We start from the raw sequence: 72,089 nt of genomic DNA, 5'->3' as shown, positions 1-72,089 counted from the left end.
AAGCACAGACCACATCTCACCCTTACAGCAGGACTCCCCCCTTCCCTCTGGTAAGGACTCTCAAGGAAGCCAGGCATTCGGATATTTACAGTTTTCTTTTGCGCTCCCACTTAAGAGACAGAGTTTGTTTCCTCTCTAAACTCATTTCCATTCAGAGACCAAAACTACATTTCCTCTGGCTTGCCCTGACAAGGAACACACGCTTGCCTGAAGCCATTTGAAGACATAAAATGAACATAAAGGCTTATTTATTTATTAGCTTTCTTTGAGCTCTATTTAAAAAGAAAAACATATATATATATATATATTTCTTTTTTTACACCAATGTTTTTTTTCTTATGGCATTGTTCATCCTTCCCAAGTTACTATTCCACAACTAACGCCACGGGCTGTAGAGCTGAGCAGTTGTTGCTGAATATAAGTCCTCTCAGAAAGGGAACTCTCCAGCACAAAGCTAGCCACTGCCCTAGGCAGTGCCACTGACTTGTGCCACTCCATCACAGTGAACAGAATTAGGAATCAATACACTGCTTCTTGTGCTATTTCATTCCTGAAACGATGGCCTGAGAAGGAATGCACCGTTTCTACATGTTTTTGCCATAATGAATGGTAGTTCTGTGCTCAGATGAACCGTTTAGCTTCAATTGTTTTTCCATCATCCCAGAATGAACTGTTAAATGGGTTGAAAATCTGTCTGAACTAAAGATGTCTTCTCTGTAGTAGTAATTGCTAACAAAGTGAAATGGAATATCAGGACAAAGGAGGACAGAAGGTCACTTGCATGAAATTTACGTTCGAAAAATTGATCTGGGAAAATGTTAGCTGTAGGTTAGAAACCTTAAAATGAAAGCACTTAACTCTTGTGATTTTGGAAACATTGCCATTTATCACGGATTAATTCTGCTTCAGTAAATAACTTCCAAAGATGACTGAGTAACTTCATACCCCATAGTTACCTAAGCAGCATGCTCATCACAGCTTTTAGCTTTAGGTGGCAATTTCAACGTGTCTCTAGCTTAGTCGTTACCATTTCTGCAATAGCTGTTAGCTTATCTTGTCAATCTGGAGTGCCCGTGATACAAATCTGTAATTGTACAGGGTGAATTAGCCTTCATTTCCTAGGTGAGCAAGGTAGTTGACTGTATAATGAAGGAGCACTAAAAGAAAGCATCAATCCAACTAGAAAAGTCACAACAGGAGAGCAAGAGAAAGTGAGGACATTACCATGCCAAGTTGCTCATAAGAGTGCTTTATAAAGGGCCTCTGTGAGCTATACACAGGAACTCCAAGAATAGCTCTTGTGTTAAGGGGAATGTTACTACGTTACAGTTTGTTTTATACTCTTTTTTTCTTAATTCCTCCCAAGAACAGTGGTCTTGTGAGCACCACAAAATAACGCTTTTGGCACTTGTTTGCTCACAAACCAGCACAGCTGTTTGCTGCAGGGCTGCCCCTGGCTGGATGCTCATAGCACAGCCTGCGTACCTCAGCTGCTCTCACATGCAGCACAGCAGCCCACAGAAAACTGATGACTGAATTAGCTTCAGAGCCACCATCTATGCATGAACATTCCATGAGGAGAGGAGATCTCCCTCTTGCTCAGCAAGCAAGGGACTTTTGCAAGAGCACTCCTCCTGTGTGAGGGGAGAACATGTGTAGCCATTTCTTCTCTGCATCTACACAGGGGCAGCACTCGCAGGCTAACTGTGAAGAAGCAAGATGACCCCTTCTTGCTTAGCAGGCTGGAACAGGGGATGAATTTCTATGGCATCCAGGGGACCTGCTAGTCAGCACGCTATTAAATAAAATGGTGTAATTGCCACAAACAGCACAGAGTATTTCTGTAAAGCCTGCTGTTTTCCATAAGCATATACAGATCACAGCATACAGGGAGAGCACATGAATAAATTGAGGATTTGCTGTGTTCCCAGATCACCAATGGTGAAGCCAAAGGGAGAAGGCACCTTCAGCTTCCTACTACAGCAACAGCAAGAGGTGCCAAGCAGCTGCAATAAGGCTAAGAAGGGGTAAGGAATACTTATGCAGGGGGAAATGGTGGTGGAATGGAAGAGGTACTAAGCAGCTTAGAGGTGCCAGAGCATAAGAAAGTTCTTGGTGGCTCTATATGCTGCAGCATGTTTAGCATACTGAGGTTATTACATTATTTTTAGGCCCAGTTTTCACACGTGAGGTGTGAACATAGGCCTCTGTTTTGTTTTCAAAGGCGTGACTCTTCCTTCACAAGCTGTTCTAAATACATGCCTTAGTGTTCAATGTGCCAAAACAAATGTTCTGCTACGTTCTGATTCTGTTTAGGATTTTCCTTCTGAGTTTTAAGCCAGTAACATGCACAATAGCAAACTTATCAGTGTTCAACAGCATCAGATACATGCTATTTCATGGCTATACCGTTTCGGTCATCTTCTTCCCCTTTGTTACTTATTGGCTCACTCAACGCCAAGAAAAAGGTGGAAAAAGGGAAATCTTAGGAAGGAAAAGGACCCGAGTCCCTGCTATGAACTCAGAATTGTGGCCAAAATCTTTAAGAAAAAGATTTTCTTTCAGTTAGGTTTCAGGAGAAGTCTGATTTTTTTAAAATAAGACTAATGAACATGTTGGTAAAGGTTTGGCAAGCATTACTGACATTCATTTTGTAAAGCCTCACGGCTCAGGTAGCCACCAAAATAGCTGAGCTCTTATCAGAACAGCTTGCAGGATTCTAGCATTGTTTAGGTTGAATACAAACACTTATCTGAAGTTTCATATGGTAATGAGACTTAATGCAAGTGAGATCTGATCTGGAGCCAAGCTCCACACCTGACCCAGCTCCAAATATGTTCAAATCCCCAAATATATTTTAAGTATATCACGACAGACTCCCAGAACATCATGACAAGTTATATGACAAATATATCCAAATGAGAATGCTTTGATAAATAAAAGTTCTTGTGCCATTGGGTCTTTCTGTGACAGCACTAAAGATTGAGCCGCATACTTGCCTATACACTCAGAACACCATGGCTCCTGTGCTCCAAAGTGCTCCAAAGCCAGGAGCAGAGAACTGGCTGATAATTGCATAGATCAGAAAAAGAGCCGGGCTTCTCACTCGCTGTGACCAGGTGCAAGAGGGCTCCTCACTGAGCACTGCTGATCCCCAGGCCAGCTGCATGGCACCCGCTTGTCGGAGGGCTGCAACACCTCAGGCTCTGGGCACCACACATATCACTTTTGCACTCTCTGGCAGGTGGTTACCAAGCAACAATGCAGTTTCAGACTGAAATTGTCCTCTCTGCTACTGGATGAATGCATCAGCCGCAGCTGCTGCTATCAGGAGGAGTGAATGCGATTTTGGGGGAGGGTGACTGTAAAGCAAGGAGTTCTGTATAAATGCTCTCCCCCCACCAGATTTCTTCTGGCTGGTGCTTAGAGATACACTTTGAGGGAAATTCAGGATCTGAACTCATTCATGTCACTGCAAATGAGATTACCATGAAAGAGGAAAGATCCCAGATGCTTGCTCTCACTGCAAAAGAGCAAACGCTCGAGTGATTTTTTTAGACTAGGTAATCATAGCACCTGCCTTTGCTGAGTTGTGTAATGATGCAGCTCACCCTCATAGTGACCTTCAAAGAAGAGGAAATAGCTTGTATGCAGAAATACCTATAACATCTTGCAAGAAAAGGCTCTGAAGAGAGATTGCCTGCTGGCTATACCACATATGAGGGAAGAGGGGGGGATGGGACTTCATTCTGGATTCTCACACCATTCCTCTTTTATAACCAAAGAAGGTGGCTGGTTTCTGCTTTTTCCTGGCTGTTTTTCCTATAGCTGGATTTGTAGTCTGAGCAGGACTTCATCCCACTCACTGCTATAGGAGCATCACTTACATGCACAAGAGAAGAGAGACTGCCCAGGTGGAGACCCACTGGAAATGCAGCGAAAATAGCCCTCGCCACGCCTGCTCTGTAGGCACAGCCAGTCCCTCTCCCAGCATGCTGCTTCCTACTTCATGCTTCTACAAAAATGCCTATTTTTGACTAGCAGTACCAATTCCCCCTTTAGCTCTGAAGAAACATTTCTGCAAACTATAAGGGATGCAGCACAAGGGGAAAGGGTAGGAATGGGCACATCCTCTCCTCCCTATGGCATCCACACAATTCAGCCCTTTACTACATATCTAGTTTCCCTTTGCTGTAGTCCAGCCAGAAGTGTAGACATTACCTGTTTTTTGGATTTCCCCATTAAATTGCATAAATATTCCTCAAAAGAGCTTCCTAAAAAACACACAATAAGGGTGTCTGTATCTAGGAGCTTTCACTTAACGGAATTAACTTGCTTGCAGGCTCAAGGAGCTTCGGGAGGACCCTTTTAAAACTATTCGTAAAAAAAGACAATTTATTTCTGTTAGAAGTTGCATTTTCACAAGCATGGGAGCATGACAGGCTCTTCCTATATTCCTACAGAGGCAGAGGGCTGGGGACTGCCAGCTGCTCTGCCCTTTGCTGCTGGAAGAATGCAGCTGAATCTGAAAACTTGTCACCATGCTGAATCCACGATACACCTGTCTCTCCTCTCAGTCTCCTGTGGCAGACTCTTACGGGGACTTAAAAAATTCAGGCCATAAAAATGGGATTTAACTAGACTTATCTTAGAATGCAATATGTAACATACATGCTCCATATGTCCCATGATGGGAATGTCCCTCTAGATGGTGATATGTAAACAAGACAACAGCTGTGGAATGGCATGAGCTGTCACATTAATTCAGAGAAGAGTTAAACAAAACTTCAGAGAAATAATCCTTTTTATTAAATACCTACAGCCAGGAAAATAAGAATATATGATGGGGATCAATATATATATATATATTTTTAAGTGGCAGACTGATAAGCAGCTCATCAGATGAACAAAAACGGCTTCTCCAGCAATGAGAATAGGAGAAAATACTTCCTTTTTTCATGTTGTTAAGTCCTACATCTAGCTCAGTAAGACAGCGACTTAGTAATCTCTTAGAGCTCACCTTTTATAGGTCAGCAGTGTGGGAGCCCTGAAGGAATGTACTCTGGTATATGTATGAAAACAGCTGGCTGCAGCTGAATTAGTTGTTACTCCCTGGAGATAAACATTTGTCTATCTCTTTTTGCTTCTCTCTTAAAATAAAAATTGGACATTGCTATCATGCAGAGAAATTTCCTGATATTTTTTGCAAAAGCTTGTATAACAAACGTAATAGCAAGCACTACTCAAAGAATCTCTTTCACTATCAGTTAACTGAACAGGGAGAAAAAGGATTGTGATTTTACGTTTGTTCCTTTGGTGAGATTTCCCCCCCCCCCCATGAGAAAAATATATTAATCTCTGGCTAAAGAAAATGCTTTATTTTACTACAAATCAGTCACTCTGGCTATTTTCTCCCCCTCTTTCCTATCTTAAACTTGGGCAAATTGAAGTTAAACATATCCAAACTGCAGGTCAAGGTGCTTGACCATTCTTTAAAAAAGCATCCCAACAGTTTGATTAATTTGAGTTTAACCTGAAAATAATTAGTTCTACCAAGCTTTCATTACAGGTTAATATAACTCCTAACATTACAATTTTCTCCTCTTCTAAGTACAATATCCGCACTGACTTTTGTGACACACACTAAGACTTAATATCCCCACAGGCAAATATCAACCAGGACAAGAGGTCAGAATTAGCCTGTTAACTCAATAAATCCAGAACATTTACATCCACAGTAGTTAATTTGTTTATACTCGAAAACAAAACAAACGTCAAAGATTATCAAAGAAGGTAAAACTGCTGAAGCTCAGCATTATGTCTTTTTAACACTTCTTTTACAAAGCTAGTAGCAAGTGTTCACAAGCAACATGAAAATTACAAGTTGAGAATGTCATAAATCTTCGACCAGACAGAAACTAGGCATCATCACCACACAATTTTCAACTGGATATTTAAAAAGCAGAATCTGACTATTCCTGTAATTGTAGTACCTGATTGGAGGCCTACAGGGTCATGAGTGAGCATGAGGTCCTCTCTTTAAAAATATGCTATCTCTGCTAAACACAGAACGTAAACCCACTTGCATTGACATGCTGGTTACTCCCGGGGAAGAAAAAGAATGATCTTGGGGAGGAGAAGAGAGATTTTATTAGAGGGATTTCTTCAAAGCTCTGGCTAGGAAGCTAAGATCTGCATTTGTGAAGACTTTCAGCAAGGAAATAAGTACAGGGTGTGCATCCTAAAAAGCTTTCCATATGTGGTGATGGTGTAAGACTTTCTAGCAGTGATCCAACTTACACTAAAATCTGTTATTTATGATGGCCTCATGATAAAAAGTCAGTATTCTATCTGAGTTACACTGAAGAGTGCATACACCTAATCAAGATTTCAGAGAGGATTTTGAAAACGATTTTGCACTTACTGTATTAATAACCCCATGTTTGAAAAGAAGTATAACGCAGAAGCTAAGAGCAGAGATAGAATGTTCTTTCTCCTCTGCAAAATGCATCACTAAGCAAAATATTTAAGGTTTCTGGTCTGTTTCTTTTAATTCCTAGAACTCAAGCAATCATCTTGCTGTAGACTGTGATCTGGAAGCTCAAGTTGCCATGCAAATGAGAATTCTTATTAACAGCTAACAAGGACTTTTCAAGAAAAGAGAAGGGTAGCAGACAAGGAGAAAAGGTTCCCTTGCGTCAGCTATGGGATTAGCAGGGGGAATTCAAGGCTTGGAGCTAAACTATCAGCACTGCCTTTCCATTCTGACAATGGAACATTGTTCAAGCATCTCTGCAATGTCCTCTAAGATAATAATACTGTATTCTCTTTGAGTAGTCTGCCCCAGAAGCTGTATAGATTATGCATTAAGTCCCACATACTTTAACAAGGGAAAAGAAAGTGCAGAAAAGCTGGACTTTTGTGTTCCTTCAGTGCTGAGGGAAAAGAATAATAAAAAGCATGCAAGAAAATATTCTCAATGAGGTGTCTAGTCTGGTCCCGAGAAGAAGAATAAAATACAGCGTAGCACCAGTTTGATCCTCACTTTCAAGGTTGGGATCATGGCGATATCCTCTTTTTTGATATTAATGCAGACAAAGTGGGGAAGATTCAAAAAGTACCATTTATTTCAGTTGTCAGCTGTAATTATGATCACCATCACTTGTACTGTAGTGATGCCCCCATTCAGCTAGAACCTCGGGAAGTGTAAAAGGCATCAATCCCCTCCCAAAGAGCGTAGCATCCAATCAACAGGCAGCAAGCCCAAGCCACATGAAAGGAATCAGGAATGAGGAAGAGGTACTAAAAGGAAGATTATAGCACTGCTGGGATACAGTGGAGAGCTTTGTCCACAGTCAAAGTTGTCTGAACAATTCTGAAGTGTCGAGCTTATTGTAAAACAAGTAATATAACAATAACAGCTCTGCTCAGCCATGGTTCTACGTCATCTCCTATGCATGCTGATCTATGAAAGTGTGGTAAATCCGTGAGTTCAAGCTCAGGTTGCATCAAGGCTCTGCTTTTCTCACACAACTCTTATCTAAGCAGCTATAAGGAGCTGTAAAGGAAGCAGGAGAAGATACAGTCAGTTGTAGAAGACAAAGGAGGACGGCCACAGGGGAGAACACCAGCTCCAACTGGAAATATAGCAGTGGATGAAGGTGAGGTTCCAGCTTATGGCATCCATGTATTCCTTTGGGGAAGGACACAAGAGCAGGTGCAGCAATGTGAATCCTGGAGACTTGTCTGCAAAGTGTTACAGGGGACTATTGGTGAGAAAAATGAAGATGTGTCTGCGAGCATATTCAGATAATTGACACTTGTGAAAAGCCACATTATGAGAGATGCGAGCTAAGTGGGTGGATAGGCTGCGGTCCTGTCTACAGGGGAAATTTACTACTGACTAAGCTAAGGTGTGAATTCACGCAGCTCCATACCACTCTGCAAAAGCTTCCTGTGTGGATAGCCTTAATCTGCACTAAGAACGCTTTTGTGAGCACAATGACACATTTACTGCCGGTGCTAATGGTGAGCAGCTAATGCGCTGCAAATTCACACCCTGGCCAGATCCATCATGCCTGTCCCTGCTGATTGCACAGAAGCCTTTTCAGCAAGGGGCACTTCGTGCAACAAGCAGCCTGCAAAGGTATTTCCAAATGCTGATGCTGTAACAAAACAATGCTGCCTGCACTATACTTTGGGTATAGGAAACCAGATTTTAGAAACTGTTAACTAAGGTTGAGCACTGATAGCCAGCTGAGAAGTTTACTGTGGAAAGCTTGACATATTCTAGCAATGACAACTGACAATGGACATGTCAAAATCCCTTGGTTACATGCTCTTGTGAAAGAAACACATCTGGACTTCTTGACAAGTCTGGGGGAGCATCCACAGGGAAAAGCATCTTTCCTGATGTGGATGAAAACTATTTAATATCATTAAATATCTCTTCAAAGGCTAATACGCTTCACGTGTCTAGACTCCTCTGTTTAGAAAACATGAAACTCAATTACAGCTGAAACGACTTACCCCTAGAAAAGGACACTTGATCTTCTGATATCTAGTCCTGTTCTTAGGGAGTCTGACTGTGATAAGCCAAAACCTTTTGTCTTTGTGAAAGTAAGAGCTGAGACTGTGGTTCAGCTACTGGTTTAAATTTTGCAGCTGAGGCACAGTAGCATATGATGAACTGAGTGAAAAATAGCTGTTGCTGGAGTGCATAAAAACACTACAAAGAAAGACTCTTAAATCCCAATCACTTCCGAAAACTGTCCTCTTTAATCCTACTGACATTGCTGAAACCCTTAATCCTGGAATTGTCTCGCTTACTTGAGTACATGAGGGTGGAGAACAGTCTGGTTCTGTAGAAACAAACATACTCTTTTTATAAGTGATAGGTTAAATGTGCAAAGTCTGTCATTACCATAACGACACAAGTGATGCTGTATGAAGAATACTAATGCATCTGCACTCATTCCATCTCAGAGGGCACACCACTGTTATGGTTGAAAGCTTCTGATGCAAATAACAGGTTTCTCAATGTTTCCTGTTTTGCTGAAGAGTATGACACATTGTCACATCACAATGTTATATGATCTGGTAATGAAATACCATAGTACACTTATACATGAAAATAGGCTCTAGGATACAGAGAGTGCATCAGCCCTGAATTGTACAGCCTTGGACATGCAGTTTTGATATGCTTTATGGTCTAGTGCATAAACGCAAAAAGTAGCATTCCAAACCAGCAACTAGCCTCATCAACAAAATGTCATCACCTGTGAAGGTGGACAGCAAAGTGCCATTGGACACAAATAACGGGTACTTCTCAGAGACGCTCCACCCGCATTCACTCTGATTTCACCCTTGTAACTATGTTTTACAAATAAACATACTTCCACAAACATTCTGCCACAAGCAGCATTTGGCTGCTGTTATATAAAAAAAGCTTCAGTGTACTGGTTTGCAGGGATGAAGCTGGATGTTCCAATAAGAAACATCTGTCCCTTATTTACAGGAATGGTTTAAGTCTTAGAGCACTGATTCTTTAGTCATTCCTCTCCCCTCTCTCACAGTGGCTTATTCTACAGTTTGCCAACAATTTACAGCCTTTCCTAGACATCCTTCTCTGGTTTCCAGACCTGATAAGCCATGATATTACTCATTAAGCCATCAACTCCAATATTTTGCATTTAAGGAGATGTCTGCTGATTTTTTTTTCAGCTCAGACAAGATTAGTGCAAAGCAAGTGAATTCCTCCCAACTCCAAGGTAGCCAGTTCACTCAGGCAGAGAATGGCTTGGTATTACCATATCCCATTTGCAATGCTATCATTACATGGTTGACTTGCAGTTCCCATTATGAGCCTCATTTTCTACGGTTTGTACTTCATCCGTAACTGGCCATTAAGGTTGTCAGCCCAGCAATGATATTACTTCAAGACTTTGTTAGAAAACTGGCTTAGCTTGCCTTTTCTCTCTTTTTATTTAAAAGCTGAAGTGTAAAAATAGATTTTAGGTGTGGGTTGTGAAAATCTCTACCTACCTCTGTGCCCTCACCAAAACGTCATGGGTACTTTGACACACTCTCAACAAGCAGAGCAGCACAGACCGAAACACAGTACTTGAATTAAAGGTTAACTGAATGTTTTACTGCATCTTGGGTGCCACACTACTCCATCCCCAGCCTTCGAACCCTTATTAGAGACACACTATATTTAACTTTCCCACACTAACCCCATTTGGTCTGCATCTCAATACCACGGATTCTTCATTTCATTTAGTTTTATTCATTTTCAAGGACAGAAAATAGCAGGTTTAAAAGCTACGTATATCTCCAAGGAATGCAAAACAAATTCCACACTTAGATGTTAGTTCAGAGCATCACAATTGTTTACAGTTGTGAGTTTCATCTTCCCTCTGCTACCTAAATCCATTCGCTTGGCTGCTCAGTGGAGGCACAGACAGAAGTCATAGGACAGATTATGAAGGAAGTAATTTTTGCTCAATTTACTAAGTCTGAAGGAAGAACAGTACTCGCACTCTTCTGAAAGAGAGTTTCCAACTTCTAGGATTCCTAAAACTTCGTGAAACCTGGATACAAGAAATGTGAACTACGTTTTTGGGTGCCTGACATCTTAAGGGCCCTCTGTTCTTTTCATAGCTCTGAAACAACATCTTCCATTTCTTTAAAAAAAGTTTAATCAATTCATGAACTTCTCTAGTGTGAAAGGATTATCTCTTTCCTTCCTGAGCTTGTCAGAGCTCCTCTGCAGTCACAAAATTTCTCTTTCAGGTAATGTGAATATGGCAAATGTTCTACCACAGTGTTAAAAAAGACTTGCACCCATTTCTTAATTCTGTAGAATCATAGAATCACCAAGGCTGAAAGAGAGCTCCACCTACCACCAACGTTTTCCACTAAACCATGCCTCTCAGCACAGCATCTAAACATTTCTTGAACACTTGTGGGAACTGTGACTCCACCACCTCCCTGAGTAGCCTGTTCCAGCACTTGATCACTCTTTCAGAGAATAAATTTTTAGTAATGTTCAATCTGTATCTCCCCACCATGGTTTGACTGTTAGATTATGAATAATTCAGAGCTAGAAGCTGCTTTTGATTTCTTTGAAAATAAACACTTGTGATAAAATCAGGGAAATGGCCATGATATATTGATTAATATATCAATATATGATATATTATATAATAAAAATAATAATAAAAAATAAAATAAAAATAAATAAAATAATAATAATATATCAATATATCATGGCCAAAAGACCATGATATATTGATAGCCTTCACAATTGCCTGTGAAAACCAAAATTCAAAGGAATTCCACTAACAGAATCCTCACCTGCTACACTATACTTCGAAGCTGAAGACAACAGCAGGAAGCCCTGTGAAAATGTAAGACTGCTACAATATTCTAGTAAAACAGAAATAAAGAGTTTGTACAGCTCTCCTTCCTGGCCTCTGTATTTGTCCAGATTAGTAATGCCATACACAGCCCCCATTACTCAGCAACGTTATCCATCCAGTCTGCTGCCTCTCAAATCTCCTCTGTCTCTTTATCACAAACTGCTGCATAGACAGCAAAGATAGCACAGCAGGCAACACATCAGCTGCACTGATGCCACAGAACACAAGCCAATATACCAACTGACTTTCATCTTACATTAAAATGCTGAGCACTGCACTGTTGCTGAAGAGTGCATCTCCTGTTCTGTCCCCTCCCTTCTTCAACACGAGCAGTAACACTTTAAAAAGGGCAGGACAACTAGCGGGAACAGCTAGGATTTTAGTTGTCACTGCTAAATCTGACAGGGATCACAGAGCAGAGCCCTCAATTTCATCTACATTATTCACTTACGCTGTATTAATTCATTCCTACCATCTTTTACTGCTTTGGCTAACATATGTGAGTATCATATTGCACATTGCAAAGCCAAGTTTGCTTCAGACTGCAACTGCATGGAATTCAGAGAAAAGCAAGAAAAAGAGTTGGCCACTTATTCTTCTGCTAATGGCATGTCCAGGAATTGGGCATAATTAGTTCAGGGTGCCATACAGCAAAGTATTGCTGTCTCCCTGCACCACACGCATAAGTAAACCACATTTGCTTAAGTAAACTCAAACGCACAGTAGATAACTGAAGCTTTTCCCCAACCTCCCTCTTGCTTGTTCAATTTCTGAACTCTTAAGTTTCATTTCTTTTCGGAATGCCACTGCTAATGTAAAGGAAATTAAATATCAACATTTCTTTCAGCACTTTTTAATCATACACTTTGTGGCTAGAACTTACACCATTAGTGAATGCACATTAAACTTTGAGGAGAGTACAGCACAGCCCTGGGAGTTCAAGAAACCAAAAGAAAATAACCAGTCATTGTCCCACTATTATTTTATGGCTACCTAGAGTGTTAGGAAACAGAAAATTAATACTGATTAATGTGTTCCTCTGATTTATTTTCAACGCAAGAATGAGCTAACAAATTGAAAACTAAATTAATTTTGATAGGAATTAAAGCTATTCCATCCAATTTAAACCTAAAGACAGCCAAAGTCATGTGTTAGAAAGAGATAAAGAAAAACACAGCATCTCTAAACCCACCACTTCCTCAGTTTCACGAGAGGAATGTAGATCTGCCTTGAGTCCAGCTTCCTTCAGACAGAAAAGTAGATGACTCCTAGCAAGTCCTCAGCATTTTTCTGCTTGAGTTTAAAACCATGTAGACAGTAATCCTGCTTTAAAGTGAAACTGTGGTCCTAGAGGAAATATGAGTACAGATAGGAAATATTAGGAAGATTTATTAGGAAAAAATATTACTAAAGATTCCTTCTCAGGAAGAGTGGTTAGGTCTTGGCACAGGCTGCACAGGGTGGCTATAAGGTCTGTCCCTGTAGGTGTTCAAGGAAAGGGAAGATGTGATACTAAGGGACATGGGTTGGTTGGCACTGTTGAGGTAGGTTGATAATTAGACTAGATATTTTAGTGGTCTTTTTCCAACCTTAATGATTCTAGACGCCTCAGAAAGAGCAACAGCACATTCCAGAAAATAAAAAAATAACCAGTGCTGATCAGAATTCTGGGTACTTCTCAGGTTGCATTGGTATTTGGTGGGCTTTCAGAGCAAGGCTCTCCAAACTCTCACCAGCTGCATGTTTACTTCCTCAGTCCAACATAACTGTTGTATTGACGTAAGATTCTGCCTTTACAGTTCACCCTACTGCTTGAACTGGTTAACATTATAAGCCAAAACAGTTTCTTCTCTTTCTCATAGGAATCAAGTAATGCAGTTTTGCTCAAACACCAGTTAACAATTTAGAAGAGGGACACCATCATAGGCCTACCAGCTCAAAAAAAAAAAAAAACTTATGCTGCTGTCTTATGGAAATACACACTTAAGATGTGTTGGAAGAAGTGTTTCACAATGGGATGAACAGTCCTACAACATCATTGTATTTGCTGTACACAAAGCAGCAAGAGTTGTGGGAACCTGCAATATGAAGTAAGCTATGCATCAAAAGAGTGCCAAAAAGTTTTTTGCTACTTCAAGGTGTAAATCAGTAAAAAACAAAGATGCAGATGGTAAAGTAAGCTCAGATTTGATATTCTGTGGGTGTGAAAGATACCAGCATGGATTCTTATTGAGAAACTAGAAGTTAAAAAGCAACTAAGAGGAGGAATTGTTCAGGGTCTGATTCTATTTGAAGGTATTCCCTTACATAATTTTCTTGCTAAACTCACCCATCCTTACAGCACAAACTTTTTTTATCACATGTATTACCACAAAAATATTTAGCACAACTCTGCTTTCCCCACATACTCTTATTAAGTAATTTGCATCTGAGTCACAATTTCTATCAGTTCTGAAACAAATTCCTCACATCTTACTGGCTTATTTTTTAAACTGTGAGGGGTTATAATAACGCTAGAGTACGATGAACGAACATACACCACACCAGAGCTAAACTCCATTATCATGGGGTTTCTTTTACAGGTTTCTTTCCATACCTCCTTCTCCTTTATTATGATTTCAGTGTCAGCACCAAGTTGTCTGACCCTCAACTTACCCATCGCATGATCCCTCTAATACTGACTTCCTATTCAGTTTACAAGGAAAGGATGTAGCATCATCCCTGCACTTTATATTAATACCTCTGCATGGTACTCAAATGACAAACAGTCCATCTCTTATCTGAACCTGGTGGAAGGCTGAGTTTACTTTTTTAATTCAGGATGTTATCTACTAAACCTAGCATCACTGAACGCAACAGCACAACTCTTCAAGGTCCCTGGGAAATGGGTATTAGTGCATTCCAAATACTGACCCACAGGAAGAGTGACAAACAGAGGAGCCTAAGGCCAGCTGGTTAATTTTACTGGGGTTTGATTCCTAGAAAAGTAGTGCATGTCACCCCCACAGCTGGGAACTGAGGCAGTGATCCACAGCTTCCCCCTGCAAGCCCTGGAGGCTGTAGTGATAAATGCCTAGTTCCATTTGTCAGTCCAAGATCTCAGTGAGGCCTGGGCAAACTTTTCTTAAAACCCTCAGTCATACCCAAGTACCCCCATCTAAAGCTGCAGGAACACCTGCACTTAAAGTCATCCTGGTTTTTTTGCTAGGTGAATTCAGTGCTCCTCTTTTTTCCATCAAAGAAGGTTTCAAATGTAACACAGAAGCCTAGACAACCTCTAAAAGCCTATTTTTCTTTCCACTGTAACTGAGATATACCACCTTCTCAGCTCTCTCTGCAGGGCCAAAATGTATGTTACTGATTCATTACGGGACCAAAACGAAATAGCTTTGCTTAGCAGAGCTTTGTATTCTGCAGGATAAAGCAGAGAACAGGTAGGACTCAAAGGTCACAGAAGACATTTATTTCTAAGAAAGGAAGGTTATAAACAAGGTGTATGCTATCTATAACACCTTATTTCCTCATTCACAGCTGAATCCTTCCTCATGAGAAAATTTAGCAGGGGCATTACTGTTGCGACTATGGTGAAAGCACAATAAATCCAATTGGATATTCCACTCAAGGGAAAGATCCAGGGGGGGAATGGTAGAAATTGCCAGCAGAAACAGAACTAGTTTTAAGTAGACCACCCTGAAATAACTTCCCCACTTGCTGATTATGTTGTTGAGAATTGGCCAAGAATTTTGTAAGAAGTACCTAAAGTTAGCTCAAAAGATCATACTCCGGAACACAAATGGCCCAAATTACAAACATTGTGCTTCAGCAGCTCAGCAACTGTTTAATTATGAAGGAAGCATGCTACTTATTCATCTTCATTAAGATTTTGAAAGTCTTGACCTTTCATTTTCTACTCATGACAATGCAGCCTCAGTGTAATCAACAGTTCTTAATTGATTCCATCAAGAAAAAGTAAGACTCCTCACATAAGAGATTTTGAAAGGTACAAAAATCATGTAACCATAGAATCATTGACAGGGGCCCTGAAGGGCCATCTAGTCCAACTCCTCTACAATGAATGGGGAAACCCACAGCTCCAGAGGCTCCACCAGAGCCCCCCCAGCCTGAGTTTGAGTGACTTTAGGGATGGAGGATCTACCAACTCTCTGGTCCATCTGTGCCAGTGCCTATGAAGAGACTAACAGAACAGTCATTCTTGTTTCCCAAGAATAGCCAGCCCAAGAGCAAGTTGGCAAACTCCAACTCTTTAGATGCCTCCCTGCCAAGTCAAGAGAGCCTGTTTCAGCCCTTCATGGAAAAGCTAAGCATGGAAGATGTTAGCAGTACCATGTTGTTGATGGACTCTGCTATGAAGCAATCGCACAGAATTAGCAAAGAAGAGATTGGAGATATGAAATGTAACTGGTGGGATCACAGTAGGGTAGCACTGAAGAAGCTGACACTGAACCAGAAAGCTATTTGTGGTAACAGAAGAAAAAAATTAATGCAAACCTTCATTGACATTTCATGAGAGCAATTGGTAGCCATCAACCACATACAGACTATAAATGGAGAATGGGGAACTGACCACCTTCAGCCAAAAGAAAGAATACAATGCATTAGGTCTCCTGCACATTAAGAATTAGAAACCTATACAAATAAACCATTTCTTCAACAGGCAGTGTCAGCAGCAACACTCTGAACTGCTAGTCTGCTCTGACAGCAATGAGAAATGGCAGCTACTCAAAAGACATAACCTTGACAGAACTGCAAAAAAAGGCCCAAATCTGCATGCAGAGCTCACCATCTGGCTGTGTGTGAGGTACACGTGGGAAACCAAAAGGTAGAGTTCTGAGGCTCTTCTGTTTGTGTAAGCCTGCAGGAACTCAATTGGAGTGGTCAGTAGAAAACCCATGAAAGATAACTGACCTTATCTTAATCTAGAGAATCTCAAAGTTATTAAGAGACAAACAGGATTAGTATTAATTTTAACAGCATTTATTAGTCTAGATTCTTCCCTTTTCCTGTGAAAATATGTTCAGATACATCTGTGTTAAAATACAGAAGAGACTCCCCATAAATCCACATACACTGTGTTGAACTTTGTGATGAGCAGTTGAAATAAACAGTGGAGAACGGCAGAAAACAGAAGAACAGATTTGACTGGAGCCTCTAATTAACTGCTGATTCCTTCCTTCTTCCTACGCTTTAATTTCATTCCTTCAATCAGTCTAATTTTTTCCAAATTATTCACTAGGTAAAGAAATACTTCATTCAGAAGTTAAAGTAGTGCTGATATTCTACAACAAGACAAAAGTGTTGAAACTTGCTCCAGTAAGTTCTTGATTGCTCTGATGTACGCTGCAAATACTAGAATCTCACATTAATGTGGTTTCCATTTGCAGAGTTTGCTTGAATCTAATTTAACACAAACACTTCATATAATAGTGGATCTGCTTGCTAAGAAGATCATATCTGTCTTCAGTATCTTTCCAACTCCCAGTGCCTGTCAATTTGTTAATCTAGATTCTTGTTCAACTCAGTATGTTACCCATTTTGATTCTCCTAGGAGCACTGTTAATCCTCCTTCCAAAGGAGGGCATACATTTCAGATCAACTTTTGTAGGAATTCACTGTGAAATGCTCACGAGCAGCCAAGGGACTTCCCAGGCTTGACACTCACAGATCAAATATCCTATGATTTGTTTGGTGAGACTGTTCTGAATGTTGTCCTGTCATTTACGGATCAAATCAAACATTTAATCACAACCTCTCACATGCAAAGCTGCCACCACTTCCTCCTTCAAATCCCTCCCTAAATGCATTTCCTTTGAAAGGCTTCCAGTACTCCTCTGCTCACCAACAACATCTGCACCCACTTTATGGTAAAGCAGTATCAGTGACTTGTGCTTAAAGTAGACTTTATGCTAACTGTAGCAGGGCCCAGTCTTCCATCTGTTTGGAGAGCATGCACTTGTCTTGAGATCATCCCCTTCCTTCCTAACAAAACAACCAGAAACTGACACAATCCAGAATCAAATTTCGATGGCAGAACCTGTGGCCAGGTCCTGCCAGTTGGACTGCTGAAGAAAACAGCCCCCACATTTCCCTAAGAGTTTCTTAAACAAAGGGAAGAAAGTAATCTCTATTGCAATAAGAGTATCTGAAAGCCTCACACAAGGAGTATTTGCAGATCTTGTGAAACAGAACAAAAATAATTAACTTCATTATGCTTCCTATTCTCCAAGAAATATTTCTTCCAACTGCTTAGAACCCATCAACATCGACTGTTGTATGAAGACCAGGCTCTTGAACTCGTTTAATTACAGGAACTTTATCCTTTCAGAGCACATTTCTCTCTGTCCCCCCTCTGCTAAGCACCATGGAATTACAGTTGCTTGCTGTGGCTGGCCTGCCATTGCACTCTAACACCTGATTACCATTGACGTACACAAAAATATCAACTACTACAGAGCACGTTTCTTCCTTTCACTACATGGACTTTCGCTTCCTCAGACCCTCGGCCTCATTCCCTACATACTCACCTACCTCTCACACAGCTGGTTTTGAAACAGGCTTATGCTTTGCTTCCTATTGCTGCTGTCACTGGACAGTAGCAGCTATGCCTGCAAGTGGGATTTGCTTGCAAGAGTAGGCAGCAACAGCACTACAGACAGTGACAAAGCAATACATCTTTCCTAAAATGATACCCTAAAATTATGCTTTTGATTTAGGTGCACAATATAGTACATCTGTGATGTAGGAGTCCATAAATGCACAGCAAGTTTGGTCCGACCAGAAATTCAGCTACTTACGCAGCACTGAAATTCCAGAGTAGTGTATATGCAGATGCTCAAATAAATGGCCTCTTTCTCTAAGGCTGAAAACTGCATTTACTAAATATGGAAATAGGGTATCTAAAAATAGCCACACAAGCATGAACATATTAGCCTTATTCTATAAAATGGGGGCAAGAAAATGGCAGCAACACACATCTTGCAAATAATTCTATAAAGTATCCCTTCTCTTGCCCAACCCTCAAAGAATCCTTGAGCAAAACAAAACCAGAAAGTGCTCATGAAAATTCCCTTAGTTGAACATGATGAGAAAGGCACAGAAAAGATTGCTAGTGATAAGCAAGCAGCCTGTGGATGAATAGCCACTCACATTGCCAAAGGACAATAAAAATCCTGCATTGTTTTGCTAATTTTCACACTCTTCTTTTTATGGCAGAAATCATCATAGGACAGCAGAAGACAATACTACCTAATGGCAAGCACTCATGGAATCCCAAGCAGCAGCAGAGTGTGATAAAGCTACACAGCATCTGGAGTCTGCTACAGCAACAAGCAAATATAAAAACAAATGGAGTTTACATTTGATCTTCATTTTTGGAAGCTCTTCAACACTGCTCCAGCAAAAGCTTTTTCAACACCTTAGTTTCAAACTGGAATCACCATTAAGCCTATCAGGTTTCTGCCCAGGCACAAAAAAAAAAAATAAAAAGACAAATTCCCAGGAGCATTTCTAATTTCTCTGCTTAATTACATCCTTCAATTTTAATTTCGTTTTACCCTGCAAGTTTTCTTCAATCTGTTTAAGGCATATTACTGAGCAGGCTAAAACCTTTCACATTCAGAAATACAGATGATTTTGTTATCCAAATCCCAGCAGTCTATATTCTAGATCAGAGAAGAAAAATCCTGGTTCAGTAATTTGTACAAGACTGAAAGGCAATGCGTGTTTGTTTTGTTTTTTTTTTTTTTTTTTTTTTTTTTTTTTAAAGAGCTCAAGTCAGTCTCCCAAATTACTGTAAACTGTGAGTTACTGTTTCACTCAACAAAACAGTCTTGAACATATTTTTTTCCCTCAAATTTCCCCTCTAAATGCCTACAAAAAATGTGCTACGGCTCAGTTTAAAGTATTCCTTTCTTTCTTTCCTTAGGTTTACTTATTCGGTGTGCAGCAGCATCCCCCAGTGGCCATTCTGCTTCTGCAACGAAGACGGGAATCCGGGGTTTCCAGCTTCTCCAAAACCACCGGTTTTTGCAGCAAAGAATCATAGAATTGTAGAACCATTTGAGTTGGAATGGACCCTTAAAAGCCATCTGGTCCAACTCCCCTGCAATGAACAGGGACCACCCACAGCTCCATCAGATTCTCAGAGCCCCTTCAGCTTGATCCAGGGTGTCTCCAGGGATAGAGCCTCCATCATCTCTCTGGGCAACCTGTGCCAGTACTTCACCATACTTAGAAAAAACATCCTTACATCCAACCTAAATATCTCCTCTTTTAGTAAGGAGGACTCTGGCTCAGATATAGTTACAATAATACACAGCAGCACTTCCCTCTGAACAGAGGCTGCCACTTGAAGTCCAAAAGGCAACATGAACATCATTCTTTCTGGCAGCTGCTGAGGAAGGCAGGGTAAACTTTGCCAAATGGCCCTTCCCAAAAATCCTTGGTGGGAAAATATTCTCCAAACCTCAAATCATGTATCAGGTCTAATTCTGCACTAACTTATAGTAGAGTAATGCTATAGAATTTCTGACTTCAGCAGGAATGGAAAAGCTTTATAAGCTTTTAATAAATAAGTAATAACAAATAATAAATAAATAAAATAAATAACTCTATAAGCAATTTATAACAAAGAACCTATTCGCTCTATCAAAATAAAAGGTTTGGATGAAATTATGGAGGTACTACAGATAATTTCTAGACAGCCAACAACTTATAAGGATCTAGGGACATACTTCAGTACTTCCAGTAGATAGATTAGAGAGAATTTCATACAAAAATTATACACACTGTCAACACTTGGGCTCTAACCATCAGTTATCAGGCCAGAGCTTGGGCTCAATGGTGTGAGCAGAACCACACACCACCTTTTCAACACTCACAGAAAGGACACAGTCCCAAGTTGCTCAGCACCCACCAAATTATCTTTGGCCACATCCAGAACCAGGCACAGCAAAAAAGTCACGACAATTGCTACTCAGGGCAGCCTAAGCACCCACTTAGCTCCTCTCGAAGAGAAGATGAAATGTCAAGGCATGTGTTTCAACACTTTCTGACTCTAAACAAGTTTGTTATTTCAAAACCAATTTGCCCACCTAATTCATTCTAAATTTTGATCACTGTATCTGTGCTTCCATTACTACTGAGCTTTGTTCTTCACCAAGTGTTCAGCTGCAGCAGTAAGAAAAGCAGCAAAGTAACATCCAATTTAAGCAGGAATCTTCTGCAATAGATACACCTGAGTTTTTCATTTTTTGTTTCATACCTGTTTTGATCTCTGCTTCAGTATAATTTCTACAGCAAGCAGTAACAAAGCTGGTATTTATTTATTGAGTACTCCCTGTGTGATTGACATTTCCAACGCCCTCAAGGAGACACAGGCCCTGCCTCAAGGGCCTTGCAGCCTGGAAAAACAACACAGTTTGGATTCACTGACCACACAAGAGCCCAGCACGTCAACCTTAAACAGTTCACCATCTACAACTAAATGTTGTTTTTTAGACGATGAAGGGGCAGAAAGCCTGAGTATAAGAATAGTATTTTGGTGACGAAAAAGAAGAAAGGCAAAGTTGAATATCTAAAGGATCAAATCCTCAAAGAAACTGAATGATACATTAATAGGGAAAATTCAAAAAATTAAAACACATTAAAGTAACGTGGCTCCTGTATATGTGAAATGACAATGCTTACTGCTATTTTCAGGGGAAAACTCGTGTTCCCCTCTGTGCTTGTCCAGCTCTCTTAATATGTTTACTCAGAACATATAAAAATAAAATTTTGCGTTCAGACTTCTTAGGTGCTTGCAGAACTCAAAGGGAAATAGGCCCCTCACATCCCTTCTCTCTCTCCACCCCGCATACATATAGGGGTTTTGATTCCGAGACAACTGTGGTGTGTTAAAAGCAAACAAGAACAATAGAAGCTGTCACAGCTATTGGAAGCAACAGCACAAAACATTTCACGAGGACTAAATTTAACCCCCATCACCCCGTTCAAGCCTAGCCCAGAGCTGGAAAGAAAGCAGCAGTGCGCAGTCACACGTCTGTAGCTTCCTTAACAGCTCCAAACTCTCCGCAGTGAATGGGAGTTCCCAGTTCCAGAAACCTTCAATCACACAATGTTAATCTCTTGTAAACGTAACTGTCTCTTACATACAGTCCAATCAGGAGAATACTTGTCCAGTTGATTTTTCTATACTATTTTGCCATTAATAACCACACTTGGATTTATGCATCCTTAAGCCAGAGGGCACTTAAACACAAGATAAGCTTCAGGCACATTTCTAAAGCAGAATACTTGCTTAAATGTGAAAGAAAATACAAGAAAACAGCTGTTTTTGGGGTCGATCAGATAAACAAACAAATCTTTCTGACATCAAGCAAAAAAGGAGGTTAACAGGAGCCGTAAAATCATCTGGTTACATTTCAGGTGCTACCAGTTCTTTTATCACTTATTCTTACTTCCATATTCTACAACTGCCCAAAGAGCTAACAAAAATACTCCTAAAACTGAAATCATCCAGTTAGATTTCCAAATGGTGTCAATGTAGAGCTGCTTTCTTCTCAGGTAGAAAGTAACACACCAGCAAATGCTCATCTCCTTCTAGACATGTCCCAGGGCTGGGATCTCAGTTACAACTAAAGGTACATCCAACGAGCTCCAAATACACAACCTAGGACAGAATGTAGCTTGTGGAAAGGTGAAGCATGTGAGCTTGTAGCTCTGTTCTTAATATTTTAAATATCTGTTTCCTTCAGGAAAGGCTGGAACTTGAACTTTATGCACTGGAAGAGCAAGCAAAAGTGGAAATAAGAAAGTGCTGGACCAGGCACAGCCTATGCAACAGACTCAGGTCCAACAGCCAGAGACAGAGGCACTTCTGGAGCTGATTCTCAGTCACAGCTTCACCAGAAACAAACTGGCAGCACAGAAGATTAAAAGCAGGGACATCTCACCACAGCCAAAGAAATGGCAGTCTGCTCCTCTTAACTCAGAGCAAGCATCTACTAAAAATAGTTCCATAGACTGTACCACATGGTCTTATAATAATAAAACAATTTTCCTTTGTTCCTACAGGTGTGACCTGCTTCAGCACTACTTCCAGTGCAAGGTGAAACCACACAGCATAAGCTGCTCTTAGAAGATAGCAAAGACCCATTTCCACTTCTATTCAAAGCAAAAGCATCACACCACAAGTAAACTGATCTTCAGACATGGAAACTTGCAGTTTATGTTAGAAAATATGATGCGCTTCAAAGAAAATCACTGACTTTTACTATTTTACGTTGCTGGATAGTAAGCTCCGCAGCATTAGCAAAAGACATACTTAAAAGCAGCGTTTACTCCACTCCTTCCTTATTAAGAGAATTTGAAACTATAGTGCCACTGCTTATTTCAACAGAAGTTGAACATAAAAATACAGAGTTAATTTACTTCTGTGCCATGTTACATATGGATTCAGAGGCAACTGGTGGGAAGAAGTTAAAAGAGGTGATAAGCCATAGTTAAAACAGTTACAAGATCAAGACTAGTTAGGCTGTCAAAACAAATAAACACTACAGGTTTTTTCAAATGGGCAGTTTACATATCTGAAAAGATTTAAACAAGTATGCCTTTCTACATTAATACTCTTAGTTATTTTTTGCTGGGCAATGACATTGTTACTTTTAGTTTTTCCTCATATATATAGCATCATAGTTCTTGACTATGATGTACAATCAATTTTTGTGCAATGTTGTACAATCACTTTCTACTGTTGCAATATGAAAGCTTTCTACTAATTCCATTTCTTTACAGTGGAAGCTAAGTAACCTTGGTTGAAAATCACGGACATTTACTCACTAATAAATGTGACCTTAGATAAGTAGCATTTAACAGGATACCATGATTATACAACCATACTGAAAGAATAAATTGTTTACAGTTACTGAAAGGTACAATTTTTTTTTCTTACTCACATGGAATGCTATGGCCCTATCCATAGTTAGCCCCACAGCAGAGGATGAGGCAGTCAGCACAGGATCTCACCTTGGTCAACTAGAGTGTATTATATTTAATTGCTATGACACGTTTCCCAAATATTGCCAACACATCTTGTGAAAGGAATTTTTCAATTAGCTGCAGAGGGCAGCAGTCTCCTCAGATAAGTATACAGGCAATTTCAACTTCTTACGTTGTTTCAAATGTACACAGAAAACTAGAGTTTCTAAAACATCACTGCGAAGTCACTGAGGTTTATAGTATTAAGCTGCTAATTCACAGCATGGTGCCTTTAAGTTTTAATTGTGCTTGAATGATTTAATTATCTTCTACTTCACTCTGGATGGTTTGATCTACAGTTCACATGAGCCTATGTTACTGCCCCCATTCACACAGGAACCCCTTTGAAGCCAGCGATATTACCATGTGACTGAGCTGCTCAAGACCTGCAGTGTACACACACAGTGGTGCTTGTGCAGTCATGTGCTGTAGGGGAGGAACCATCTTTTGACTTGAGTCTGTGCATTTCACAGCACCCAGGTCAAGACACAGAAGGGATCAGTAACAGACATCCAGAAAAATCAACCACTTTTAGACATCAGTTTACGTATTTCCACCACATTGCTCTTTTAGAAGTAATAGCAAGATAAGCCATGGATGAAATAGCACATCTGGAGCCACCAGAGAAATAAGTGAATTGCAATGATTTAAGATGAGTCACTGTTCCACCTTAATGGAAAACCTATAAAATACCGAACTGCCAGAGAGCAACAGATCTTTCAGGGGTTTATTAGTTTTACAGGTCTTATAAAAATTACCAGAAAAACATAAAACTTAAATAGCTCAAAACTGAAAAGCTTTCATGAGCTTAAGCTCAGCCTGTTCAGATCACAGCATAGCTACACTCTCTACAGCTGTTATGTGGCACACTAGCTGCAAAAATACACCAGACTCTCTTGCTTTTGGTTAGCTGCCTTTTAAGCTCACACAAAATCTTGTATGTAGAATTCCCCTTATAAAAAAACATGAAAATATTTAGAACTCCATATATAGTTGACTTGCAGGTTCTCTCTTAGCCACAGCATGTCTGGTGATCTCTAAGTATTAATGTTGAGGACTGAACTGTGAAGCCGATGAAAACACTGAGGATTATTACAGTAGAAACAGATACATTTATTTTCCCATGCTGCATACTCAAGAGGCTTACCAGGCATAATTGCCAGTCAGGAGAATCTAGTTAAGTAAGAATTTATGTCACACTTCCTGATTTGAAAAGGTATTGTAAAAAAATCAAAGACTAGACATGAAACACGGGAGCCTCATTATTATGTTACAAGATGGAATAACAGCTCCGACATTTAGTCTTGTGACCTCTCAGACTAAATCTGTAAATATATGCCATATCCAGCACTTACCAGATACAGCAGTTCACAGAGCTCATAGCCAGAGAAAAATTAGGTTGTGTATCACATACAGTCACCCTAGGATGATATAATCAGACTGTTGTTGATGCTAATGTAGTCACAGCTAGCTGGACAACTATCAAGCCACTAGCAGTGACAGTCCCCTTTACTGAGTAGTCTACATAATAAGTAAATTTACTGCATAGAATGCACAGCTAAGTCCCTTGAGAGCTGGTGGAAACACAGGCAGGCAGATTCCATTGCTTTCTAAGCCTTTTCCATTGCAGGTACAAGCACCCAGAATAACAATAATTAAGCACTGTTCAGATCTTGTGTAGGTAACCTGAAAATGTCAAATGCATCAGAAAAACAGTGGAAAGCCCCACTCTCTATTAAGCCTAGAATAATAAGTTATTTTGGAGTCTCAAGGTGACACAAGTAGGTGGTGGCTAGCCAATCACACTCCATTAACCATAAGCCAAACCCAACCACATACCCAGGAACAGGAGACATTAAAGAGACAGCTATAGATTTTAAAAGAAAGTTTTTTTCTCCTGCCTACCATCAGCTAAAGAGATTGAGCTTATCTGGAATAGGGAAGAAAAGAGCCTCATGAAAAGTAAATCTTCACAAGGAAGTTAAGCTGTATCACAACTGATTTCCCTCTCTCTGTTAAGTTTTAAACCTTTGAATAATTAGAAATTTATTAGTGAATGAGAGTGTAGCAGTAATATATTAATAATTAAGACAACAAAAACTCCTGAATTCAGCATTCTGCTTCTGGCAAACTAGAAAGGACTTAACTGAGTTTTGTTAAAGGTCAACAATGTCTTCAGTTTGGTTTAAAGTGATTATGTCTTCAGGTTTTGCCTGCTCATAAACATAAGTTCTGCTTTCTAAGTTTGGACATTTAATAACCTAATCTATCTAGGTCATGTAAATGCCACACACTTTCACAATCCAAACAATAAAGAACTCATCTTCATAATACCAAAATCAAACTACTGGAAACCAAAGCAAGATAGAAAGTACTTCAATAGAAACAGCAAACTCCTTAGCTACAACAAATGAGAACAAACTCAAACACAACAACATGAAGGGGAAAAAAAAAAAAACAAACCACAAAACACCCAGTTACTCACCTTTGAAAGACCTCAGACAGACAGAAATCTCCAACAAAAAGTGCCCCTACTTCCATTGCTAACCCTTAAATGAGGTCTGGGAAGGGGTGGATCCTGGCTCCTCCCCTTCCAGTCACTCAGGTACATTGCATGCACCTGGGCTTTCCTGGATTGGCCCTGCCTTCCCACCAAGTGCTCAATCACTGGTTCAGGCTGAGACTTAGCATTTCCGCTTCTGTAATTAAGCCTCACTAGCTGGCCAAAAGAATATGTAATCCTTTCTTATCTGTGACATAAAGTTTCCAAACTAAAATGAAATTACTCTGATTACTGCATAAAGACGCTTAGGTCTGCTGAACCTAATCTTTAAACACAGTAGTTCACATATCAGTGAACAATTATTGATTTGATTGATTTCTAGTGTTTTAATTGGAGGATAAGAGTTCTGCAGACATTCATATGCACATCGAGAGAATTTCAGAGCAATACAGTGGAAAATGTGCAATGCATGTCTGTAGGGGAACTGTTGAATCATGGCTTGAACTTCTGATTGATCATCTGAGGCAAGCACTAAGTCAGCCAAGGAAACACAGGTGAAGGCAATTCAGCTCTGTGACTGGAAAGGGTGGAGCCTGGCTGCACCTCTCCTTGACCCCATTTAAGGGCTGACTGCTGCTGGGGAAGGCTCATTTTTGGGGGGTAGCTCTGTTTAAGCTTTTTTCTGTGAGCCTAGGTTGCAGGTGAGCTTTTTTTTTTTTAAACAATTACTCCTTTCCACCATGGTAGTCTTTTTGGTTATGTCTTGTAGACTACCAGCCTGACTATACTGCTTTACGTATTTGTTGACTGTACATTATCACAGAACCACTAATTGTAAAGTTGGTTACTGTTTTTCCTTATTTTTTGCACAAGTGGGTAGAATTTGCATGGCCTTTTTCTCACTCCCTAGAAGCATGAAGAATTTGTGGTTTCTATAAGCTTGTTATTAAGCTAAGCAGAAGTAACAGTCTCAGTGAGACGGTTTGCATGTTTTTTGCTATGTGGTAGTATTTACTGCATGCATTAGTACTCAGTCCTTGCTAATGGATTTAGTTTAATTATAAATGAGCAAAAATAAAATTATTGGATTTGAGTTTATGGTAGACTTCCATTAGGGATTTTGTTCTAGCTGCTAATACATCTGGAATGAATAGCTTTAACCACTGTGCAATTGTTTGGGGGAAAAAAAAAAAAATTGAATTACATGAAAGGATTGCAAAAGCATTCAAATCTATGGGGAAAATCCAGTTGTCCCTTTTTCTAGCATGATGTATTAGCACAATAATATATATCCCCTTATGCTTGATCAGACACTGAAATGTCTGATACTGCATGTTTTTTGCCTAGATTGTGATATCAAATATGTTTATGGTCTCACAGTGTAATTAGGTACTTAGAGAAACAAGTCTTTGGAAAGGGAACACCTTTGTTAAAATACAGTTTTCCACATGCCAAAGCTCATCAGTAGTATGATGAAGCACTCATGCACCTTTCAAAATGCTACTGAGAATGAAAAAACAAAGTAGCTGCCTTCATCTTTGAAGAATTTTGCTATAGTATGTTTAATACAAATACTTTCTGGGGATGGAGGATGGTTTCTAGAGAACAGGACTGAGAACAGTGAATCTTGTTCACCCTGTCACAGCAATATAGCCTTGGGAGGATCTTCAAGAGTTTGTTTGAATCAAAGCTGGATGGCAATGGGGCTCTCCCTGCTTATGTCTAACATGCTTAGAGCCTTTCAGCTATGGGAGCATCACACCATTTCCATGTCACCCAATCTTCTAGTATCTGAAGGCAAAAGATTTTTAATAATCACCTGCTTTTTGCTGCATTCTGAGCCCAATATTTCTTGCTGTATGTCATTAAAATGTAGAAAGGAAACAATTTTCAGAGACAGATTCAACGTGGCTGGAACTCTAATGGAGATCTGTACTAGACACCTCTGCACAGTGTTCCAGGTGTGCAGGCTGAGCAACTTTCCAACTGCTTCAAATAGTTTCTCCAATATTTAAGGATGCCTTGCATTGCCTTGCACGCTTTCCCATTCCTGGAGGTGCTCAGGTCCAGAGTGGATGGGGCTGTGGACAGCCTGATCTGGTGGAGGGGTAACCAGGGCAGGAGCATGGGGCTGGGTGATCCTAAAGGTACCTTCAGTCTTAAACCGCTCTCTGATTCTGTGATTCTATGGCTTGAACAAGTAACAGGTCTGGTTTAGAAGTTTAGAGTACTGGCAAAGTAATTAACCATCTATTTAAGGGCAAACATGGATAATAAAACTAGTAGGAAAAACAGGGCACATGCGGGGGCTGAGTTGCCCAGCACTTGTAACAAGTAAAGGTGAGTCAGTGCTGTTGGCCTAAATCTTTAGGATGGCTACTGTGACCAGCAGAATGTAAGGCCCCCTTTGTAGCCCAAACACAAGAGTTTGAGTAGTGGCTGTGGCAGAGGCAGGTGGTTCAGTGTGTCACTGACTGTGGGGAGTGCGGAACTGGATGGAGCTCGTTTGGCAGCAGCGTGCAGGGGAGGCTCACCAACGTGTTCAGTTTAGAAAACAGAGTCAATAGTTTCTACGGAGAAGCTTCGTCTCGCCGGGGGCCGACCTTCAGCACACCGGCGCCAGGCGGGCTCAGGGCGGCCGCGGCGCGCGGAGGCCCCACCAGGGAGCGCTGTGGGCGGAGGCGTGACCGGCCGGGAGCGGCGCTCGGGCCCGGCGTGTCCGCTGCCTTCCGCCCGCTGGTGTCCCCCGGCGGCGGTGGGAGCGGAGGAGGAGCGGCTCGGAGCGAGGAAGCGCCGCCAGAAGCCATGTCTGCGCCCACCGGGCTGCCGCCTCGGCCCGCCGGTGCCGTCGCCGCTTACCCGGGCGGGCCCGTTGGCTCTCGGGAGGCCGCGGCCCCTCAGAGCGCTGCGCCGCACTGCCAGAACGGTGAGAGGCCTGCGCGGGGCCTAGAGCGACGGGCGGGGTGGGCCCGCGGGGGCTGCGGTGCTCGGGACGGGGTCGGGCGGGCTGCGGGACGGGGTACTCCGGTGGGCCGCTCGTCGGGGCCTGCAGTCGAGCGGGGCTGACCCGGGCCGGGCCGAGCGCGTCTTTGCCGGGCTGGGGCCAAAACGCGGGGCGAACTTAAGAGGAAACGCGGAGTCTGCTGGGCTCGGGGAGCAGCGGTGGGGAGGGCGTGCGTTTCTTCTGCTCCTCTCGTGGTTAAATGTGTTCGAGTTCGTGGGGATATTTTTTTTATTTTTAAGTCACTTATGTCATAATCCGGCTTTTTTGCGCTTTTTTTTTTTTTTTTTTTTTTTTTTTTTTTGGCGTGTGTGTGTGTACAGGCTTTGTTCTGCACAAGCTAGTGTGTGAGGTAACGACCTACAAAATTTTGGCTTGTGAATGTGCCTCGTGTCTGAAGGGTTGCTGGGTGATAGGTTTCTCGAGTAGGCTTTGAGTAACTTGGCAGATCAGGCAGAAGGCAGCGTGATGAGTGACGAGGAAGGTAGTTAAATTGTACCCTTTAGGGAGAAACCGCTGCTACAGATGCATTTGCCGACCTTTAATATTGTAATGCTGAGACTTGTTAAAATTATGTAGAAAACTCCATCCTCAATGGCTTTTAATAAAAGCACAGTGTTGTGAGGACTCGGATACCTATCAGCAGTGAGCTGGAAGTGTTTCTTAGAAACAAATAGAAACCGACGTTGTTCATTCTCATATTTTTGTCCAAATGAAACAGCAATTTTAAATAACTCTCCATAGTGCTTATTATTTTAATTAATTAGTTCCATGTTGTAGTCATCTTCTGTCGGTCAAATAAATGTTTTTGGTTTTTTAATTCTGAGAAGTTTATATTATTCAGTAATTGTTTCATCTTTATTGTGTAACTTGCTAACTACTCCTATTACCTTTGCTCCATGTATATATAGATCTCTGAATTTGTCACTTCATGTATTTTAGCACCAGCAGCCTGAAATTCCTAAATTAGTCTATGAGTCTTTTAAGTACTACTTTTCTGAAGTTACATAATGTAACACAAGACTTGAAGCTACTTTTTATAACTGTAGTAGAAGGAATAGTGAGGGGGAATAGTAACAGGAGAAGACTGTACTAGAATTTTCTATTCTATCAAATAGAAACTGAATTTCACAAAGATTAATTTGGAATTTGATGTTACATTAGTTAAATGTAAATTATTTCAGTGAATGTAGTTAGTTCTATATTGGCTGTAAAACTGATATTGTGTGTCCTTGCAGGTGTTTGGAGTGTTCTTTGTGTTTTAATTTCGTAACACCTGGATTTTTTCAGGTTAAGCTTTTGAAATTACTTGCAACTGATGAAAGCAGGGCTGATTTTTTTGCAGAAAGAAGCTCACTGCATGGACAGCAGTAGCAAAACGGATGATCCACTTTGTCTTTAATAGGATTTGCCCAATCGAGTAACCACATTGATTTGAGACATTTGGGGACATTGATTTTAGCAGAGCTTCAGGTTAAAAATGAAAAAAAAAAAAAAACAACCCCTAATTTATTATTTTTTTTCTTCTCAGCATTTTCAATGTGATTCTATTATTAAATTCAGTGTTTAAAAAAGAAAGAGGATCGTGCTTGGCCTCTTGTTCTTCCATCAGGGGCTTTAAGATACAGTTCTTCCGCATGAAGTGTTGCAGGCTCAAAATTACTATTGTAGTTTTGCAGGTGGCTTTATACATAACAAGAGAATGACTCTGAATGTCAGCTTAAGAAAGTATTGCTTGTTAAATCAGTATGAAAAAGCAATGTATTTGTTCCAGTGGCCATTGTTAACAGCTTAATGTATTGACATTTCTAATGCTGAGTGGATGGCTATGCTGAATTCCCTTGCTTCTCTAGAAGATCTTTGTTTATTATTACCTGCAAGTAGTTGGTAAAACAAACAAACAAACAAAAAACTCCAACAAACAAAACTACGTTTTGTATCTCTGCTAGTGTTTTGGGATTATCAGTTTAATTATCAGGTCATTTAGCATTGTTTTGCATCCCTCTTCAGGTTTTTTAGGTAGTTACAATTATATTAGAAGAAGGGCATAAAGGTATGAAATTCCTGATGAATTCCATCACTGAGCTGCTGTGGGAGCCCAGCGGTACTCAGCGTGCTGGGTGGTGTGCTGGCTGTGAAGGACATGCAGAGCTGAACTAGGCAGGGCAGTGCTGCCCCTTGTCCCTCCTGTAAGAGACACCTGAGGGAGCTGTGCTGCCTGCTCTCTGCAGGTGTGTAAAGAGATGGTAAAAGTTGCAGGAAACTTGGCTGGAAAGGCAGCTTGTGTTCAGAGTCTGTACATTACACACGCTTGGCAGAAGGCTGAATTATTCAGGTAAGAAAATGTATGTATGAAATACAAGCGAACAGCACTAGATAAGCAGACTAATTTTACTAGTTGACTTGACTTGGCTGTTGGTGCTAGTATAGCTGGGACAGTTTTTTGTTTTTCATGTGGCAGCACTTTTTTTCTCTGAAAAAGTGCTAAGGCTTTTGGCATCTAGCTGTTAATGCACATGTGCTTACATGTTACAGTGTTATGAGGTACAGATTTGTCAATGGCAGGAGAGTTTCCCTGCTTGCTGTTGTAGAGATGGCATGTTAGCTGTACACTTGCAATGTGCAGGTAAGGCTTTCACTCCTCATACAGAATTTTCAAAAGGGAGTTGTCAGGTGTTTGGGGAGGAAGGTGCACTGCCTGAAGCACCAGGACAAGGACGTGCAATTATCCGGATTTCAAAATGACAGCAAAAGTATACCCAGATTTCCTGTGTTGAAAGTGGCTCAATTATCTAGTCATCATTAAAAGCTTCAGCTACTAATTGCGCTGCGAGTTACATTCTATTCATGTTCTTTATGATCAAATGAATATAAAGCTCATTTCAGATGATGGGGATAATCTTAAAATAACAGCATACTTTCAGAGGCTAAGGGTTTTGAAATCCAAAGGATCATAGATATCTTTCTCGAGTTTGTGGGATTTTCCTGTGTGCTCTTGTGTCATTTTATCATCATTTTATTCATCATTACTTGTAATAGCTGTTTCTGTTTCCAAGTGTGAATAAAGATGACTTGGGCATTCTGTGGAATGTGGAATGTGGAAACTGGTATTTTGTACTGGTAATTCAATCACATCTGTGTTTTTTAAACTAGAGCTAGAGACTTCAAGGCTTTACAAGATGATTTGATATGCAACTGTTTATTTCAAGTGAGGTGCTCCTAAACCAGTTTCTAAATTACACCTGCACAGTTGATTTATTCAGCATACCACAACACAGTAAAACAAATGCGTAGAATGTGCTTCTAGAACAGCTTTCCTTGCCACCTTAAGTAGCATACCTGCTGAAAGCAGTAAGCCTTCATGTAAATTATTTGTATATTTTTGAGTTTGCTTTGCTGTTCAAGTTCCTGTAAGCATAGTCTGTAGTTGTCAGTGGGTTACTAACTGGAAAATCATTCTCTCTAAAGGAGGATAAACTACAGAACATTATAAGGTAGCTTCCACTTCGTGATAACAGTGAATCAGAAGCGCACAACTACATACTCTTCGAAACTGTTTGTCATTTTGTTGTGTATTTAAAGCTCCAATGCTTTCTCCCCTAGGGCCTTCCTGTTTCTTTACCTGGCACTCTTACATTACTGTTGTTTGTTAGCTGCTTCTACTCAGAGTTTTGGGTTATCATTTATGAAAAGGCATTTCTAATTTGATCAGAAAGTACTTTTGGATGTTATGTTCCTTGCTTACAGGATTCTGTTAACAAGTCATTATTACAGTTTCCCTGCAACTTAGTGGGAAAACACCCGGATGTTACTTTGACAGCGGTGACTTCAAATCTTCATTCTTCAAGAGAAGGATACATGGGAGAAGTAATACTTGCATGTTGACACAGTGAAAATAAGGAGGCAATAAGATGAATTTCTGATTTCTTGTCTGCTGTTGAATGGCACAGTATGTCACAGTTCACCAAATGCTGGGAAATAACGCCGTGCAGTGTTATATAAGCAGCAGGGCATGGCAATTTTAAGAAAGGAAATAATCCAGGGAAATGCAGGCGTGGTTCACTAGAAAACAGAAGTTAGGGCTTGGGAAAAGAAACTGAGAGAGACTTTGATATTTAGCATTGAACAATTTGAATAATAAGTAAATTTGGACCTACTTAATATTTGGTGTGTCACCATGAACCATTGCTGGATTGGTATGTAATTAATCTCTAATGCTGCAGAGCTGTTTGCTGGGACAGCTGAAACACTCTGATGTCAACACCTCCTCTACCTGATATAAGTACCAGGCAATAAACAGAGGTGACTTGTCAGCTAGTCTGTTTTCATAAAAATGATGGTTTCTGTAAATACAAAAAAAAAAAAAAAAAAAAAAAATGTATTAAGGAAAAAAATAACTGCTCTGAAGCACTTTATCTTGATCACCATATTGGGGATTTATTGAGACAAGTAGCCATGTTCTTGTATATTAGCATATACATTTGGCTGCAGTTTTTTGTTTTCCATAGTCAGTTTCTTGAAGGCATATTGTTGTATTCAAATAGTGAAATACTGGTTTAGGGTTTGCTGTTGCTCATTATTTACTTAAATATTTTCTTAAAGTGATCAAAATACAAATGTGATACCTAGGGATTTTGAAGTGGAAGCACCTTTTTTTTTTTTTATAATGGAAGAGATCCATTTTTCTGGTACTTCTGTGTGTATGCAAATGATTTTAGATGTGGTATTTTGCATGCATTGTACTTGGTTAATTCATTTTGTACTGCTGATGGACATTATCTTAAATGTATGGAGAGAAAACAAGATGAAATGAATTGCTCTTTAGCTACAAAAAGCACAGAGTACATTCGCACTGCTAGCAGATGCACCTTTAATACATGAGATGCTTTCTCTTCATTTCAGGTCCCGTGCAGAGTCAAATGCAGTTCCCTGCTGGCTATGGCTCACATCCTCCGAACTACAGTGCACCCTCAGGACACTATTCCCAAGTGCCCAATAAAGCTGTTTCATCACCTTTGGATAATCAATATAGAGCCAGTTATCAATCTCCTTACTATTCAGCACCAGCACAAAATGTTATGACGCCACTTGTGGGAACCAATGTGTTGAATACACGGGAATCACAGCAGTTCTACAACAAAACTCCTCCCTGTACAGTGGGGTTGACTGAAGGACCTGTTCAAGGAGCAATACCATCTGGATCCTACTTGCATACAAGTGCTCAGCAGTCATATTCTGCATTTGGTGATCACTACAACACTTCAGTCAGCTCTTCAGTTTCATCTCAGGGATTTCCCCTTAATTCTGATCATTATGCCATGCCCGTGGTTTCTAGTGCCATGTATCCTAATGTTTCCTATCCTGCAGCTACTAGCAGCATGTATGGGCAGGCATTTACTTCTCAGAGCCTTCCTGCAGCTGGACAGTTCAAGGAGACAAATACATTTTCTAGCCAGAGTACATCAGTACCTCATTCACTTCAACAGCACGTTCCTGTGGGATATAACTCTACATTATCAACTATTTCATCTGCTCAGTCCTTTCAGGACAACCTCAGCAAGAATCTCACTGGATCCGTTGCTAAAGTAAACAACCAAGTAAACAGAGGTACGGTGTTATTTAAAGAATGCACCTGGGAAGTATCAGAAATCCCATGCTTTAGTTGTTTTGTACTCGATCATTCTGTGAAATTCTATATTATAATTTTGAATTCTATCCTTACTGTTCTGGAAGCTTTTCTCATTTGGTTACCACACTCCTCACAGTAGCAGCTAATGCTATCACTGACATGCTTCTATTGTGAGAGATAGAAAAAAATACTACTGGGGTAGTTTAGAGGTTATTTGTTGTTATTTATTCTTGAAGTAACTTAGAAGGGAAGTCTTTCTTGCTGTTTTGAAAGAGGGTGCAATTTCTTAATTGCAAATACACTTTTTTCATTCGATGACTAGAGATTTTTATTTGGTGTTATGACTTAAACTTGTTCTTCATCTTTTACCTAAGTGAACACATACGCACCCTCTCTCTTCACTTCAGAAACTTCAGTGGGTTTGGGGCCAATTAGCTTGGTTTTGTTTTCAAGAAGCATGTGACAGCTATTTAGGTGGTTGTAGCTGATTTTTTTTTTTTTTTTTTTTTTTTTTTGTAAACAAAGATGTTATTTTAGCATTGATGTAGCAGTAGAGAATGAGGTGTGGAGAGTGCCAGCTGAAGGCAAGCACACTCAGTCCTTGCTGGTAGCTTCAACTTCTGCTGCTTCGTGAGAAAGGTGACTGCAAGTTCGTAGGGTAGGAATTGTGGAAGGAATTTGATGTGTGTGAGGAGGGCCTACCTAATGAGACATTTTGCTCTCCCTCTGTATCTGAATTAAATAAATAGTGTGTGGAAGAGAATTCTAATTGTTCTTCAATACTGGTAATGTTCTGACTTGATACAGTTCTGACTTGTAAGCTATGGAAGATGAATAGTTTTTGGATGAGATGGGTATTAGTGAGCTGTTGTTGAATGTTGCCTTCTTTATACCAGATATTTCAGATTATAGTTCAGCACCAAAATTGGTTTTGGAGTTGCTTGTAGCTGGGGCTTTCTAAGACCAAGGGACATGGTTTTGATGATGGTGAAGCTTTGAGTAGGAGCACCAGCTTAGCTTAAATCAAGTTCATCCAGTACGTGTCAGGGTTGTCTTCAGTTTCAGTGTTGTTTTGTTTTGTTTCCAAACTATGAGTGGTATCCTTCAGCTCAGTTTTGGGAGATGTGAGTTCTGCCTCTTTGTGGTACTCTGTGCATGTTTACTCAGTATTTCAAAGCCAAAACAAAATACTGTTTCCCCCCTCCCTCCCCCCCTCAAAAAAAAAATTAAAGCAGGAAGGGGGAGGGCTTTATAAAGCTACTGAAAATAATGGTGTTTAAAGGTTAAGCATAAAAAGAATTATTTCAAGGACTAAAGGTTTAAAAGTACATCTGAAAATTGAATTATCTTCAGTATAGAACCAATAGCTGAACTTCATGAAACTCAAGTATCCTTCCAGGATACTGCAGTAGTTGTATGAAAATCATTTATTATTTGTTCAGTATCCTTCCAGAATAGTGGGATTTGCAGTAGTCTTTTGAAAACTGTTATACATTCAGACTTTTCAGTTCAGTTCAGTTGGAAGGGGCCTTTAAAGGTCATGTAGTCTAACTCCTCTGTAATGAGCAGGGATATACACAGCTGAATCAGGTTGCCCAGGGCTTCATCCAGCCTTGCCTTGAAAGTCTCCAGGGACAGGGCATCAACTGCATCTCTGGGCAACCGGAGTTCCAGTGCCTCAGCACACTTGCTGTAAAAGATTTTTTCCTTATATTCAACCTAAATCTACCCTCTTTAAGCTTGATATGTGATACGTCCTCAAGGAACTAGTAGCAATGTCAAGTTTCCATTTCAAAGAGCTCTCTGCACAGTGAACTCTGTTGAGATTTGTTTGGAGCGTAGCTTCTTTTCAGTCTGAACCATTTTTCAGGTTGAAACTCAACATAGAAGTAATTCTGTGTTTGCTGACTGGGAGAAAGCAAATTAAGGTAGCAACCATTAGCAGACTGAGGGGAAAGCAATCTGGATTACTGCCAACGTTGGCACAAATACTGTTTGAATAGCAGTTTTGGTGCAGTTTCACAGTAATTTAAAAAAAATCAAGCCTGAAATGATATGGTCCCACTCTTTCTGTGGTACTGATGCAAGTATTTCAGTACATTATAGGTAGCTGTAGGTGTTTCATCAGATTGAGTTGTCACATATAATTCCATTGGATACAGATGTAACTCCAACTACCAAGTAGGATTCATGACCTACCAGCCTCTCATTTAATTTTACAGAATGACGTCATTAATGAAGTCGGAATGTTGTTTTTTTGTTGTTTTTATTGGTTTGCTGGGTTTTTTGTTTGTTGTTGTTGAAGTATAGAATTCCATATCTTTGGCTTAAAATATACTGAAAGCACTGATAGGTTGCCAGGTTAATGGCGGAGGCCAAACTCTTGTTTGGTCTTAGCATAATTGAGTTGCTTTTGGGGGCACTGAAATGCTTTCTGAATTTCTCTGCAGTTTTATTGTAATCGTATGAAGTACTTTTAAATAGAGAATTCAGAGTGTTGGGTGTCTTAAAAAGAAAAAAAAAGTTGAAACTTGGAAAAGACTTGCCAGTTTTTGTACATCTTTGGAAAGAGTACAACATGCTAGCAATCTAAGGAAATGATAAACAGTTCATAAAAGGAAATTTTCTGGAGAACAGCATGGAGGATGAAATATTCAGGAAGAAAACAGTAACAGAAATCAGTTTCAGTCTTTTCTGTGCAAAACTGCTTGAAAATTGCTTAAAATAAGCTGAAATTCCCAAGTGTTTTTATGACTGTTCATGCAAATAAATTTTGATTACTCTCTCCTATTGCTAGTTGGAGTACCAAGAAGACTTCTTGGCACTGTAATTTTTAATTCTGTATTCCTGCAGATACCACTATAAGTCTGTCTAGATCAGTGCTGTCCTATGTAAATAACATACTGTATTGCTCAGGGTTTTTGTCTTTCTAGGTCAGTAGCTTTCTTTATTGTGTTTCCAGCTTATCTCAGTTGAAATTCTGATTGTCTTGGTACTTTCCAGGCAGTGTGGATCTCAGTGTTTTGTCAGTCAGGATGCCCACGTACTGGAGTCTCCTCCCATCATTGAGGGGAAAACTCCAAAGGGTATATGGATGGATTTCTTTGCTTTATGGATCTTGTCTGCTGTGTTGTAATCATAGGCAGGCAGCTTGACCTGGAGACACTTGAATTTCTTGGCTTTATGCACATCTTCCCCTTACGCTAGAGACAGATCTGAAGTCCTTGCTGCCTCACTTCTGTAGGAATGTTATTATCCTGTATATACAACACAGATGTTTTAATCTTGTATATATATTAACAGCTGAGACAAGGAAAGTTGTGGAGATAGGATGCTGCAAGGAGATGGTAAATCTCTCCATAGAAATTAAATGCTAAGTTGAGGGGGGGGGGGAACAAACAAGATCATGGCGATAGCAGCTCAGAACAGATGGATCTCTAATCTCTTCTGAAAGCTTGATGGTACTACTGTGGTAAACTTTGTCAACTGCTACTTCAGTTCTCAAGTTGGAAATGAAAACTTGTGGTGATAGTGTATAGGAAAAATAACAGTTTACCTCTGATCCACACATTTCCAAAGATTGTTTCTGTAGCATATCTTTTAACTGTACATCTCTGTTGGTGCAAGGCTTTTGTAACCAAGAATCATTCTGAATCATTTGGCATGAATAAAATGTTAGCATGCAAAAATAAAGGTTTGTAGGGGTGGGGGAAGTACAGAGAATGTTGTGTCACTGAGATGAGATTTTGTATTTGTTGCAGTGTGGTGAAGGTCTTCCTTGGTGGGAGCATTGGTGGGCTAACCAGCATTGTCCTGGAAAAGCTAATAGGAAACTTAAGTGGGTAATCAGTCCAGCTTTGTCTCTGAAATGTAGTACGCCATGGTATGCCATCCTGAACTGATGGGTGCTTGCATTGCAAGACAGTCTGGCTACCAGTCAAGAAAAAGAGAATATTGGTATATTGGTATATTGAGATAAGGATCTACATCATTTTGGATGAAATTTTTGGATAGCCTGTGGTTGAAAATAAGAATTCAGTATCTGGCAGGGGAGTATCGAATCTTCAGCTAGTTCAAGTGTAAACCAGTTTCAACTTAAAGCATGTGGCACTGTTAACATATTGAGTGCTTTATGGCAGTGTTTGAAACTGTGAGCATTGCTTTATTGACTTGAAGTGTGGAAAGTACCAAAATGCCATGCAGAACTCTTGCTGCTAAAGCAAGGTAAGTATGCTACCATCACAGATCCTCCTAGGTCATCTCATTTAGCTTGCTTGAGGAAGCTGTGTAGCTACCAAGGCATCATTTCTGCTGGAAGATGCTGGTGCTTCCAAGAGGAGTCCATGAGGCATTGTGTCGAAATGCAGGTTACAGGAAGTATATTTCAATACAAAATGCTGTGTGCGTGTGCTTTGGAGAAGAATGTTTTAATCTAGATTTTGGTAATTGTTGCAAAATACTACATATACTGCACACTACACTTAAAATCTGCATTATAAATAGAAGTGCCATTAAGATGGGAAAAAGTATGCTGCCAATTTTGAAGATGAGTAAGAAAAACAAGAGGGTCATTTTAAACCTCATTTACTCCCCTGAAGGAGGCAGGAGTTGTCAACTTTCTGCAGAAAGTCCTGTCAAATATCAGCTCTTTTATTGAGGAAAAAATCTAAGGTTGTATGTACTGCATTGTTATTTGTGCAGGGGAAGCAAAGCTAAAATTACACATGCATCATTCACCGATTTCTGTACTGTAATACTCTGAAAACGTAAGCGTTTGAATTTTGTTTGTGCTTAATTTCTGTGTTGGTATGCTGAGTCATTGAGTTGGGGTCAAATCTTTTCTTATTCACATTTTAAACAGTTTGGTCTGTCAGAGGTTTTTAACAAGTAGTTGCTTTTAAAACGAATGATGATACAATGTTTTTGCCAATTTATAAACAAAGAGTGATTCTGTGTAACACAAACTTAATTGAACTTACATTGTCCTTATCTGATAGGAATTTCAACTGGACTGTTTAATCTTTTAAAGCATTAATCTGATTTTTTTTTTTTTTTTAAAGCAGATTATGTCTAGTCCAGATGTTTAAAACATCAGAATTTCTGTGGAGTACTCAGGGCTGATTGAAGCAGATTGCTTAGAAATGGGTTTTGTAGCTGGGTAACCAATTGTACAATACCTGGAACCTGTGAGAGACAGGATCCTGGTCACACACAGATGACTTGCAAATTTCCTCCTTGTGAGAGGGATATGGGTAGGGAGATAGCCCTGCGTTCCTCTTGCCTAGGAAGAGGAACCCCTGCTAACATTGTGTTTGGGAAATGGAATAAAAATGCATTCATTTATCTTCTGCTTAACCTTGGTTGCACTATCTAACATTTTTTCCGTTGGTTTTCAGAGCAGTCTGTTATTTAAATGGAGTCTTTTACAGTACAAACCTTTCATATTAAAGAAGATGACCATCTTTTTCATAAATTCTTGTGCGAAGGCATCTCTGTGAAGTACTATGTTGTTGCTGTGGTTGTGAAATCAACATTAAATATAATTGCTCGTATTGTGTATTTGCTTGCGTAAATACAAAAAGAAAACAAAAGTGTTCCTACTTTCTGCTGTTGTTTTCAGGTGGCATTGATTCTTCACAGCCCGTCCAGTCTGTGAGCCAGAGCGTTCAGCTTACCAAGCCTGGGGTTGGGGCACCTGCTTCCTCTGCTCTGATATCCTCAGTGAGGACGCCGGCCCCAGGCCTTTCTTCACAGCCACGATCCTCACCCTCCATTACACAGTCACCGGACTCAGCCCTTCAGGAAGGTACTAAAAGGGAATGGGGAAATGTAATACAGACCTCTGCCCTGTTCCACGTGTGGATTTGAATGCTGGAAGCTTCATTGCTCTTTTGCATTTGTCTCACTAGTGGACTTCTCCCATCTTGTCAAGCTCCTTTAGTGTTTGTGACACTCTGGTTCTGTTTGTTTTTTACTTTTCCCTCTTGTGTTTGATTTCCTCTGGTTATATATTGTCGCTGGCTTTGCCTGCCTTATTGTCACTTGCATGTCTCTTCCTTTCAAAGCATTTCACTTAGTTCCATTAAAGAGTTGTTCACAATCCTGATATCCTAGAAGAGAGGCTTAAAAGTATCTTTTGTAATAAATCTGTTGCAAAATCAGATACAAACTAGCAATAGTGTAGCTGTTTTCGTGAAACCTGCTGCAAGCTCCTGTGGAAAGCTATTGCAGGAGTTCTGTGGGAGAACAGAGAGGCCCTTAAGTAAGGTTCTTCCTATTCTCATGTTGGTGACATCTTGATAAAGAGTGGGTCTTCAGCCTTCTGCCTTGCTGATGGAGCCACAGTGTTTTGAGTTGCCTTTTAGGCTGTTTAATATCTATGTTCCTACTATTCTTACTCTAATGTATTGCAGTGTTTTATTTCTTGCTGTGTAATTTCAGAATTTTAAATCCTTATGGAAAAATAACTCATTGTGCAGAGTGGAAGTAGACGCCGGTTTTATTCAGAACAGGGTGATATAGTTAGCCTTCAAAATAATTCTGAAAACTGTAGTGTTTGGCAATCATAGCGTGCTTTTCATTTCTAACTTTAAGAGTACTGACATCCATGTGTAAACTTCTCCTTCTCTTCCATTTCTTCCTTTTTGCCTATGCAGCGAGGAACATAAAGAAATAATTTCTGTGAAGAAGATGGAATCAATTCACAAAGATAATTATTCATTTCTACTAAGTGCTACATACAGTGTGCTGTTTCCAGGAAAATAACTCAGAGCCGTGCTTGATTCTTGCACAGTTCTGTAGATTGCTTTGGTACTGGGTAGAATTTAGTTGTACTGCAGTTGTGTTTGCTAGGAAAAAAAAAAAACAACACTGCTTAGTTTCTAAAGAAACAGCATGACCCTGTTGCAGATGAGAAAAAGGACTTAGTTGTTTAATTTTGCTTGCCTTAATGTGCTATGTATATATAGCAGATTATCTGTCTATCTATATACGTATACGTTTTCTGCAGTGATTCCTAAGTAATGTATCACATGTTCATGTGGAATTAAATGCGGATCACTGTGGTCACTGCTGAGCTCTGCACTAAATTCAAAATCATATATGTAAGTTAAGGTTTGTGCAGTATGTAGCTGGACGAGCACTCTTCACAACCAGTGTTGTGCTTGTATGTATAACAGGAATATGTAGCTAAGTCATCGGGTGCTTGCAATGAGCTAATTGTATTTACATTATTGTAATCAGTAATTTATCTGTCTCTCATCAAATGCAAATTTCTACTTTTTTATAAGTATTAGAAGACTTTGTAAACATTTTTCAATTAGTTTCTGTTGTAGGAGTCTGAAATACATAATGTATTCTTGGAATACCTTTTTAGCACCAGTTAAGTGTGATAACTTCTTTTGTAGAAATTTATCTACTGAAGAAATTGAACATATCTTCTGAATATTTCTCTGGGTTCTTAGAAATTCACACGTGTTTCTCATACAGTGATGAAATGGACTGATTTTTATCCTAACTGTAGCGTTGTCTACATGGGAATGTTCTGGAAATAAGATTTGCATTCGTTCAAGTCTTAAGTGTCTTTGTTTTAAGCCCTTGTGCGGGCATTCTTATGTAGCATTTAAATATGGCAGTTGCTTAGTTGGGTAAGTTCTTCCAGGGGGGAGAAAAAAAACCACCTAAAATGTATTCAAAGCCTTTTTCGTCTTAAGTGTCCATACAGATGTAATGCAGATAAAATAATCTTCTTGGAAATGGCATCCTAGAGATGGACTTTTGCGTGCATGTATCCTGTCTGGATGTTTTTTATATACTCTCTTATGTTCTGTGTTGTTGAGAGGAACTGGTAAGTAACTGAAAATAATACAAAGCTAAGATAAAGAAGAGAGTTCACTTAGTAAAAATTACTATTTGCAATATTACAGTGTTCTTATCCTCATAGCATGTGCATTGAAAATATGAGGCTTATGCAACTGAAGACCTTTAAAATATAGTCTATTTTTGCATGTCCTTATTTCATTTTCATTCTTGGTGAGGCCTCTATTATGAAACTTAACCTACATAAGCGTACAGTTTGTTTTAAAGTCTTTTATTATATGAGTGGTTGTTATTTAAAATATCTAGATAGTTGGCTTATTTCACAGACAGATGATTTCTTAGTATAGTTTAGCACTTTCCTTCCTTTTTTAAGCAAGGAATTTTTAGGACTGGAAGACTTTAACAAATTATTGGCTACGTAGACGGCACTAAGCACAATGATTAGTTATGATCACACTTGAATTGCTGTGTCAGCCACCCATGCCTGTCCCTCAGTTGCCTTCTCCCATGTGCTGGCCTACTGGCTGTGCCACTGCCCTGTGAACCGAAGTGAGGGGTTTCTGCATCTGAGATTGACTTTTTAAATGGAGTTATTTTTCAACCAGATCAGATGATGGATTTGTTTGCATCAGTGAACAGTTGTGCTGGTAGAACGCAGCAGTATCCTAAAGGCAGAAATTTGTACTACTGCTGGCAACAAAAATAATGTTCCGAGCTGGTAAGGTGAGAGTTCAGTCAGCCCTGCTTCCAGACTTCATAATGACCTCATAGTTTCTCATTACTAAATTACTGTCATTCACATATTTTCATTTATCTTCAGTATTCTTTCTGAACCACGTGTTGTCTTCGTGTATGAACCAGTGACAGGAAAAGGAACAGTTCTAGAAGTATGAGTGTATTCGCTTGGTTTTTTTTCCCAGCATTTTATAAAGATTCCAAAGGGGGCATAGTAGAATAACTGATTCATTCCTTTCCTTTCATTTGTCCGTGCTTGGAATTTTTGAATTGGTGTGCCCTTTTCAGGTGGATCTACTTTCCATCCTCCTCTGTCTGTGATATTTGTTAGGAATCTGTCTTTGCACTCACATGCTGTGCTGAGCTTTTGTTGTGACTTCTGTTTCTGTCACACTTCGTAACTTGTCTCGTTACCAATCTCTGTTCTGATTTTTTACTTATTACTTGCATGTCGGTGATCTTAAGTTGATTTTTCTCCTTCACCATGATTTAATTGTTGTCTTATTCATCAGGAGTTCTCCTGTGCCTGAGAGAATGACGTGGTCTCTTCAGCTGTATTCTCTTTTGGGGCAAAGAAAGTTTTTGTTTGTTTGTTTGTTTGTTTTTGTATCATTATCAAGTGCATCTGGTAGCCTTCACAGGAGATGAGGAGAGGAAACAGTGGTGCTAACTGTACAGAGAAACTAAAACATTATACTGTGGTTGTCTTCACTGCTTCCTAGTTATTGAGAAAAAACTCGATTGGAGTTGTAAGATTGTGATGTGCTAAATGAAGGGAAATAATGTCAGTCACTTTGTGCACTAAACTGTGTGGAAGGTACAGCTTCCCAAGAATGCTGTGATACACCTTTGCTCTGTTTTCTTTTTACACTCACTGTGCATAGATGCCCTTTGCCTTGACTCTTGTTTTCCTTTAGTGAAATTGAAGCAGTGCTTTGAGACTGCTTACATGAGGAAAAAAGAAAAAAAGAAGAAAAAAGGCACGTACCTGATATTTTAATTAAAATAAAGGTTGATGTAGTAGGTTTCAGTTTGCAGTTGGGGTTAATAAATACCGTGATGGTTTCAGATTGTTTAAGTTGTCATGTCAAGTTGTCATGAAGCCATGTCAGTTTTGTAGTGCTATGTAGTGTGAAGATAAAAAAACGTTCCAGTGTAATGGTGACATTGTTTCTGTGGGGAGTGAAATCCTAAACTCCTGAGTTTGGAAGATTTAGATTTCGCTGTAGTGGTCAACCAGATTGCTGGGAGGGGAAATTATGTTTCTTCTTGGTGTGTCTTTTTCTGGCTGCAAGCCTGTTTCAAAAACTGTCCTAACCCTGTCCCACAGCAAAGGAAATTTAAGAGTTCTTGGAAATGTTTAGACTTAATTAGTAACATTGTGTATTCATTATAAAATACTGCAGCGTGCTTTACTCTTTTTAAAGTGATACATGCATGTGCTGTTTTTGTGTATTGTTCACATATATTTGTTTTAAATACCGTACGTGTCTGGTTTGGAGTTGTCTGAGTTGTCATCAGATCTTAAACGTGAATGGTAATTTTTAAGTATTTAAGTATATGGGTCGACAAGCTTGAATTTAGGCACTAATTCTAAAATAACACTAAGTTTTCAGGTTTGCCTAGTTTAAATTTCACTGAAAGTGTTGCTGAAGTCTACGTTTGTATTCTTATTCCCTGTAACAGCAGTATGTTTCATTAATTTCTGACAGCTTTCACACTTTGAAAGTGAATGCCTCCTGCTTTAAAGGGCAACTGTGCCAAGTAGAAGTTGAGTATCAATGCCTTCATAACATAATTCAAAATTATCTGAGAAGGAACACATTTATGTATAGGTGTTGCTTTTTGTAGACATTCCAGGCCAAACTGCTGTTAACTGTCTATGCAGAAAGTCTATGTGTACATAATTTACACACAGAGATGTGAAACTTTCTGCTAACCTCTGTGTTACTAATACCTCACTGGCTCACTAAAAACTGCTTCTGCTGTATACTTCATAGATCAACCGTGGGTCTAGTTCTCTAGATTGGATAGGGTTGTACATTCAACTGTTTGCACGTTGGGATTTTCTCTGGAATGGCTAATATCTCTCACTTTTATTGCAATGATTTGTGACTTTTGTTTCTCATCTTTCCTGTCTGTCTGATTCTTATGTTTATGCTTTCCACTTCACAGGCATGCAGTATGGTGGATATGTTAATAATCAAGCTAGCTCTGCACCAACTCCCTTGTCATCAAGTTCAGATGATGAGGAAGAGGATGAGGAGGATGAGGAAGCAGGTTGGCTTTAGCTTTACACCAGTATCTTATTCCCTTCCTACTCAAGTTTTGTTCCATATTTCTCTCCCCTGAAATTATTTTTCTTTATTTGAGACAGAAAGTCACTTTGACTCAGTATGTATCACGTTAACTAGAGAATTCCCATACATTAAGTACTATTGCAAACAGAAAGGAGTTCAGTAGTGGTCATCAAATGTTCTTTTCATATTAATATTATGTTTGTTTCTTTTCATATTAAGATCAGATGTTTAATGTATCTCACTGGGTAATATTCTCAGCTTAGAAGACTCACTGAGTTTTAGTATTTATATTTGAAGTAGGTTTTAAATCACCAAGTGAAGATACCAACATATGGAACTCTAGACCGATAACAGTTTATTTTGCAAATAAAGCAACTGCATGCTACTTTTTATAATATTAAACAGCACTGACCTGGTTATACATTCCATGTATAGGAAAACCTTACAATTAAGGTAGTAAAGTATAAAAATATTGGAAATTTTTAAGTTTGGGTTTTTTAAGACAGTAAACTAATCTATTTCATTTTTCTTTCTTCTTTCATTACATCTCCGCAGCTCAGACACATAGGTTCAGTTTTAACCTGCTTGCTTTGTGGCAACCTAAATGCAGTTACTGTTTATTAGGAAGCAGTTTCTCCTGCTTGATTGAAATGTTAGGCTTTTGGCTGCAAGGATTTTGTCTGTATTTGACAGAATTGTCTGGTTTTCAAATTCAGTATGTTGTGTTTCTTGAACGGCAGCTGTTTCTTCCAAAGAAAGCTCAAAGAAAAGTTTGCTTTGGCGGCTGTGAGGCAGATGCTGTTTGAACTTTGCTTTCTGAAGAATAGAGGGGTTTTTTTTGTGCAGGGCTTTCTACTGAGTTTTCTGCAGAAAACTATGTTTGCCTAATCCCCTCCCCCCCTCCGAGCTTCTTTTACCACAACCTTTTTTTACTTATTTTGTTCCCAAGCCCTACTAGAGACTAAATTCTCTTATTCTCTACCATCCTAAATTCTGAAAATCTGTAGTTCCATTAAAGCTTGTAGTCTTTGAACTATCATCGTTTTCAAAACTCAGGAGAGTGCAAAGGCATCTAGACTCAAAGCATAAGCTGCCTAACTAACAAGTTTCCTCTTTTATGCCCTGTCACCAGGGGTTGACATATATCCTGACAGATTTCTAGCTCTGGCTGTGCCAGTGGTTTTACAGAACACAGGTGTGTTGTACGTCTGGTTGTCTGTTTTTTTTTTTGTAGGTTCTCAAAGCTTTTTTGTACTGGGACCTTTGACTATCATGCTAACTGTGTGAAAGCTTAAGTTATTTTCATGAAAATAACTAGATAATCTTAAAAGAATGTTGTAAGTATTGCTTCTGTCCGGATAGTGTCTATAATTATTATTATTTTTTAATTTTAAAACATTTTTTCCCTTCTTCCCAGCATCCTCTGGTCTGGTGCTTAAAGCACTAACATAAATGAACAGCTGTTGAAGCTTATTTTAAGTATAGGCAGCTATTTAATTTTATGGCAGTTCTTGTGTTTTTTATTGAGGGAAAATGGTAAAATTTTAGATGCATGTAGTCACCTTAGAGTCCAGAGGTATTTCTGATCTGCAGGGAACTGCACACCTCATTGTTTTTGTAGTAAACCACATAGTTCCCAGTGGACGGTGAGGTGTGTATTAATTCTTGTCCTCATTGGTACCCTGACTATTCTGAGAATGTGTTACAAAAATGTCAACAGTCTTAAGAAGGAAAGACCTTATGTGTAAGCTCTTCAGTAAGTATATGGGATACTCTGAAGGGAATTCATGTTATTTTCTTAGGCAGATCCTGTTTGTGCTTCAGAATATCTGAGATCGTAGTTTAGCTAGAACATCTCTGTGTGTCAAATTTGCTGCTTGTTTTTATTGATACTGTTTTCTGTTTAGTAGAAATAGGACTAAGATGCATTATTTTTATTTCCAGCATGCGCTTGAAATATTTTCTTATTTTCTCTGTTTGTCAGTTTGTTTTCTCTTGCCCTCCAGGGAGAGCTTGGGAAGCATATAATGTTATTTTTTGTAACTCATTCTATCATTAATATCGTCTAAGGATAAAGAATATTTGATTTTATGTGCAACTGCATTCCAGATAGATTTCTTTCAGTGAGTACAGCTTATTGTGGAGAAAAATGTCTAACTGGTGACACGGTGGTTAAATGGGAAATCTTGAAGTTGTCTTGCATGTTCAGAGTTGTGTGTATATCTTCTTGGTATTCTTCCGAAATGCAGAACAAGCTCTTCCGGTCAGATGAAAAACAACTTACTTAAACTCTTAAGTAAATCTCGTTGACCTAGTAAAAGCATATTTTGACTTCTTAGCAGTAGGACAAAGCAAAGCTGTGCCACACACAAAATAATGAATCCGGTTTCCTTTCGTTTCTAGAACATAAAACAAACAGCAAAACCAACAAAAACTCAACCATGTTGGTACATTGGTTCAGTTTGGCCTGAAGTGGGGATGGTGCGTGATCACTCTGAAGATGATGGGAGACTTCTGTTGTTAGGAGTTGTGAAGCAGTCTGTTTTTAAAATGTTGTATGTTGCTTTGTTTCATGTGATTCAGAAAGAATAATCTCTTGGAAGAATTTTTTTTGGTTTCAAGAAACAACTTTTTTGCATTGCTTTTGTCCTACCACGTGTCTCTCTTTTGCCATTTGTTTTGTGTTAGTTCCTAAAAATAAGTTGATTATTCATCTCTTCTTTCCTCTCCTTTTTGCAGTGGTAATAGCTTTCAAGTCTTAGGCCATGGTGTTTGTTGTTGTGTGGTTGTTAGGTTTTGGTTGTTTTTTTTTTTTTGGTAATAAATCTTCACGGTTCCTTACCAGAGTTTTTAGAAAAAAATGTCTCAAAGATTTACTATTTGAGTCACCTAAGTTTTTGTTTTGTTTTGTTTTTTTTCTTAGCACTTGATAGTTCTTCTACTACTAGCAGTGCGTCTCCTGTTCTGAACAATTATGATGCCCTGGAAGGAGGTGGCTATCCAGGTAATCCATGTGTTGTTGCGTGTGAATTCTGAATTGTTTGTTTAAATTTACTCAAGTGTCTGCTGTCTGTGATTCTTTTCCCTTTCTGATGTTGATTGTTGTCCATCATTGAACAGGGGAGAGGAATTACCTTTCACGTTTATAGGAACTGGGGTAGCCTTCAGAGAGATCAAGCCTTGCTTTTTCAATCACTTCTCACAGATTTAACAGTGAAGTTTGAGTAATAATTAAGAAAAATTTCTCTGTATCACAGGCCGTAGTTTCCATCATAATATTGAGGGCAGTGCTGAAAGTGTGCTCTGTGTGTAAGCAGTTATCTTTCTCTAAGTTATGCTGTGTGCCTGATTGTGTAGGCTTAGCAGCTGATAATAGCTGAGATGCACCATGTGAAGTTTTGAGAGACCAAAGACAGCAGCTAGCAGAGATGGCTGGATCAGGTTATTTTCTTTTTATTCTTCTACGTGCAAAGAAGATTTGAAAAACATAGATGGTATGCTGCTTATTTTAATCTGTAGAAATATCAGGAATGTCAGGTTTATTTTATGTGATCTAATAAGTTACCTCAGTCTTCAAATCTGTCATTTTGGGAGCAGGTGGCAAGGGTGCTTGTAGGTATGTTAGTCAATATTATGTTATATATTTTTATATTATAAATAATGGATTAATTTTGGGGGTCTGACCATCTAAGAACGTCACAGTAGTTTGCTTAGTCCATGGGTTCTTGTGTAAAGCAAAATCTATCAGCTAAAATCTTGATACTGCTCTCCCTGTTTGGTCTGGTTGGTGCAGTAAAGGCAGAAGAGACATGACTGCAGGAGTATGAATTTTAATTTTTCAGATAATAACCAAGCATTTTAGTCTTGTTGAAGAGTTATTCTGAAAATGGCTTATTCCTTATGCTTCCTTCAAAGAGTAGCAGGATTAACTTCTTTTTATTTTTACACCATCCATCTGAACTGTTTGAACCAAATCCAGATTCTTCAAGATTGTTTTTTTGGGCGATTCACATGTCACTTCTCTTCAGATTTTACCAAGCCTAAATTCTTCTAAGTCTTATCTCGTATTCAGAAGCATTAAATTCAAAAGCGTTGTTGGTTTTGGTTGTTGGTTTTTTGGTTTTATTTTTGTTCTTTTTTAACAATAGTTAAATTTTCTATGGATTGAGGGCTGTGTATTTACTTTCATTTTAACTTTTAACAATCCTGACTCCAAAGCTCTGCTGCAGGAATAGGAAAGAGGGACTTGGATTTCTTCAAGAAAAGCACTATGTCTATATATAGGGATTAATACTTTCACCTCAACGGTGTGTTTTAAGAGTATTCATAAGTGGCTGCAGGAGAGACTAAGCATCAGTAGTAAATCCTGGAATATAACGTACAGAAGTGTATGAGGGTGGCTTTTGTTTTGTTGTTTTTTTCCTCTTTTAATTGAAAAACTATTTTTAAAAGTTATGGAGTTTTGGGTTTTTTTTTTTTGTTTTGGTTTGTTTTTGGTTTTTTTTCAGAATGACATCTACAAGTTTTGGGTAATAGATACGCAGATCTATGGTCGTCTTCCCATGTACAACCCGTTTTTGGCATCAGCTGCAGTAGACTTAGTTGCTAATGGCTTATTTACATGCGATCAATGCAAAAAAAATCTTGCTGGATAATGCAAAAATTATAAATTGGAAAAATGTTGCTTGTTAAAATGCATTCAGGAGTTGATGTCTTAACTAAGAAATTGAAATTCTACTGAATATCTGAGGGGTATTTTTGTCCTTCCAGAGACACGCTCTGTGACCAGCAGCCCAGTTCCTACTCCACCAGCCCCTCAAACATCCAAAACTTCCAAGCCCTTTGGTTATGGATATCCAACACTGCAACCTGCCTACCAAAATACAGCACCACCTACTCCTGTGCAGCCCACTAATCCAAGCCACCATCCTGGGTTTCAGCATTATCCGCAGGTTCATATTTTATTTTGAATGTTACTTGATGTAACAAGAAGTCTTTTCTGTATATTTCTTTTTAACATTTTATGTTTGTAATTTGTGAATGAGTAAATGTTGAGTGTCACGCTGATCTCCTAGCTCTGAGTTCCTTGGAAGGCTTTTGAACTGAATTTTGAAGCGTGTTGCCAAGTAATTAAGCACAGCCACTTTGCTTTTACTAATTAATCCAGTTATTAATAGCAGCTACAATTTTAAGATTTATTGTTCTAAAGATCTATACTTCATTGATGGAAACAATAAGGAAGGTCCACTTACACCACTGAACCATCTTACAAGTAAGGTGTTTCCTGGAGTCCAGATGAAAGAGCTCCTCAAAACTGGGGTGCATGATGTGGCTGCCTGCCTGCTTATGTTCTGATCTCCTGGGTACCAGAGAGCACCAAACACCCAAACAGTTGTGTACCCAGTTCTCATTAGCAGTGCTAAGATATGTGTAAAGGCATGTAGAAAAACAAGCCCACTGATTTGTATACGCTGCTTTTTCTGTAATAATGCTCAGCAAGCAAATGTCACCAAAGCTATTGTCAGTGATCAGAATTCCTTATTGAGCTAAGCATAATACCTTAAGGAAGCATGTAGTAGCCACTAAGCCTTCCTTGGTTACAAAGGTAGTGTAAAATATGATATATAGAGAAAATGCTTAATTTTCAATTGAAAAAAAAATCATTCTATTCAGTGTAGATTTGTCTACATGTTTTTATGTTTTTGTGTTTTTTAGGAAAATCAAATGCCACTTGAGCATCAATTATTGATTTGGAAAACTTACAGTTTTGTGATCTCTTTTAAAAGTGTTAGTCATTTTTATTACGATAGCTTAGTTTTAATTTAAATGTCTTACGTAATGAATCTGAAGTTGTTTTAAATTAAAACCGCTAGGCTTTAAAGGTACCTGGTTTTATCTTCCTAAGCTTTCAAGAACATTGTAGTGTCCTTTCGTAAAAATGGCAAGGCTTATTATGAAATTCTAGACTTCTCTTTCTTTGAGGAGACACAAGGAGAAGAGAGCATCTTAAATTCAGTCTCCAGTCATATATCACTTGTTGTATAGTGAAGAGAGAGCTAGGTTCTTTTCAAGTGTACACAGCAATAAGGATAAAAAAGTGCTGGGTGCGAGAGGAGAAATTCCAGTTGTACGTATAAAGTGAAAATTCTCCAGAATGGGATAGGGGAAGCATTAAAACAGATTGTGCTATGAAGTCTTCTATCCTTGAGCACTTTCAGAATTTACCTGGCCAAGACTGTGAGCATTCTTATTAGCCCTGCTTGATGAGAGAGTTTTGGACTGCCATCTCTGACATGCCTTCTAACCTAACCTTTTCTCTTCTTCTGTGGTGGTTACTGTATTTAAAAATAAATGTATTTATGTATGTTTAAAATGTTTTTCTTTAATTTGGAGGAATTTCGCTAACATCTTCAAAGAGGGAAGAAATCTCCTCAGTCTTTCTAGTTAGGCATTTCTCCTTATCCTGGAAAGCTTAAAGCTTTCAGCTGTCACTTCCAGTGACAGTTCGTAGTTTGAATTTGGTCCCGGGAAACATATTTTAAATCACTGCTGTGAAACGATATTCTTGTTTGTCTGGTTTTGTTGTTATAACTACTGTTGGTATCCTTTTTAATAGAGCTCTGGAAGAAGAAAAATTACAAGAAGATTTAAGATAGTTATGTAAATGTGACTGTGTGTTTATCAGTTTGCAATGCTCTTGGGGCATTTCGTTTTTTTCTTTTTTTCAGCAATATCCAGGTGTGAACCAGCTGTCCTCTTCCTTAGGAGGGTTAAGTCTGCAGCATTCTCAGCAGCCAGAAGGCTTGAGACCTGTAAACCTTACACAGGATAGAAATATTTTACCTGTATCTTCAGTTCCAGCTCCTGTGCCGAACTTGAATTCTGATCTTAGGAAATTAAACTGCAGTCCGGAGTAAGTATACTGCGTCTAAAAGAATGTGTTATGTGCTTCAGTGACGGCTTACTTATTTTTTGATGTTACAAATAATTTAAAACAGGCTACTGTTTTGAATTCTTTGTAATAGTATAATTCCCTTCACTCGAAAATAAGTTTGTCGTCTGCATCTTTATGCAAAATATGAAGTTGTCCTGCCATCAGAATGCTTTATATGCAGTATGAGTGTAGCTTAAAACACAAAGAAACCTGCTGCATCTTTGCCTTATGTTATCTGTCTTTAAATAAATAAAAGAATACATACTAAAACACCTTGACATCACACAGTACCATTTCATGGAATTTTTTTGTAATATTGCATAGGATTTTGTTCCAGAAAACTGTGGTGACTGTACAATTAATATACTAAATAAACTGTATGTTCAACCATTGTAATACTGCAATTACGATGAATAATTTTACCTCCAGTTAACATCCATCTGCTATTTCAAGTCAGGTGCATCTCAATATAGTGAAAATTGCTTTCCCCCCAGGCACTTTAATTCTAATTAGAAAAGGATATATATTCTTTGCTCCAGATTAACTCGTATGGCTGCCCTGTTGGCAGTGCACTGTCCCACCAGAAAATAGGTCAGAAATGAGGATATAATCAGTCTTAGGCATGTACAGTACTGCTGACGCTTTGGGTTTCTTTAGTACTACTTCTGATTTGAAATCAGTCCTGTACTTTGTATTGCGTGAATATAAAAGGTTTTGATCGTCTTGGTATTTTACGTGCTCTTCTGCTGCTTTCTTTTACATAAATTTTGCTTTCTTGGACTAGTGAATGCTCGATTCCTTCTTTAGTTCCCTTGTTAAAACAAAATAAGATTTTGAGAATGAATAAAACCTGTCATTTTAAATTAAACGTTGTATTTAAAGCAGTTCTTTCTTTGTTTCAAGTTTGTTTTGCTGTATATGTATTACAGAACTACTTAAGTGATGTAGGGGAGTCTTCTTCAATTCTTCTGAAAGTTTTTTTTAATTCCTTTTCCATTACTCTTTAAATCAGCTTCGTAAAATACAGGTTTTCTTAAATGTCAGGGTTCTTTAAAATCAGGAGTTAACACAATGTTTTTAGCATCTTTAAAACAAAATAATTTTCAATGAAATGCTTTTATTTCTTTTCAGTTCATTTCGATGTACATTGACAAATATTCCACAGACGCAGGCTTTGTTAAATAAAGCTAAACTTCCTCTGGGTTTGCTGCTACATCCCTTCAGAGACTTAACGGTAAAGTAGCTTACTTTTTTATTATATTTATTTAATATATTCTAATATCCTTTTTGGATCAGACAGAATAAGATAATATGACCTGTAATTACTAAATATAACAGAATTTGCTGGAAAAAAAAAAAAGTTTGGGAATCAAAAGAGAGAATTTAAATCTTGAAATTGCTGCCTCATTGAAATTGATAAGGGAAAAGCTTGGGACTTGCCCTTCTTTTTTTTTTTTTTTTTTTTTCATATTGTTGAAATGGCGAACAAAGATTTGTTTGCCGGTGGTTTTCTGGAGCTCTGAATTGAAGGTTGGATTGTGGGGATCAAAGCTATAGGACGCTTTTTGAGAAGGTGTTCACAGTGCTTTCTTGAAAGACAATGCTAACATGACAGCACTTATTGTGCCAGTAATACAGGCAATAGATGCTACACACAATATAAGACTGAAAGGTAGAAACTGTGTTAAGGCTGTTGAGCTGCTGTTCCATTCCATCTAGCTTGTTTATAATTACGTAAAAAGGTTGACAAGTTATCTGATACGGCCTTCTTTTATTTCTTTGAATTTTTTGGCATGTAAGGTTTGCTGTCTGAGCATCCATGGTCACAATTTGTCCTTTAATAACTAATCTTGCTGTAGTTAGCCTTATTACTATGGCTGACTAATTTTATTTAAAGTAGTGTAGCATCTGAGATTAATGAGTTTGGATTAAGACAATTGGAATTATTACTTCTGATCTTAAAGAGATTTTTAATAGGCATTGTTACACACTGTGAAAATGGTCTAGAAAAGATCATGAAAAATGATAGAATGTGTTTTGAAGCTTTTATACACTGTGCTGCACAATAATGGTCTTCATAAAATGTATTAGCTACCTTTGTAACAACTTTCTCTTCTTTCGTTTTAGCAATTACCAGTGATAACATCAAGCACAATAGTGAGGTGCAGGTCCTGCAGGACATACATCAACCCTTTTGTTTCTTTCATTGATCAAAGGAGATGGAAATGTAATTTATGCTATAGAGTTAATGACGGTAAGTTTTGTAACAGAAGAAGCTTGCATTAATATATTTCTAGTATTTGCATTGTATCACTCCATGGGATATTCTTAAATAGATTAAAATGATAGTAATCTGAAGATGTTTTTTTAAGTATCTGGATTTTGTCAGATATTGTGCATTTTTTAAGAAAAAATCATTTTGCAATTCTGTGGGAGACTGAAGATATAATCAAATTACCCCGACTTACTTGTGTAATAAAATCAATTTACACCACCGACTGCCATTGTAACGTGCAACTGGACGGATGATGACAGCTAAATACTGTGTGCAATCTAAGCCAGATATTATGATAAGCAGTAGAGATTGAAGCTTGTTGTGAAAGACTCAATTTGCATTCCTTCTTTTAACGTTTGGGTTATTTTACTGTTGAAAATGAAGCTTTTTTCATTTCTAGTTTCTTAACTTTGATGTATGGGATGCTTTTTGTCTTGTATCCTTAATGCGAATATTTTTCCTCTTAATTATTGAAATCTGTCTGTGTTCATTTCAGTAATTGTTTTTATTTGCTAGCAAGCATATAAATTCTGGAAACTTTTCTTTTTTTCCTAGTCCCTGAAGAATTTATGTATAATCCTCTGACGCGATCTTATGGAGAGCCGCACAAACGGCCAGAGGTCCAAAATTCTACAGTGGAGTTCATTGCTTCCTCTGACTACATGGTAATAAATAAATTGTTGTGGTGAGCTTCCACAAAATTGCAAGTTAATATAAATGCACTTGAAGTTAACATTGAACCTGGCATGTTGCTCAGGTGATATGTAGTAATTTTCCTATAAAGGTACTCCAAGACCAGAGAACACTTAAAGCTCTTTTTTTTTTTTTTGAGTTTTGGCAAATGTATATATTCAATCCAGTGCACTTTAACATTACACAGTCTGTTTTGATTGTGGTACAGTGCAGTTTCTGGATTTTCCCTTTTAGTGAAGAGGTTTTGAAAAGCTGGTTGTGAAATAACAAGAGAGCTGGGTTCAAATTATTATTATGTTTCTAACCAGTAATCAACCTAGGATTGCTGTAATAGTAGTCTTGTCTTAAGAATGATAAACAAAGCTTGGAAATTGGCCCTATTCATAATGACAGTGTTAATGGCAGCAAAAGTGAATTGCTCTTTTGAAATGGAATTGGAGCACTGTGGCCAAGATGTTTGGGAATGAATAAGTAGAGCTTGCTATGTAGTTGTAAGACTATTTTTAGCACAGATTAATGTATCGTGTTGTCCACATTCTGAAAGACCAGTGAGTTTAGAAGAGTAAATTCTGTATCTGGGAGAAAAACTTGATGCTAGAGTTCAGTGTTGGAAGGAGAGTCTAACAAATCGGTTTTTTGTTCTGAAACATAATGTTGTATACTGTTGCAAATAAGGAGTGTTAACCACTGGGAATTATTTTTATGTAAGAATTTATTCACCTGGCTGTTAGTTAATTTTATTCTTTGGTACGATGTGTAGCTTGCATTATTTTAAATATTCCCTTTGTCACCCTTCTATTGACTGATGTTCTTTAACATTTCTTTAACTATGATTTTTGTGTTTCTTTTTTTTTTTTTTTTTTTCCCCCACTTTGTAGCTTCGTCCTCCTCAGCCTGCGGTATATTTATTTGTTCTAGATGTCTCTCATAATGCAGTGGATGCTGGGTATTTGACAATAGTCTGCAATTCATTGCTGGAAAACCTGGACAAGTAAGAATATAAGTAATCTCTTAAAATTAGCTAATAAGTGATTATGAATTGTAGTAACCTAAAGTTTTGAAGACAACTTGCATATGATGTTTAAAAGTGCTGTCCCTCAGGGACAGAAGTTCACAAGATTCTGAAATGAAACATTCACGTCTTAAAAACAGGAACAGCAGTAATAACAGTGCAATAAAATAGCCCAACTGAGAAGTGTCTTCCCATTTTGTGGTTAAAGGTGGATCTGTGAAGAATATAGAGCTGTAATTTCTAAGAATATGAACAAAGATGTAAAGTGCTCATTTATAATTAGGAACTACAAAAACAATTAAATGACAGATTTTGGCCAGCCTTCAGATGCTGAAACAGCTGAGGTGCTGCGTAATGAAATGTTGTAACGGCTAGTGTGAAGCTGCCTAGTTGAATTGTACAGTCAGTTTGGGTTTTTTAGATCAGTTAGCTGTGTCTATCTGTGGCACCTTCTGTACGTCCCTCATTTTTGCACTAGAATAACATCTTGAATTTTTGTTGGTGCTTTTTGTGGGAGGACCGATGAACTTCACTATGCTCGTGCGTCTCAAAAAATGATACGCATCGTATGGAAACCTTTCTTTGGAAATTCTTTTCCACAGCGTCTTATTAGGAAACAAAATTTTCCTTTTTGATAAAGGCACCGACACATACATCAAATTCTTCACTTACAAATACTATATTAGTCTTTGTTCAGAGTCTCATTTTTAGGAAAAATAAAATGCCGTGTGTTTGTAATGCCGTACATAAGAATATGGGCCACCAACCTCCCCATTTAATACTAGACCCAAGGCTCTGTCCAGTCTGGCCTTGCACACCTCTGGGGACAGGGCATCCACAATCTCTCTGGGCCTGTTCCAGCACCTCACCACTCTCTGCAAAGAACTTCCCTCTGACATCCAACCTAAATCTTCCCTCCTTCAACTTAAAACCGTTTCCCCTTGTCCTGCAGTTATCAACCCTTTCCAAGAGTTGATTCCCCTCCTGTTTGTAGGCTTCCTTTAGGTACTGAAAGGCTGCAATGAGGTCATCCTGCAGCTTTCTTTTCTCCAGGCTTCCTCAGCCTCTTCGTAGGGGACTGTCCTTTTCTGTTCTCTTCTCACCTTCATAAGTGAACTGATGAACTTTAGCAGAAGCTTTACATGTATGTTCTTTATGAGTGAGAAATGTAGAGCCTAATAGTTGTCTTTTTCTTCTGCTAATGCTTAGGCTGCCTGGAGACTCAAGAACAAGAATAGGATTCATAACATTTGACAGCACTGTTCAGTTTTATAACTTGCAAGAAGGTTTATCGCAGCCTCAGATGCTCATTGTTTCAGATATTGATGGTGAGTCACAAGAAAGCAGAGACATAAATTTTTGTATTTTGTCCCTCTAACAGAAAGATTTGAGTCTCTTGAATATTCCAGTGTTTGGTGAATTTTATTGAATTTATAGGGAATATATTTTTGAAAAATAATCATATGCTATCTACTGAATACTTGATGCTTAAAAAGTGAAAATCAAACATTAACTTGGCTTTGAATAAAGCAAGCTTTGTTACTTATCTCTCAGAAAAAGTAGATCTTATTTGGTGGCAGTTACAGCAGTGAGCAATGAAATGTTTTGTTCTATGTTAATGTTGTTGTTTCCTTATTAACTTTTTTCCCTTTTTTCTACAGATATTTTCCTACCTACACCAGATGGCTTACTAGTAAATCTCCATGAAAGCAAAGAGGTATGGTTACTCAAAATTAGCTTATCACAGTTAAGCAGTTAAATATTCATAATGAAAGTTCCTTTTAAAGTTTGAATTCAAGACTGCATAATGTGTAAATGTAATGTTACTTCCTAGCTATAAAAAATATTACACTTCATTTGGCACGTCGTTTTTTAGCGTTAATATTTTGTTTTCCCCTCTCGAAGCTAAGCTATTTGGTATTGATTGTTACGGCAATACAACTTGTTAGAAATAGCAGAAAATCTGAAGCTTGCAAATCTCATAAACAGCTTTTAATCTGTCTTTGCAGCTAATAAAAGATCTGTTGAATGCATTGCCAAATATGTTCACTAATACAAGAGAAACGCACAGCGCCTTGGGCTCTGCTCTTCAGGCTGCATTTAAGCTGATGTCTCCAACGGGAGGTCGGATATCTGTTTTTCAAACTCAGTTACCATCCTTGGGTGCAGGGCTTTTGCATTCCAGAGAAGATCCCAATCAAAGGTCGAGCACAAAGGTATAAAAGCTTAGGTATACATCTCAGGAGTCTAGTGACTGGGCACTTCTCTCTGACTTGCAGAGCTTGCAGATCATTATTGCAGTTCACTAAATTTGAAATGCACAGAGTTAATGAATGTGTGCGGTCACTAATTTAAGCATACATTTGTGGTACTGCGCATGAACTGTTCTTTGGGCCTTTGGTCTAGAACTTTTCTTGACAAGGAAAAGAAAGCGTGTGCATCTTCTAATCCATTTGTCTTCAGCTTGGGCTTTGAGTGTACATAAGAGGAATGTATTGACCTGTACACTTTAAACATGATTTCTTAATGTATTTATAAGGCCGACAACAATATCTACTAGTTTATGTGTAATTATATTAACTTTTATTTGCATGAGTGTGTAAACTTCTCTAAAAGAATTATAACTGCTTATAAAGGTGAACTAAAGTAACATGCAACATAAAATTTTATTTAAAAGTGCCTATAAAGAATTGCTTAGAGGTAACTTTTGCTATTAAACAGTACGTCTGTTGTTTCTTAATGTCTTAAGGGAGCACATTCAGCGGTCTAATTCTTTCCTGTGTAATTTTTCACCAAAGGTGGTCCAGCATCTTGGTCCAGCGACAGATTTCTATAAAAAGTTGGCATTGGACTGCTCAGGCCAGCAGACTGCTGTGGATTTATTTCTCTTAAGTTCACAATATTCTGATCTAGCTTCCCTTGGTAAGGAGTACCTAACACATGTGTTTATTCTTTCCGTAGTGTTTGTCTTAGAAAGCACAGGCTACTTCAAGAATTCTTTAATTGTGTCACTCATTTTGCACTTCTGTAAATGCAGCTAATGCTGCTGAGGTGTTGACTTTGAAGTTGGTATCAGTAAAGAACAGGAGTATTGGATTAGTGTCATCAAAGATAATTTATTCTGAGATCTCAGGTTTAAACCAGGAAGTACCTTTCTACTCAAAAACAGAAAGCAGTCTGACGGCAGGAAATGAATGAAGTTTAATCAGAGGGGAGAGCTGTGAGCTGTTCTCACCTTTCAGTACTAAGCCAAAATTTGTCTGTGCACAGCTTTGATAGTGCAGACAACCAGTATTTGGATGTGCACTCCTGTCTTAGTTGCTGAAGGTAGTTGGGGATATTGAAGTAAATGGTCACTGCGTGTTGAAGTGACTTAATATTAATGTCTTCAGTGAACTGAGTCACAGACAGATCTTGTCATACAGATGTAGTTCACATCGGGGGAAAAAGGTCAATAGAGATGTGGCTTGCAGAACATTGTATGCAATTTTTACGTCTTGGTTTACTTCTTCACCGTATCTTTTTGTTCTTCACAGCTTGCATGTCCAAGTACTCTGCAGGATGCATCTATTATTACCCATCTTTCCACCATAGCCATAATCCTGCTCAGGCTGAAAAACTGCAGAAAGACCTTAAAAGATACCTTACCAGGAAGATAGGATTTGAGGCGGTTATGCGCATAAGATGTACAAAAGGTATATTAAGATACTGTTACATGTGAGAAAGTTGATGTAAACATTTGAACTGTTACTTTGAATGCGCTTATCTTTCACTGAAGAATAAGATACTGGCAACTTCCGCAGCAGCTGTTGCATTAACATTTTCCATTTGGGTAACAGGGTCTTTTTTTTTTCTTTTTTTTTTTTTCGCTTTGTTTAGTTAAGATTGTGCCATTTCAGTTTCAATTTAGTTGAAATGTATAGTGTAAGAGCAGTAGTCAGTTTGGAGTGTCAGAATTGAACACGAAATCTACAGGATCAATCTGAAATGTCTGATGAGTGTAGTAATTGATTCTGCTTAATATTTGGTGTAAATATTTTCAGTATATGTTTCTGTGTTTTTAAACATAGAGTGCTTGTGGGCTTTAAATATTTACCAGAATTTTTCACACTGTTAACTGTACTGTCTGAATTATTTGATCTACTTGTAGGTCTCTCAATACACACTTTTCATGGGAACTTTTTTGTCCGATCTACTGACTTACTGTCTCTCGCCAACGTCAATCCTGATGCTGGGTTTGCAGTACAAATGTCCATTGAGGAGAGTCTGACTGACACATCTTTAGCTTGTTTTCAAACTGCTCTTTTGTACACCTCCAGCAAAGGTAATGAATGAGATTCAAATGAATTTGGCACTGTTCGTGCTTGTTTTGTTTTTACTATGATGTTTGTATGTTTGTATAGCTAGTTGCACAGGTCTTTGTTTATCTTCGTAGCCTAGGGGAATCTTTTCAAAATTAGGGAGCCTGCTTGGCAGTTAGTCACATTCAGTAAGTCTTCACAAACACTATTTTGTTGGGGGTTGGTAGTTTATCTCCATTTTAAGTAAAGTAATCTTGCTGAAGAATTTTATTTAAAAGTCATACTACTGTTTTAAGCAGTAACGTGTTTGATGAAGAGCTTGTATCTCGGGTGAGAGGAGATATGCTCTCCTGTTGTATATCGTCTGCTGCCAATGGATACTGTGTGATGATTCCTACTTTTTTTTGGTAGGTGAACGTCGAATTCGAGTGCACACACTTTGCTTGCCTGTAGTAAATTCACTGACTGATGTGTATGCAGGAGCTGATGTACAAGCAGTTGTATGCCTCTTAGCAAACATGGGTGAGTACAGGTCAGAAAGATTAAAATATCTTTTCTCCTGTTCTCTTTAAACAAAGTCGTGAATGAAGCCTGGCTATTCCTTTTCCTGTTGGTTTTCCTTTGCTTGAAAAAGAAAGGAGCAAGATGAGAGTACTTCTGATATTCTCCTCTATGCGTTAGTTTCCTGTTATTGCTGGGTTGAGGAGCCTTGCTGATCTCCTACTTGCTGGTCATCAGTTGCTATTTCAGTGGCAGAATGATCTCTGCCATGGAATGTGCATGGCTCGGTAGGATTCTAGTGTATGGCAAATAAATCAGAAAAAAATAAACGGTACTTCCATATGTTCTTGTAAATGTGCATTCAGTCCAGCAGGTGGCTTACTCCAACCAAAAGATTTGTAGCCCTTTCTCAGCAGAGAAAAGTGAAGTTCAAGTTGCCCTATCCATTGTGCCATTGAAGTGATGGGAGAAAATGCATCTGTATACCACAGATTAAACATATTATTAGAACTCCTCAAGAACGGGAATGAGAAAGTACAGATCAGCGTGGTGCTTTTTTTTTTTTTTTTTTTTTTTCCTTTGAGCATCATAAAAGGGATCTTTTCTCTATGGAAAATGGAGCAAATGAATTAAACTCGACTAACTTCTTTTATCCTTCTATCCAACAGCTGTGGATCGCTCAGTTTCATCTAGTCTTCCAGATGCAAGAGATGCCTTAGTTAATGCTGTGGTAGACTCTTTGTCAGCATATATGTCAACTGCCTCAAACCTGCAGCAGTCTATGCTGATAGCTCCAAATTCCCTCAAGTTGTTTCCACTCTATGTTTTGGCTCTTCTCAAACAGGTGTGTGTAAGTTAGAGCTATTGATGTTTGATTCATGGTTCAGTTTGAGTAATTTTTCACCTAGATCAAGCAGTGTCTGTCTTATGCTATAATTATCCAAAACTGTATATATAGTTTAATTATATATGTATATGTTTAATTGAACTTGAAGGATCAAAACAAAAATTAGCTTATTTAAATTATTAGTGCTGAAACAGGTTTTTGTTTTACTTGAATTTGTAGTTTTTAATAGATATATATATATTTTTTACTATGTGTGTATATATAGTATATAAAAAATACATAGTAATTCTTAGGTTCTTGACAACTAATTAATGGTGCCCAAAGGGATTCTCGTAAGCCATTTACTAGTAATTCATTTTATTTTATGAAGAAGAAAACCAATAGTTTTCAGTGCATATTCTTTGTACTTTCACGTACTAAGAAGGAAAATTAGTTACTGAGGAAGAAGGGAATATTTTAAAGTTATTGTAAAATTAGTTACTGTTTTTTAAGAAATATCTTCATTCTTTCTTAAAGAACTCATTACTTGCATATAATGAGAGCTTACCATACACAGGCTTTTATGTTCGATAAATGTCTTAGCTTTAAGAGTGTTGTTTGATAGTTGAATGTTCTTTCTTATTACAAACAAAGTTTTCCGTAAGTTCAGTTGTAAATCTTACTGAAATCATTTTTTCTTTGATGTAGCGATGACTTTAGTGACTAATATACTGATTAGGTCTTTTTAACCATTACGTCAGTTAGAATGGGGAAAAAATGACCATTTGATATCAGGAGAATCCGTGTAAAAGACAGATTAGAAGTAATAGGGGATGTGGAAATAGTTCAGTGCAGTTTTAGAGTTATCTCCATTAACAATAATAAAAAAGCCTGAAATAAAGGAAAACTGCAACTGGAAGAAAAAAAATGACTGGCATGCATAGCTTCGGTAGAGAAGTGAATTTGCATTTTGATTATAGGAATATTGTTCTCCTTTCAGTCAGGTGCTTTCTCCGTCGTGTTGTTTCTCACAGCAGTAGTTTACCAGTTGTTCCTAAAAAGAGCTGAAATGTTAATAGTAAGGAGAGTTATAAAATGAAAGTTATCCTATGATTACCTACTTTCTGCTACAAAATGTGGAAGTGTATTTCCATCCTGGAGCTTTTCCTTAGCATTTTATTTTTAGTAATATAAAATCAGATTTAATCTTATCCTTGCAAGTATCATTTTTGAACCCTACTGGGTTCTTACCTTCCTGTGGTCATTGTGTCAGTGAGTAAGTCAGTAAGGCTTGTCAGGAATGAAAATGAGAAATGCCAACCGTGTACAAATGTTACATGAAATAGAGGCATTTTTAAAAATCCTTCTTTTTCATCTATAAGAAGGGATAAGTGACTAATTTTGTAATTATATTCTATTCAAGTTGCATTTGAAGGAATTTTCTAGCGTAGTGCTAGTATTTCATTTTAAAAATAGATTTTTTTAACGTCTGAGACAGGTGTGCTTGACTCTACCAGAATTTAGGAAGTAGGCTGTTTAGGTGTGACATAAAACACGGGAATTATTTGAGTAACAATGTTTTTTTGCTTTTTTTTTTTTTTTCCACAGAAAGCTTTTAGAACAGGCACTAGTACGCGCTTAGATGATCGTGTTTATGCAATGTGCCAGATAAAGAGTCAGCCTCTTGTTCACATGATGAAAATGATACATCCCAACCTGTACAGAATAGACAAGTTGATTGAAGAGGTAACGTATGAAGCCTAACTTGTAACATTTTCAAGCTGTAATGGAGCGTCTTTTAAGCTTTAATGTGTTACAGTAATTTGTAAACGAGGCATTTTTCACATGCGTGCTGAAGAGAACTTCTGTTTTTCTTCATCTTGTTTCAGTGACTACAATAATTCCACAGTTTTCAATCATATAAAGAAAGCAGAGATTCTATGCTTTAGATGCATATCCGGTGTGTTTCAGTTGTAGAGTTGTCTGGGGAGAAATGGATGAAATATAATGAGTACAGAATATTTGATCTTGTGTGCTGAAACCAGATCAAGATGACTGGTGTAACCAGCTTTCAGTCGTTTCTGTGATGTGGATGAAGTCTAGACTATCAAGATCAGGCCGATTAAATATTCTAAGAAAACTAGTTCTTAATTGTGTGCTTTTTACAGAGGTGGTCTGGAAAATGAATTTAGTGGTAAGAAGTAAGATGAGATTTTACTTACAAGCAAAGGCAGCTGTAACTGAAAGTAAGTTAGTTGTGTTTTTAATAGTTTTCGTGAGCTGATCAGTCATGCTTAGTTACAGCCCTTACACTAGCTTTGCAAAAAAAAAAAAAAAAACTTGACATGTAAGTGTTCATTTTTAAGTATCATACAAACTTATATAGGCAATTGAGTACTTGCTCTGGCAGTTAATATTGTTCAGCACAACCTGTAAGCTATTTACCTTGTCAAAATGTCTTTTAAATTATTCCATAAATTCACAGTATTCTTCAGCAGTATTGACTTGTCAGGCTTTTCAGATTTTTATTTTTTGTTCCCCCTATTTAAGAAGTGAACTTCAAGTAGCCCTATCGAGATCGTTTCAGCACAAGTGCCATTAACAACACTGCGTTTCAGAGTCTGAGTGCTGTAGAAAAGCAAAACAAAGAAAACCAACAGCAGCAATCTTTTGGGGAGATTCAATTTTATTTGCAAAGGATTTCAGATAAGTCGCTTCCAGTGGAACAATAAAGCATAGGGTCTGTTTAAATGTTAGTTAAGCCTCATGTTAAATTACGTAAAGGAGTGTTAATCTGCTGTTTAATATTGGCTCACTTTGAAATATTTATGTGAATTGCTGCTCTTAAATCTCTTTCTGTAGAAAATTGTAAGCTTTAAAAAAAATTGCAAATTTTTCTTTTAATACTCAATTCTTGGACTATTAAGCATAGTATGGAACTTCTACAAGTGAACTGCAGTAGCTTAATTTTCATGTTTGCATATAAATCCTGATTTCTTTTGTATTATAATATGGAATTTTTATTTATTAATTTATTTGTTTGTTTGTGGTCTTGTTCTGTGTGGGGATGTGTTTAGCCTCCAGAATGTGTTGCTCCTTATTCACTAACTGTTTCACAGATTTCTTCATAGCTATTTAGCTTTATCCCATTTTAATCTGAAATATGGCTGGATGTTGTTTTGGCTCGTTGGTTTTTTTCAGCATTGCTATGGCTTAATGAACTTATCATCTAAAAAAAAAAAGAATAATATAAAGCAAGCTTTGGTTAAATGACAAGTTAGAATTTGTTGATACAAGTGTGATCATATAGATGTAATGTAGCATTTTTTACATGAGAATGCTCAAAATGTTGCTGGAGATTACCTGTGCTTTTTCCTCTTTTGGCACATCTGGTTAAGACAAAAATAATGATGTACGAATTTTTTTTATATTACTGTGTTACTGCCTGTTGTTTTCTTTACAGAGTACAATACATGTGAATGACAGAGTTGTTCCTCAGCCTCCTCTTCAGAAGTTATCTGCAGAGAAGTTGACAAGAGAAGGAGCTTTCCTAATGGATTGTGGTTCAGTAAGTTACTAGTTTTATATATTCAAGATGCATTCCGAATTGTTGAAAGCAGTCAGTTTTCAACAATAGTTCCAGTGTAAGGCTTTCATAGTTTGGTCTCTGGAACATCTATAATACAGATTGTATATTTAGTTGCAAAATGTTCCTTTTTTCACACTAAATAAATTGGCCAAGAACCATAGCTGGGACCTTACAAGAGTTCGTATCGACTCTTTTTTCTGACAATAACGGATTTCCATTTCCAAAAGTTTCTTTTAATGGATATTAAACTGCACGGGCTAAAGTCTGTCTAACAAAGCACTTAGCCATCGAGGGAGGTGCTTTCTCAGTTATGCACAACTCTAAGTGATTTTATGGTATGTGGCTCACATGAGGTAAGAGTTGCAAGAACAGGGGAGTTGTAGGACTTGATTAAAACCTGTAAATACAGTTGAAGTTAATCTTAGGAATTACCCAAAAAACGCTTACTGGTACAAAACGTGCTACTCTTGTAATGCAATAAAATATTACACTGCTCTAATGGCACTGTAGAAGGAAAGCACTTGAGGGTTCGGGAGCTAAGTGTGAATGTCAGACTAGTTGCTCTCTCCTTAGGTCAGCAGTAATTGTTTCAGTGTGTTTTGATACATGCTGCTTTGTGTAACTTGGTGAGAGTGGAAGTCCGTGTGCGGAATTGGATCCGGTGTGCGACTTCAGTAAGATCTAGGTTTTCTATTTTATGAGGTAAAATGCATTCACTGTACCAACATAGACACATCCTGCATCTTTGCTCTTTCCTTATCTGCATTTTAACTTTATTTTTTTTACTTTTTTTACTTTTAATGATCTTACTCCAAATGGTACCAATTATTCCTAAGGTAGGGTTGAATTAATGAATATAGAAGTGGAGTGTAGCTGGTGACACAAGCTCTCAGGTGATAAATTTGCATGAATAGTGTTTCCTGGTAATATTGTAATTACGTTACTACCTGTCTCCTTGTCTAAAATGTAGGTACTAACCTTTATTTAAACTGATTCTGATATCTTACAGAATTTTTATATTTGGATTGGAAAGAACTGTGATAACAACTTCATAAAAGATGTCCTCGGATATCCAAACTATGCGTCAATACCCCAGAGAATGGTAAGCATTTACTGATCTGTCCTGCTTAGTGCTTACATTTGGAATCTGTATTTAATCTAGTTTTTGTGCACTGTCAGTTTTTAATCATGCAATTGAGAATAAGATTTTTTTTTTTTTATAACTCGTGTCTCACTTCTTGACAACTCCCTAGGATGCAGAACTTGTCAAAAGCTTTTAAGGAAAGAATGTACATGTGTTCACTGAATGACAAAAATTATTCATTAACATTACTGCTTTTGGGACTTCTGTGGGATTATTTGTTTTTTTTAATGCATGTGGGCTTACAAAAATAGTGTGGAATTTTGCAGATAACTTTTCTTAGACCTTTTTTAAAATATTCGAGTAAAGTTCTGAATGGAATTGTTGCATTTGTGATTTCTAAAAGCTAAATCTAAATGTGTTTTTGTGGAAGCGCATAGGAAGAAATTTGCTGCTCATAGAGCTTGAATAGCATGAAGGGAAAGAGCAAATGAAATTGGAAGTTATGAGAACAGGTCAGAAAGATCGGTGAGCTTTAAGACTGCTATAAAATTGAATGCTCGTTAAGGGTTTTCTATTTTGTTCATATTAGCAACTTAAAATTGTTTCCTTGTATTATAACTGGTGGTAGAATTAGTTGACGTTGTTTTCAGGAAACAAAATGAGAGGATGGTTAAGAAAGTATCAGGTGGTTAGATAGCATTTATTTTAATGAAAAACGAGAGAAAAAAACTAACACACGAGTGTTCATCTTTGCTTTTAAGCTATATCCTTTACTCATTTAATGCAAAGGCAGCAGCAGAACTGTTTTTAAATGTGTGGATTTTTTTCACCATATTAGTCATTTAACATTGTATCAGAGCAGGAGGCAGTGTATTTATCTCAGTGAATGACTCAAGCAAGCTGATGTTTTGTTTGGTTTTAGCCCATTCCCAATCAAATAGTCAGCTGTCATCTTTGCTTATGATTCAGATTTTGTTTCTCTGTGTTTTATTTCACCTCTCAGTAGTGCAAAAGGCAATTCAGAGGAACTTGGTCGACAGGGGAAGAAAGCAGGGAAAATGTGCAAGCAGAATTTTAAAAGGATTATTTCCTAAATGAGCTCGCTTTCTAAAATCTTTGGCACTTCAAAGGCAACTTAGGTTAAAAGTGTGTTATGTTCTGTATAACAGATAAATACCAAAATTCTGTACTTCAGCTGAAGAGAAAATACGGCTACGTAGTACACAGTAATTTTGTAATAGAAATGGTGGCTATTTTGTCATTGGGTCACGTTGTGAATTTCAGGATCTGTTTATGAAGATAATTTTGATAATAAAAGGTAACTTATTTCAATTTCTTTCAACCAGACGCAGCTTCCCGAGATAGATGCACTTTCTTCAGAAAGGACACGATCTTTCATATCCTGGCTTAGAGACAACAGACCTTTAAGTCCTGTTCTTCAAGTAATAAAGTAAGTATCTCATTTAGATATTGAGTAATTATTGGCGGGTTGCATTTGCAACTTGTTGTTGACACTGATAAAAAGTTGGAGTATCTAGGTCAGAAGAAATTAAGTACTGTCCCCTCTCCAGAGGATATGATGTTGTTGTCTAAAACCCCTTCACAATGGAAATCTGTAAGTTCTGGTTTTAATCTGTGTCGAGTTTTAGTGTAATATTTTCAGAGCTCATTGCCATCAACATAACTTGCAACTTGGAAAAACTAATTCATTTTTATGCTTCCGTTCTGATATTGCTATGAGACACTTGAAATATCGCCTGCTTTTCTCTCACGTTATCTGTTAAAAAGATCACAGAATTATAGGGGTTAAGGGGCCTCTAGAGATCGAGCCCAACCCCCTAAGACGCTGCTGCTTGACTGTATATTGCAGAATTGAGATCACTTCCCTAAGAGTTGTTTTTTAACTTTGGGTTATTTCTTCTGTAGTGCATTTAAGCTGAGTTTGAAATTCAAACGAAGAGTTAGAAATGCAGTAGAACTTACGTCCCTATGTAAATTTACGGTAGATTTCAGTTTGCTCAATGTTAGGATTAAAAGACCTCCTTCTGTTCTTTCAGGGATGAAAATCCTGCTAAAACAGATTTTTTTCAGCACTTAATTGAAGATCGGACAGAAGCAGCTTTCTCTTATTACGAATTCTTACTGCATATTCAACAGCAGATTTGTAAGTGAACAAAAAATAGACCAGAAAAAAAGAACCCAGCTCCAGGTAGCATTGGCCGAGAGAAGCGTACGGGAAGCGGCAGAAGTGGGTGTTTGTTCTTCACGATATGTAGTAACCAGGACTGTTCTGGAAACTTTACAGCTGAAGTAGAAGTGTACGTTTCCAGAGGAATTTTCCAGATATACTTCACTGTAAAAGTGCTAGGAGCAATGGAGCTGTTTCACTAGTAATCTTTGAATTGGTTTATACACGTTTCCAGTAGTGCAGCGGTATGGTGCTCTGTTTATTGCAAGCTGGTGAATTTATGTAGCTATGTGGGATATTTCCTAACGAAATGTACAATTAAGTAAAGCCTTTTTTCTTACATTTGTTATGGTAGCCCTTCAAAATTCGAATTCTCAACCAAGATGTCAAAGGGCAGTGCTGTATGTTGGTTGTTTATATGAATTTCTTTTTAAAAGGAATGATTCGTATTTACTAGAGACTTCAGCAAATTCCCTGCGAAAGTTGTAGAATTTCACTAAAGTAAAATAATTGTAGAAATGAAATATATAATGTACATAAGTGTTACATTTGTAAAGAAAATGTAAAAATGTAACTAAAAAAAGACTTAGTTTAGTGTATGGAATTGTTGAGTGTTCAATGATGAATTGTTTCGGTCTCAAGTTGACTATTAAAACATGCTTAAAAAAAGTCCGTGTAGAAAGAACACAACTTCTTGTTCCGTTTAATTTTTAGGCGAATTTATTTCAGATCGGCTTAATAATTAAAAATATTTTGCTTTATCGTGTCTTTTTTATATCTCTGCAAATATCACGTTTTTGCAACTGAACTCTAACTGAACGACATGCTGTGGAGAACATGCTTACCGCTTTTTTTTCACAGACATCCAAAACCATGGAATGGTTTTAAACTGAGGCAGGGGCGGTTTGGGTTAGATATGAGGAGGAAGTTTTTCACACGGGAGTGGTGACACACTGGAACATGTCGCCCAAGGAGGTTGTGGTTCCCCGACCCCTGGAGGCATTCAAGGCCAGGCTGGATGTGGCTCTGGGCAGCCTGGTCTGGTGGCTGGTGACCCTGCACACAGCAGAGGGTTGAAACTTGATGATCTTTGAGATCCTTCTCAACCCAGGCCATTCTATGGTTTTCTAACCTGGAAGGGAGGAACAAACGTTGCATAATCTGAAATGAGCTATCAATACAATGGCTAAAGTTGCTGAAACTCTCCCTGTGTGTTAACCTAAAGACATATCTGTTAACCTTATTTATTTTTTGTAAACTGCTGTAGTCTCAGTTCAGGCTTCTGTAATTTATTTTGTCTGCAATTAGAGTAAACATAGGTAGTCACCCAGTCTGACCTGATGCAATTATTTCTGCTGTGATATAGAGAGGAAAAAACAAGGGAGGAGGAGAATAAATGAACTTGCAACAATGAAAGTGTAGGTATTAAAATGACTTTAAATTGCCAAATGACATAACTGTTTCATCTTTCTGAAGCTGTCTTCTTGTTAATGTTTTATCATAACTTAATGGTGGAGTTTCAGATAGATTTAGCCCAGATTTTTAAGTTTTGATTCAAAGTTAGGATGGTGTGGTTTTCTTTTGGGTTGGTTTTGTTTGTTTTTTTTCTTCTGAGGTATAATAGAAATAATTCACAAAGCATAGTCAATCGTGCGTAGTAGTTGGAACTTTTTTGTTTGATTAAGGAGATGTGACTAAAATGAAATAAGTATCCCAAGGTAATTGGTATGATTGCATTTTATTTTAAAGTGGTCTTTTAAACGATTAACATGTTGCGTAACTACCGTATCCCCTGGAAACAGACCTTGAGTAGTCAAGAGAAAAAATGTACTAGCTATGGTTTGCAAATGCTTTAAAAGCTACACTACTTAAGCTGTTCAAGTGTTATTCTGCATGTTAGCACCAACTCACTGTTTGGAGGAAATATAATTTGTGTGCTGTCTTTAAATGTGTTTAAGTTGCCCAAAGATCACTTGACAAAAAAATTCTGTTTAGTAAATGATCACGTAATAAATGTCTGTGGTAATGGTGAATGTTGTTTCTAAGTCAGACCACAAGGATTTCAGTACCAACATGCTTCTTCGTAGACGACTTTGCAGTAATGAAGGCTATTTGCTGAAGAGTGGAGCATTTCAAATATCACTTGTAATTGCAAAGAGGCTAAGAACATCTTTAGGTTGAAATACCTCATGATGTCTGCTTTTCATTCGTATATGTAGTCACTTCTGTGGAATCACAAGGTAAAGGTCCAGCTGGAAGAGAGTAATGTAAAGGCAGGCTATTGGACCCATGCCATTCTGAGGCAATTAACATGCTTGTTACATGAAAGTTGATGGCCTGTAGATATAATTTCAAGTAGTGAAATGCATTACTGCAGCTGTTCAGCTCTTAGATGCCGAGGTCAAGCAAAGCATCAGATTATGTTCACCTCACTTGTTCAAACACTGACTATTCTATGTTTTTTTCCCCTTTATTTTAAATTTTTGGGTGGTTCTATGTGCTCGCGTGTCGCTGGCTCCTCTGTCACCGTCATGGGGATGGGAAGAGTTTTGCTGCAGTTCTGGAAGGAAATGTGGGAGCACTCATGGAAGGCTCGGGAGGGCAGAGCTTGGCACCGGTCGCACTCACTCTTGGTGTGCTCTGGTGCCACATTCTCCAGCTCACTTTCATGCCGTGAGCTGTGATGGAGATCACGTACCATGGAGATGCTCAGGTGTTACTGTGATGGTGAGCACATGTGTAGGTGTAGTTGTATGCTGTGCTTTTGAGCAATAAAGAAGCTACCTCGGGGGTAAATCAGTCACTCTGAAATGTGTTGTTTTTGCTGTAATTTTTCTGTGAGGGAGCAAATTGCTATCGTCAAGAGCAGGATCCTCACCCGCCCCTTTTCCAGCTCAGCAGCCGGATGAAATCCTCAACTTCTTTGATGGCTCTGATTAGCCGTTATGCTTTCTGTATAATATTTATAGAAATCACTCGTAATTTTATCGAGTTCCCTTTTTAGGTACATGAGTTGATTTTTATAGCATAACTTTTTCTTTCTGAGAAGCACGGACACAGTTCTTCAGGCTGAGCGAAGCACGTTTTGTTTTTTGGGCAGGCCTTATTATTGCTGCACAGAATTTTGTTCCCAGAAGGATGTGATTTGCTTTGGTAGAGTCACAGATTTGTAATGCTACAGTTATTTGGTGCGTGCTGAAAATTTGGGGCTGCCAGCTATTTT

At 38.4% G+C, this 72,089-nt stretch overlaps 1 protein-coding gene across 1 annotated transcript; it reads left to right on the top strand.

The window, feature by feature from the left end:
* The first annotated feature begins 28,770 nt into the window (after positions 1 to 28,770).
* Positions 28,771 to 69,627, top strand: LOC122192982 (protein transport protein Sec24B-like). Its single transcript, XM_042893678.1, has 24 exons — positions 28,771 to 28,906; positions 33,884 to 34,588; positions 40,231 to 40,416; positions 45,339 to 45,443; positions 48,387 to 48,467; positions 50,234 to 50,415; positions 52,192 to 52,376; positions 53,529 to 53,631; positions 54,525 to 54,651; positions 55,228 to 55,337; positions 56,244 to 56,356; positions 57,587 to 57,705; positions 58,039 to 58,094; positions 58,387 to 58,593; positions 59,176 to 59,299; positions 59,914 to 60,072; positions 60,528 to 60,701; positions 61,090 to 61,200; positions 61,848 to 62,023; positions 63,614 to 63,751; positions 65,469 to 65,573; positions 66,604 to 66,696; positions 68,025 to 68,128; positions 68,736 to 69,627. The coding sequence occupies exons 1-24, from the start codon at positions 28,786 to 28,788 to the stop codon at positions 68,848 to 68,850; spliced, it is 3,699 nt and encodes a 1,232-aa protein (XP_042749612.1). The 5' UTR covers positions 28,771 to 28,785; the 3' UTR covers positions 68,851 to 69,627.
* Positions 69,628 to 72,089: the final 2,462 nt, after the last annotated feature.

The sequence above is a fragment of the Lagopus leucura genome, unplaced genomic scaffold (genome assembly GCF_019238085.1).
Source record: "Lagopus leucura isolate 7727_CA_CO unplaced genomic scaffold, USGS_WTPT01 63740-0_obj-0_obj, whole genome shotgun sequence".
Lineage (NCBI taxonomy): Eukaryota > Metazoa > Chordata > Aves > Galliformes > Phasianidae > Lagopus > Lagopus leucura.
The sequence above is the reverse complement of the archived record's forward strand: the minus strand, read 5'-3'. Positions and strand labels throughout refer to the sequence as shown.

Coding starts and splice junctions, on each gene's coding strand:
- LOC122192982 (XM_042893678.1), top strand. CDS start 28,786: ATGTCTGCGCCCACCGGGCTGCCGCCTCGGCCCGCCGGTGCCGTCGCC. Junction 53,632..54,524: donor ATCCCTTCAGAGACTTAACG/GTAAAGTAGCTT, acceptor CTTTCGTTTTAG/CAATTACCAGTGATAACATC. Junction 57,706..58,038: donor CATTGTTTCAGATATTGATG/GTGAGTCACAAG, acceptor TTTTTTCTACAG/ATATTTTCCTACCTACACCA.